At 47.0% G+C, this 72,089-nt stretch overlaps 1 pseudogene; it reads left to right on the forward strand.

The window, feature by feature from the left end:
* Positions 1-32,456: 32,456 nt before the first annotated feature.
* On the forward strand, positions 32,457-32,579 carry LOC138262523 (small nucleolar RNA SNORA35; annotated as a pseudogene).
* Positions 32,580-72,089: the final 39,510 nt, after the last annotated feature.

Raw genomic sequence — 72,089 nt, forward strand, 5'->3', positions numbered from 1 at the left:
CATGGTAGTTGTAAATGTCAAATGACATTTGTGCATCATAACATGAGTTGTGTATGTATACTGTTTGAGTCATTTGAGGATTTTGTTAGCAAGGAGTATAGTGCCACAGAGCACTCAACCCACATCTTGCCTTTGCAAACTGTTGTATGGAAACCATATGAAAATCACTGCGACTTTCAGAGTGCCACACAAATCACAGCCCACATAGGGGATAGGCACATGATGTACTGTCATACATGGAAGTCATGGAAATGTGAGCATCATGCAGGCACTGTATGCTCAGCCTGCAGAGAACAGGGCCTGTCATATGAATCTCCCAGAATGGGACATAAGCCTGGCCAGGGTAGAGTAACTGTGGCCATTAGAGCAACAGATGCTGGCATGTGGCCACAATGAGTCTCCAGTAGTAAGACGTGGCCTGAAGGCCTCTGTACATTGACTACGTTAGGGAATGGTCCTGAGGTTACCCCATGACCTAGTACATGTGTGCATTTTGCCTCAATGTCAATGTGTGTCATTGGCTTATGAAAGGCAACTTACTCCCACAACTCTGTTGTCACCTTTACATAAGTTATATTTGTCCAGTACATGTGTATTGCAGAAGTGCCAACCCAAAAGTGCAGTTATTTGGTTAAGTCCGGGGAGGGCATACCATGTGACTCATTAGCTTGGTTACATACAACCAAACAGACCAAACTGATCTAAGTATGTTGGTTGCCATCTCTGTAGGATTGCCACATATGGCGTAAAGTATGTTCTGTGCTACAAGTACATACCACACAAACCCACCCTGAAGTGATATGAATCAACTGTGGGTAGCCCACATGTCCACACATGCACAGGAAAGTGACTTTCAATGCCCCCAATGGCAGCTCTTTTATTGTCACTTAAGTGTTAGGGTGAAGTCTGTACTTTGGTACTTGCCTGGAGAAACCATATGCATTGAGTCAATGTGGTTGGTTGTACATGTGTCTGTCTAGTCAGGTCCAAAGAGTTTACCCTTCAGAAGTCTACGATGGTGTGTTGTGTGTCATTATGGCTCACATCACAGTGCATGTTGCTTGAGTCTGGGCCAACTAATGTCAGCAGACTTGCTTGGTCAGTGTAGGCCATGTGCAGGGTAGTTGGTTAGTCTGCAGGTGACTCCAAAAGTGTGTAGTCATTTCAGCATGTGTGCTTTACACTTGTGCTGTGTTTACAATTGCAATATATTGTGGGTGGTGCTCCTGAAATGTGTATGACACAACCATTTTGGCAAAAAATGGATTTGTAAACTTTTGATTTGTCACTTCCATCCATACAGGTCAACACCTATCAGAAGAAAAGGGTTTGGTGAACTATCACCTGGAAGGTGCAGACCCTGGAGGTCCATGGCTGGCACAGCCACCACTGTCAGAAGAGGTGGGAGGACCTGAGAAGCTGGGTCCGGAGGATCGCAGAGGTCCAGGTGGGGCTGTGTTCCCAATGTGGGTGGGGCGCACGCCAGACCCTGACCCCCTAATGGCCTGCATTCTGGCGGTGGCCTCCCCCGAGCTTGATGGACTTTAGAGAGGAGCACAGCAGCAACAAGGGGGTGGGTCCTGTTCATATTTCTGCCTGTTACATACGGTACACAGCCAATTACCTCTCCAGGGCCAAAACATGGCTGATTACAGTGATCAATCAGGTCATGTTGTTAGTTGTTGTGGGTGTCATTTGTACCAACAGTCCACTTGTCTTCAGAGTGTCAGCCCAAACAACACGGAGTAATAGATCACTGAACTCATCCATGTGTCTGCTTAGTGAGTCTATTGGCATCTGCTCCCCACAGGCCACTTGTCTTCATTGTGTGGCGAGTGCTGGTGCCTCACTGCTGTCTGTCATGTGAAGGTTGCCATCATACATGTGACAGAGTTTAATTTCCCTTGTTAAGAAGTGATTGTCCAGTTAGAAGTTTTTGTGACTGTTATGCCATTAATTGTGAAATGACAAGGAAATCTGTGTTTGGATGACAAACACAGACAGTGATATGCCTACCCATTGAGCAACATGTTAAGGGCCTTCTACAGGTACTAGAGAATCCCTGGGCCTTTACAACATTCAATGGACTAGTGGCTTCTACTGATACAATCAGAGTATGATACTGTCAGGAGTATCAATCAAGAGAGGTGATTTCCCTGGGGCTACCTGATTTGCTGTGGTGTGGATTTTGTAGACCTATCTCCCTGGCATGTTGCCCAACTTGTTTCCACTGTTAATTTCTGGGCAAGATGTATCTATCTGAGCAACATTAGTACAATCTTCAGGAGTCCATTTAGACAATATACATATAGTGAAATTACCATTGCTGCTTTTTTCCAGTGTGACATGGGTGTTTCCATGTCACCTTCCTCCAGCTACTGTACTTCTTTCAGCAACATGGCTGGACTATTTGCCATCATTTCTTCATGATGTGGCATTGAGTATATGAAGAATAGCTGTGTGCATGACCTTGTGTGGGATCTGTGGAACTGAACTTGGCATTACCCTACTCTTGCGTGACAACAGGTAACTGAGGGATGCTACATGAGGCAAACCATTGAAGGTGATGAGGTCTCCTACTTGTCCTATGGGTACTGTGATTGCACAACTTAACCCATGCAATTGGAGTTGTCTGTGATTCTGGATTTCCTGTGGGCAACTGTTGACAGTTCATGTAGCATGCATGTGTATGATGTGGCAAATGTTCGAGCCACTTTGCTGGAGCTTATGGCTGGTGGTTACTGTATGTCATGATAATGTTTGTGAATCACAGCTGTTGTTCAAGTGTGATCAGGCACATGTATTGACCCTATTTATCTTTGTAATTTCAGCATCATCCCAGGCAAGCGGAGGAGACAGGGTGGAACCAAGAGGGAAAGCAGCTGGCCACAGTACCCCCAGTCATGAGACAATCAACATGGAGGGACCCAGTCACCCGGAGGGTGAAGGGAGTGCCACAGAGGGCACAGGATCCACATTGTCATCTTCAGATTCTTCCGCTAGTGGCCACTCCGTAGTGGTGACAGACCCATCAGGACCTGCTCCTTTTCCATCTTTATCTGCCACCGCCAGTTCCATCTCTACCATCCCTGCTGCTCCCCACCCAGTTGGCCGTGCCCGCTCACCCAAGAGGGTGGGCATCTCCTTCGCCTCATGCATCTCACCCTCTGCCCCGTTAAACCTGCTGCCCTGAGTGAGGAGGCTATTGACTTCCTGAGGAGTATGTCTGTTGGACAAGCTGCCATTCTCAATGCCATCCAGGTACAGGGCAGCCAGCTCTAGCAGATGGTTGCGCACCTGGAAGGCAATCATAGTGCAATGTCTGGCCTACAGAGATCTCTTCAGGCTCTGGCCTCCTCTCTGATTGCAGCCATCCACCCCCAACATTCCTCCCCCAGACAATGTACCTCTTCTCCATCCAATTTCCCTATTCCCCTACCTTTCCCAAGCACACAGACACATCCACACACACCCACCTCAACGCACACAAGCAGCACACAAAAACAAAAGCACCACAAGACGCACCAGCATGCAAGCACTCAGCAGTTTCTCATACATACCATAACAACCACCATTCCCACAGACAGCACCCCCACTGACCCACACACCACAACCACCATACCCACAGACGCACCTCCAAAATCCACTGACAAATCCACCACACCCTACATACCACCTCAAAACTCACAGACCCACACACCACCGACACTACACCCCTAGATATCACCCCAACACCCACAGACACCATATCCACCATACCCCCAGATACCACCCCAACACCCACAAACACAGCACCATATCCACCATGTTCCCAAACACTACCCCAATACCCACTACCACACAGCCACCACAGACACCATACCCCTAGATACCACCCCAATGCCCACAGCCACCATATCTACTATACCCCCAGATACCACCCCAACACCCACAAACACAGTCACCACATCCACCATACCTCCAGACACCACCCCAACACCCACACACACTGTCACCACTCCCACATTACCCAGCACCTCCACCTCACAGACCCCCAAGAAATGCAAACACCCACACTCACACACACAAAAGTCACCACCCAAGCCCAAGCATTCCTCAAACATGCACACACCAGGAACATCAACACCCACAGGCAAAACAAGCACTCCTCAAGCTCCTACCCTGAACCCCTTCTCCAGGACCTACCCATTTTCCCAAAGAAAGTTTCCTTTTTGACCTTGCCCCTACCCCTGTGATCCCCAACCCCTCCCAAAACCAAGACAACACCATCCATATCCCAATCCATCCCTTCCACATCTAAGTCTTCACCTGTAATACCAGTCCCCCGCAAGCAGCTATACCCCTTCAACTCTGAAGAAGAAGGCCACCCCTCCAAGGATGAAGACCAACCCTCCCAAACCCATCCATCCCAAATCTAAACCCACCCCGTCCATATCCCAATCCATCCCTTCCACATCTAAGTCTTCACCTGTCATACCAGTCCCCCGCAAGCAGCCACACCCTTTCAACTCTGAAGAAGAAGGCCACCCCTCCAAGGGTGAAGACCACCCCTCCCAAACCTAAACCCACCCATCCCAAATCTAAACCCACCCCACTCAAGAATGATCCCTGAAGTACCTGTATGCCCACTTGATGCCCCTTCTTGTGGACGGTATTTGACAGTGATCAGAGTTAAGCTGGTGCACAGTACTGTGATGAGACTTTCTAATAGAATGGCCAATGGCCTTTGATTCTCATTATTCTTTAATTAATAAACCCAAAGTGTTTTTTGGTGACTCATTTGTCCTGCTACTACTTTTCTACATGTTTGTTGTTCTTGAGTAATTTGTGTTGTATGCCTACACTTGTATGTGATTCACCATGATTGATGTTTCTTTTGCTGTGGTTGTCAAAATATGATTTTGGGGGCAATGCTGGTGTCACCCAGGACAAGGGTAGATGTTCACTGTATGGCTGTGGGTGATAATCCAATTGGGGTGTCCTAGCACTGTGTTTTGTTTGATATGGTAAGTATTTCATCTTGGCTTGGCTAATTACAACATGTATTGTGTTAGATTTGTCCCCCTGATGTTGATTGGACATGTATATCATGTGTGCAAGCTAGAGTTTTGTTTGTCAACAAATGGAGGGTGTTCAATTGTGCTACCTTCCTATACATTTGACTGACAATGTGTCCATTTTCATGTGACTACCTTGCAGCTACTTCAGCTACATGTGTGACCCATGCTGTTGCTGTTGTATTTGCTTTGACTTGCACATACACATTAGGCAGATTGGCATGTCACTTGCCTCTACTATTGGATGTCCCAGAGATACATGAGGGCCCACTTCTTGTGCAAATAGGGTTTTAGAGGCATGTGCTAAGTGAAATGTGCCCCAGGGCGGCATACTTTCTGGAGTGCCCATGATGCCCCTATCCCTATTATGTAGGTATTCTTTGTGAGCTTTGGAGATTTGTCTCACAAAATATTGTGCATCCCATTGGCCTTCCATTGTTTTGCAATGTGGGTAATATGTGTGGGTCCATTACATGGCTGTTTCATGGAAAGAGTGTTTGGCTTACATGACACATCCATACATATGTGTTTTTAATGTCTTGCCAGGCCATGGCAAGTGAGCAATGTGAGGGTGTCTGTTTAGTTATGTGTGATTTTGATCTGGTGTTGCTGTTCTGTGACACAATGTTCTGTACACTTCACTGTCCCAGAAACTGGGGTGAACAGACGTGTGTTTTTGTGGAGTGTGTTGGTGCAGTGTCAGTGACCTGCCCTAAGGTGGTGTCATGTGACTGTGTATGGGTCATTCGTTCTGAATGACTCCAGCCTGGGGCACAAAAAAAGTGTACTTGAGCCACATGACATGACCCATATACCAGCTAGATTGGGACACGTTGATTGATTGTTGCGGTTAAGGAACACTGGTAGGTGTTTTGTCCTACTGTTGGTTGCGTCCACAGTGGTGTTGATTTTGGGCCCCATCTATCACCAGCGGCAGGATGTGAAGGATCGCTGCATGGCAGCATAGGATGTGTGACACTGTCTGCAAGTGAGTTCCTGCTTTTTATGCCTCCGTTTCCACCAGCTAGGATGTGGTGTTTGGACCCCCACAGTCACATTGGCAGAAGTCAACATCATAATCTGTCCAGCAGAAGCAGTGGCTCTGATGGGATCATTGGCCTATCTCGCCACCGCGGGGTCTGTGCTGACTGACAGTGCCGGTAGAAGAGCGGCAGTGTTTTGTCTATGGAATCACAAGTATAGCAATAAGATGGTTCAATCGCCAAGCCAACGGCCGACGGAGCACCGCCAACGCCATGGCAGTCCTCGGACCGCCAAATTTGTAATCAGGCCCTAAGTGTCATAGTGATTAAACTGAGGTGTGACAGTCTGTGTAGGTCAATGAGTGGTAAAATCGGTTAAGGCATGAGTAAGTAAGTGGAAGTTTTAGTAGCTGTTTCAGTGAGTAATATTTGAAAAAAACAGTTGTCAGCAAACTTGCATTGCATTTATAAGTGTTGTTCACCATACACCACATCCAAACCAGATTAGTTTTAAATAATTGTAACTGCAAGAAGATCCTCTCCGGAACTTCTTCAACAAATACTCATGAGGTACTAGAAATATGTTCACAAATGTGAACAGATATAAGTTTAATCACTGTTGAAAAAAAGTATATTATTAAACATTAGTATTATATTTCTGGAATTCCAAATACAGAACATTAAACACAACTTATAATAGCATATTACATCCTAATGAAACATTATATTTCCCTTCTTTTTGGTTTTCAGCTTTTATACATGTGCAACCCAAATTTTGGTTAGTATAAATTTTCATCATTAAACCGTGCGGAAAAACAATAACATGGATTGTAAAGACCTTTTTAAGTACATCACCCCTAGTATGCCGAATGACATCTAAAACATTAAAAACGTCGAAAATAGAAATGATGTATATTACTTAGGGCTAGATTTAAGAAAAGTGGTGCTACATTACATGTAGCACCACGTTTCTTGTGGCCCCTTGAGGCTCCTTGCTGCCACCATGTGTGGGCTGTAATTAAAATACGGCGCACCATTCATGTACTGTTCAGGGTTAGTGCCATTATTTTGGCGCTAACCCTAAACAGTACACAGGGGCCCATTGAAAACAGTGGCATGCCCCCTTTTAATGCCTGCTCTGACCCGGCTTTAAAAATGCAGAAAAAAAAATTAGACAAAGAAATATTTGAGATTTCTGTGCACCATTTTTTCTGCCCCCCCCTAACGGGGGAATGCCCACCTTGCATACATTATGGCTGGCACAGGTATATTGTGGCACAAAGGGTTACAAAGTAGCACAATGCATGCAAATTTGGGGCATCATTTTGGCCTTGTTGGGTCACATTAGCATACAACAAATTTACTTTAGTTTCCTAGAAATACGTGCCAGAACTTTGTTTGAAGAAATAGAAGGTATGAATTTCATAATTTGACAGAGTTAGTTTTGCTTAGAATATAAGACTGCTATCCTTGCATTCTGTCCATCCAATTTCAGTCTTAAAAAAGACAGTATAGTGTCCAGATGTTATATTAACTCCTTCATGAAAAATGATAGCTACAGTTGATTATGTTTTTCCAGAAATTGAATTTGTCCAGCTTTGAAGTTTGCAATTTCGGTTTCCAATTTAGATCCATTTGTTCTGCATTGTTGTCACATAAGTATAAGATATTTTCCTGTTCATTCTAGATACAATGTAGACATCACATCTGATCTACAATTTGGGCAGGTCATGTTTTGGTTTTCGTTTTATTAATCAACCTGTCAAAAGACAGTTTGGAATCAGGTAGTGTTAAGTATAGAAATTTCTCAGAATTTATTTGAGTAGAGATTGCAAAAGAGCAATCTTCACACACATGGGCCCATTTGTATCTCAGTCCAAATAACTCATCAATATTTACTTCTTCATCTTCTAATACTCCCAAGATGACCAATATAAATTCTTGTGCCTCTTGTTGAGCGTTGGTAGTATATAATACCATTACATGCATCTGCGAGGTCTCGAACGGATGAAGCAGAATGTATTACTGCCTTTTCATTCAGTAATGTTGTAATAAGTTATATAGTGCAGAACATAACCTCTTATCTGTTTTCTGGTGAATTCCATTTAAAACATGTGGTAAATGAAAGAGTACATTGAGAACAACATTTGCTTAGCAGTTGACACCTGAGCTTTTTTCCAACTGGTAACAAATAATATCTCCCTTATTTACCAATTTCCTCTTCTTCACACTTTCTAGAGCATCTTTCTTTTTATTCTTCTCTTCAACATCAATCAGCTCTTTTGCAAACTTTTCTTCGGACAGATTGCCAGTTTCTCATAAATAGGATTTTACCTAAGTGAGGAGCGGATACACTTCTTAAACTATTATACTCTCTCACATAGCTTACATCAGCATTAACTTAGCTTTCATCAAATTCAACCAAGAACAAACTGGACTATGTTCTAACATGTGATAATACCACATATGACATACCTTCTTTAAATGCTGTCCTTCCAATATTAATAAAAGTTGTGTCTACAGTTAAACCTCTACAAGAGGATCTTGACTGAGTGGTCCAGACCTTTGGCTGCTTTGAAAAACTCTCCTTCACCATTTCAGCAGCAATTGCCTCTTCCTGTTCAATTTCATCTTTCAACACTTGCAAATAATTAGGAAATATGGAACACTCAATGTTGTCTTTCCAAGTGATGAAAAGTCTTCATAAGAGTCATAGAGGCGGATTATGATTTCAGTGGTTGAACCACCGGAACTCCTATATGGTGGTGGTGAGGCAGCTGTCAATCCAGCATCCTCAACACAATCATATTGCGATGTTCCCGCCGGTCAGTCCACGGGAAACAGTGCAGCAGCACTGACCTCGGCTGAGGCCAATGCCGTTGCACATAGCACCTTCATAGCAGACAGTGTGAATTCCAAGGGTGCTGATGGGGAGGGCTGCATTGCCCATGACATGGTATTGCCTTTTTATATTGGGGACCCCATCATGAAAAGACTGCCAGAAAAGAAAGTCGTGATTGGCACAGCTGTGGTTGACCATGACTTTCACCACCGCCAACCCATCGGTCTGACCACCATGATCATGATCTGAGGTTCAGACCACCAGAATTGTGGCAGTCGGACTGCCATAGCAAGGTTGGTGGTCTCAGGACCAAGCAACCTCATAATAAGGCCCATAATCTCCAAGTAATTCTGATTCATCACACCATGGTTTAAAAAGCTGCAAAAGTGCTAAGTAGAAAAAATCTATTTTCTCTCATTCTGCCAAGTAAGTTTTCTGTGGTTAATTAGATTTCCTTTGCTGTGTCTCACTAAAGAGCCATCACATTCAAGAACTGTGTATCTCCTCTCTTCAATATTTTCTGTTACATTATTTCTATACCTGTAGTACTGAAGTATTTCATAGGGGCACATGCTTTCTAAATATGGACTCCTTCGTGGGTAACATGTGTCCAACATGCTTATTTTACAATGTCTCTGTTTTCTGGATCAAATTCTGCTACATACTGAATTTCTGGGAAAGACTTAAAGACTCCATTTTATGTGTTTGCAAGCTCTAGACTTACCCAAACAATATCTCTAGACTTAGAGAACAAACTAGATAAGCTTAACCTATCTGCGCATTCATAAGATCCAATTTCCCTGTGGGAAAGCATTTTCAAGATGAAAATGTACAATGTCCTAGTGAGACTCTTTTCAGCAGAAATTTCTTCCCATATCTCCTTCATTTCTGTTTTCTCAGACTTTGTGACATATGATGTGTCGTACCGAGCAACAGCAATAGAATTATCTTCAACATACTGTATGTCCATGTTTGCATTCCACATCTTTAACATGACTGGATTATAATCATTAATTTACTTTGAAGCCTCTGTTCTTTTCAGGTTGTAAGTATTGTTAGGTGACTTTCGTGTCAATGAATGTCTGACTGCAAATAGAACGCTGCTTACTCTTCTTATTGAATTCACAGGTCGAGGTAATCCAAAAAGGCATCTTGTATAAAATACCTTTGGTTCTATATTTTTGCCAATGATACTTTCCACATCTCTGATTTTAGAAGTGCAGAACTTGTTGTCTCAAACCTTTTTCACCAGTATCTTTTGAAATGACACATGTCAAATACTGTTAAATGAAAGAAAGGACAGACTCATCACTGTCTGTTCCAAATTTAGGTGCATCTTTAATTCATAACAGCATGCGAATATGAGGAACACCTCTTGCTTGGTACTCTTTATGACAAGAGAAATCAATCAGTTACTTCACCAAGAGGAGGGTTTGTCTTGTTGCAGATGAAAAATATCATAGCTTGAAATCAATGGTTAAATTATCTGCAAAGATCAGCGGGATCTAAGGATCAGAGTTCGCCTGCTGTTTTCAGTTCAATGTCTTTGATATTAGAGTTTGTTTCGCTCAAACATTCAAGGAGATCATCCCATGCTTCCTCAGCACAAATGAGTGTCAGGAACCAAGTAGGTAAACTTAGGTTTCTTAACATACATTTCAGTTCACAATGTCGACAATACCAATACTGATGGGTCCCACATTGGTACGCCATCAATTTAATCACACTGTACTCCAACTGTTCATTCTTTTTCAATAAACTGCTTTGCAGAAATGTTTTTAAGATTACTCCTTTCTTTAACATATGGTTTACAGCATATAAAAGCCCAGAAAAGTTGATTGCATCACCAACATCTTCTTTTGAATGAAGAGAATGGACACTGTAGTATTCATAAACTTCTTCTGATCTTGATCAGACCAACGTTTCTATTTGACCTCTTGATGGAAATGCCTCATCTTGTATATGTATTATATCTTGAAGAATATCAGTATTTTTGTGATAACTGTAGTTTTGTACCAGGCATATCTTTTTGCTCTTTGTAGGCACAACATTACTAAACTAATACGCACACCTTCAAAATCTCTCTGTACCCCTATAGTTTCAATATTTTTTTTAATCTAATGGCAAGTACACAACTCTACCCTTAAGACCTTTCTATAATTCTGTTAAAGGTAGTTTACCTGTTTTCAGTTCCATGCTAACTATAGCTTGGAAAGGATGTAGACATTGTACAAGAATTGATTCATAAACACCTAAATCTTGAAGTTCTTCTCGTATTACAACTATGTGTAACTTATTATGTACTGCTCTAGTGGGCATTTTGTTATCCTCTAACGTATCATAGCAGTACTTACATATTATTTGTGTTGTGGCCAAATCAGTCCATTCCTGTACAAACAGATAAGTACCAAAGTCTAGCCACTTATCTATGAATTCTTCGACAGTTTTTGAATAAGGAACAATGTTATGAGTTTGACTTTTGTAGTAACTAAGTCGACATGCAAACGCAGTTTGGTTGCTCTGAACAAACTGTGTTAAAGTTTCTAATCTCTTTTCTAAAGTTATCAACACTAATACCTGTCTCCTGTTCCTCTACACCGGCAGATACTAAGTCCTAATTTTCAACACATTCCTCTTCAGGACCATAAAAAACTAAACTGTAGGTCTTCACAAACTCTTTCTACATTGGCTTATATACCATGTAACAGCACTCTTTTAATTTCTCCTAAACTTAGAGCTGGACTTTTGACATATTAAAGCCTCCTTTCTTTGAAAGACAGCTAGTGAGTGTCCCTGTATATTTGTGTACTGTCTTACCTTGCATGGATCCAATTTTTGCAACATACCTATTTTCAGTTCACAGTTTTGCAAACAAAGTTTAGAACAAATGTTTTCAATATCTATTGATTCCTGGCGTATTCTGCAAATACTTCTACAGTTCCATTTGTATAGAGGGTCTTGTTTATGCCTTACCTGAATCTCCTCAGCTGCCACTTCTTCTACATTCAAGATACCATCTCCTCTTTTGGAATAACATTACCATCCTTCTTCTCATAACATTGTTTAGATTGGTCAACTGCATGCACTAATATGTTTTCTTGTAAGTAGCCTTTCTTCATTAAAGAAACGCTCAATACTGGTAGTATGTTTCCATTCACCACAAAGAATTTTGCAAAAGTTATTCTTTTTACTAGTCATTTCTTTTGTTTTCTTTTCATTAAAGACAACACTATACAGTGTTCTCATTCCATTTGCTATTAAAATAGCTTCCTATTGAGAACAAAGGCCTTATCGACTACAGCCTCAACACATTTCCTTTGTCTCACTGTTTCTCTTCTCCTTTTATACTTCTTAATGGTTTTTAGAACATTCTGAATTACTCTAGTAGGGAACATTCTAACTCTGATTTCCATAAACTGCCTCTGTCTTCCGGTTGTACGCTGTCCTTCATTGTATGAATTTTTACTCTTCATGCCATGTACTTTTTCTCCTTTCTTAGCTAATATGAATGTTTGCTTTTTATTTACTTGATTTCAATCAATTTGAAGTTTTCTACAACTTTTTTTTCAGAAATGTCTTTGTTCCCCTACCAGCAGCTCTTTCCTCTTTCAACATATTCTTTTTATTTCACCATTTTCATTCTCAGTTCTGATTAAATAATATCCTTGCTTCTGTTTTTTTCTTCTGACTGTTTTTGTTAGCATGGTAGGTACCTTTACTTAAGCAGAAGTTGATGCTTGAAAAGAAAAAAAAAAAGTATATTTAGGCTTTCATCGCATGCTATTTAATTACATATTTTAATTATTTACCTGCTACACAAACAGTTGTACTGCTATATTATAGCTACTCTTACTCTGTTAATTTCTCTAGATGGCAGAGTAGGTTGTGGCAGCAGTTGCCTACATTTGTGAATGGGTGCATCAGTTAGCAACTGTTTCTGATACTGCAGTTTGCACTGCTGCTGTGGGAATGCGTGCATGAATGTATGAGTGTCCCTTTCAGTGTGACTGACTGCCTGTCGGAGTGCTTCCATCTTCTTATGGATATGTACACCAGTTGCAGTGTGTGTGGGACACCGTATAAGTAACTGGGCATAGTGGTCTGCTAGTATATATCTAAGTCAGCGAAACTCTCAAAGACATTTCTCACCTTTTAATGAGAAAGGGCCAAACTTTATGGCCTACTCACACCCAAGCTGAGGGGTCCCTTTTCTGTAGTGAAAGGACACTTTACCACTTGTCAAGCAGGTTGTCTAGTGCCAAGTCGAGCTGACATTTAAAAAGAACACACCAAGCATCAGCAGTAGTAGGCCTGAGCCATGCTGACAGGTCTAATTCTTTGGATGGGAGCCTAAGTTGTGCCAGCACTTCACTACATAGCTGAGTGACTGTACCAATTAGGAACTGGTTCTCTCTCTGCAGTATGTCCAGCTGCTTTTGGGATGTGTGCATGAATGTATGAGTGGCTCTTTCAGTGTCTGGTTACGTGTCTGACTGCTTTTATCCTCTTACAGGTAGGTACATATGTTGCAGGTTTAGTGGGACACCGCATATGTAAGTGGGCATAGGGATCTGCCAGTGCACATCCAAGTCAGTGAAACACTCAAGGATAGCTGCAAAGTGTCTAAAAATTAGCTAGTTCATAGCTGAGGACATTTACATGTAAAGATTTGATATAGTGTTCTAATCTACTATTTATACTACAAATTCTGAGACCTGTAGTTTTCATTTATAATGGAATTGTGGAGTTGACAAGTGCCAACATGTAAACAAAAATCTTTTTGTATATAAGCACATCACACATTTTTCTGTGAAATATATGAGTCAGAAACACATAAAATACTATTGCATCCTGGTGTTGCTACTACGAATTCTGGGACTTATATTATTGATTGGCAATGGAATAAAGAATTCTACAACTGGCAAAATTTAACCAGAAATCTTTTTGTACATATGCACATCACAAATATATTTGTGAAATACATAACAAGAGTCACACAACCACTCACAGATCACTATTTGTCACAGAAATTGTTGTGAACCTGAAATGTAGATTTACATTTTAAAGTGCATTTTTTATAATTTATTCTAAGTTAAAGACCTGTACATTGAGTCTGTTGGTCAAATTCTTTCTTTTTCTGTTCTTATTAGTTTCAAATCTCTAAGAAAATATCAAAACTCAGCATATGAATGCTATACCACTCTCACACAGAGCAACCATTAATGGCAAACTTTTTAACTTTGCACTCTCTGATACTGCTTAAGTCAGTGAATCACAACATGCCTTCTATTTCTGTCTTCCTTTACAGCACTTGTGAATGGCTATTTTTTCCTAATGCTTTCTTCACTTATGTGAAGAACTAAAAATGAAAGGCTATTTGTCATTATTCGGAAATTCGTCGCGACCTTCAGCGCGGTCGCCTGTGTAACGTCGCAACAAATTTGTGAATATTTACGGAGGTCAAAAACATATTCAGCTTATTTGTTTTAGGCTTTACAACTCTATCACACTTCAAAAATATCTCCTCAATTGGAAAATACTTTATCTTTGCTGCAAAAAACACTAAAGACTTCTAATGTCAGTTAAATATACTTCTATTTCATTATTCCCTTACCCCAAAACTCATTTAGCAGGGTTCCACAACAACACACTAGAGCTGGTAGGTCAAAAGTGCAGCTTATCGTTTACAAACTGGACATTACTATGCAACTGACATGCAGCAAGTGTGGTTAACCCTTTCTAAATGTAACCATATCCAACCGTACTTTACACTTCTTCATTTTAAGCATATCCAATCACAGACATAATTACTTACTCTTAAAAATCACAACCTATTTTTAAGAATCTGGATATTAAAATCATCCAATGAAATGTATCTTTTTTTCAAACAAATCCTTCTCCCCATTTTAACTGCCTTTCATTTTTAAAACAGGTCATTCTCTTCCAGTCTTTTCATGTGAGATACCTCTGCTTACCTTCACAATGCTCAGGAGGTGGATTGTGGGTCACAGCTTTGTGTTTTAAGCTAGGAAGCACACTAGGAAAAGTGGCATGGACAGGGACCTGGGTTTGCAAAATTAGGAAATTACTTGAACTGGCCAGAGAGGATTAATGTGGCACCAACTGGCTGCTGCCTTCGGTAAAAAAGCATAAGGGATTACCAAACCTCTCACCTCATGACTGTACACTGTGGTGGTAAAGACTTGGGCACACTTACTGGGGTAGGACTGGAAATCCTAATGAAGGATACCTTTGCACAATTAATAACACTTTTTCCTTACACTGCCCTGGTATTCTCAAACATATGCCAAAGGCAGAAATGGAAATGGGCAACCAAATTCTGTCCATAGATAGACAACGCAAGGAAACATGTTAATTAAACTTTTTCAGCATTCCTTAGAGGCCATAACAGGGGCTCTATCTACATTAACAACCTGCACTTTGACATGGACAGAATCTATAGACGCGATGGAGTGCACTTCGCAGACAAAGGCAACAGGGTGTTTCTCACCAACTTGAAACACTGCATCCTATATTAAGTGCAGGTATTATCCACCAAACAACAAACATAAAGGCTCTTGTTGGAGCCATCCTATATCCCATACACTAGTTTATTTTATTTATTTTAACATGTCTTTTTTTAAGTTTATAAAAATGTGAGAATATGTTGCGGATAAGCATAGCAAAATGAGACATTCAATACACACCACCACTTTTAAGATTCACAACTGCAGGGCTACATCAGTGAATCTGGGAGTGCCTGTGTGAGTCTCTGAGTCTAGGAGTGCATGCGTGAGTCTCTGAGTGGGTAATTCAGTGGGAGCGCAAGTTTCTGAGTGTGTGCATGAGTGTCTGAGTCTATGAGTGTGAGTCTCTGAGTGGGTGTTTGAGTGTGTGCATAGATCTCTCATTGGGTCTCTGAGTGCATGCATGAGTCTCTGAGTGACTTTGTGAGTGTGAGCATGAGTTTCTTAAAGGGGTCTTGAGTGGACACATGAGGCTCTGAGTATAAGAGTGAGTGCATGAGTTTCTGAGTAGGTTTTGAGTGTGTGCATGAATCTCTGAGTGGGTCTGTGAGTGGGTGCATGAGTGCCTGAGTGGGTGTGTGAGTGGGTGCATGAGTGGGTGTATGAGTGCCTGAGTGGGTCTGTGAGTGAGTGCATGAGTATCTGAGTGAGTCTGTGAGTGGATGCATGAGTGCCTGAGCAGGTCTGTGAGTGGATGCACGAGTGTCTGGCAGGTCTGTGAGTTGGTGCATGAGTGTCTGAGTGGGTCTGTAAGTGAGTGCATGAATGTCTTACTGGGTCTGTGAGTGGGTGCATGAGTCTCTCAGTGTGTCTGAAAGTGGATGTATTAGTGTCTTAGTGGGCTTGTGAGTGGGTGTATGAGAGCTTGAGTGGGTTTGTCAGTGGATGCATGAGTGTCTGAGTGCATGTGTGAGTGGGTGCAGGACTGCAGAGTGGGTCTCTCAGTGGGTGCTCGGGTATCTGAGTGGGTGTGTGAGTGGGTGCAGGAGTGCCTAAATGGATCGGTGAGTGGGTGTATGAGTGTCTGTGTGGATCTCAAAGTGCGTGTATGAGTGCTGAGTGGGTGAATGAGTACCTGAGTGGGTATGAGTATGTCAATATCTTCTTTTCTGATATTTGTAAATTTGTTGCAATGTTACATCAGTGTCCGCAGTGAGCATTGGGAGGAATTTGTGAATACTATGAGTAGGGCGAAAAGAAACCTTTCCTTTGATGTTTTATGCACTTTCTGTGTCACATAAACACCCCGATACCCAAACCATAGGCTCTGATCTCATCAAATCTGACCCCTTATTCAGTTTTTCACATTTTTCTTTTCAACCCTGAGAACTGTGTCTATAATTTTAAATGGCAGCTGCAACTTTTTGTTCAGCTTGTGGCCAGACAATCACTTAGCTGCTATTCACAGGCACATTCGCGACTAGACATAAGTTAGTCTGAATTGTTCACCATCCTAGATGTACACATTTGGATTTCCTTTAATTTCTCCTAAGATACTGAACGGAATTACACCAAATAAGAAAAAGGCTCATCTGCATACCAACAGCTACCTGTCTGCCAAATTTGGTCATAGTCCATCCAGTGGTTCGGGCTGCAGCCCTGTCTAAAGAGTCTATGGGAATTGACATGGGAACTAGAATTTTTTCAACCCCTTTTTCTCAGCCCTCACTTGACGGGATCACCCTGAAAGTTCCATGTGCAGCAAGATTCTGCAAGGCACTTCTAGAAAATGTCATAAAGATTCGATCTTTTGCCAAAGATCTAGGCAAGTCAAAAAAATGTTTTTTCTTTGAAAACTATGGCCTAACGAGCTGGGGAGGTCAACTGCATGTGATTTCTTACTCTGGCTTTCCTAGGGGGGGTTCTGATATCGCCCCTGGGGTTCCATTTCAACACAGAGGTCATATGCTAGATCCTAATGGGAGATATGTATTGGTGTTTGGAATCCTAGACGGCCGAGAATTATGTTTGAATAATGTATATTCCCCCAATGTGGACAGAGGGACCTTTTTTGGGGATGTGGTTCATGCTGCTTCCCCATATTTGTTGGCAGATTCCATACTTGCAGGAGACTGTAACTGTGTTTTAGACAGCACACTAGACCGTGATCCGTCATGACAACACACAAAACCACCCTTCATTGGACAACCTGCAGATACTATATGGGAACTACATTTACAAGACCTCGGGCAAAATAGGAACCCTACCTTAAAGACGAATTCATGTTACACGCCTGCAACACGCACATATAGTAGCCTGGACTTCTGCTTTGTGTCCGAAACACTTTCCCCTCAGGTGAGAGCTATTACTTATTCAGCCCAACACATATTTGATCATTCTCCTCTCTTAGTTACATTGAGTAAGGGTTATAAGAGACCTGTAATCTCGACAAGCCTTAACTGATCAACCTTTTGGGATGACAGTCACGGATAGCCTGATGCATTTCTTTGATGCTGGTTGGGGGACATCTGAGACTAGAGCATAAGACTGGGAAGCTATGAAGGTGGTGCTTATGGACTATGGCCCTCATTACGACCCTGGTGGTCCGAAGACCTCCAGGGCCACGGTGGTGGTCTCACTGCTGATAGGCCGGCGGTGAAGACCTCCAAATTATGGGTTCGGCCATCGTGGAGGTCGCCCGGGAGGGGACGGGTCACGGCGCTCCCACCACCGGCAGCGCCCCACCATCAGGACAACCCCATGCCATATTTTGGGTCATAATACGGCATGCAGCGACCTTTTGGCGTGGTGGTGCCCGCAGAGGAACCGCCTCTTCCCTGCCGACCTCCAGCATCACAGGTGTCAGAATTCCACCCGATTTAAGGCAGAATCCAGAAATCAGTCATAATAGGGTAGTCTTAAGAGCCCCAGCACTGGCGATCTTTCAGTGTTCGCAGCTTCGGCTGTCTTGCGAAAAGACTGCTGAAGTTGTAATGAGGGCCTATGTCTTCAGACTATCTACGGTGTCAAGTGCCAGCTTGAGAATGATATCTCCAAGCAGGAAGCCAAATTCCAGGACCTGGAGCAGTGTCTTCCCACACAGCTACAGCGTATTGAGGAATGGCAACAAACCCGACGGGCTCTGCTTGAGGATTTGCGATGCTTGGAGAGGCATGCTTATACGACCCATTGCCATCCCTTGCATACAGAAGGCGACAGGGCAGGTGCACTGTTGGCACGCCTGCTAAAGCAACAATCTGACCATCAGCCAGTCACTGTACTAATGGATGATACCGGCAAGCGAGTATGCACACTGATGGCAATTAATGAAGTATTTAAGGCTCACCTTAGCAGACTTTGGGGGTCATTCTGACCCCGGCGGTCAGAGACCGCCGGGGCCAGGGTCGGCGGGAGCACCGCCGACAGACCGGCGGTGCCCCACAGGGCATTCTGACCGCGGCGGTTCGGCCGCGGTCAGATGCGGGAAACCGGCGGTCTCCCGCCGGTTTCCCGCTGCCCTGAAGAATCCTCCATGGCGGCGGAGCACGCTCCGCCGCCATGGGGATTCTGACACCCCCTACCGCCATCCTGGATGGCGGTAGGGGGTGACGCGGGGCCCCTGGGGGCCCCTGCAGTGCCCATGCCAATGGCATGGGCACTGCAGGGGCCCCCGTAAGAGGGCCCCACAAAGTATTTCAGTGTCTGCTATGCAGACACTGAAATACGCGACGGGTGCCACTGCACCCGTCGCACCCCTGCAACTCCGCCGGCTCCATTCGGAGCCGGCATCCTCGTTGCAGGGGCATTTCCTCTGGGCCGGCGGGCGCTCTTTTGGAGAGCGCCCGCCGGCCCAGCGGAAATGTATGAATGGCCGCCGCGGTCTTTTGACCGCGGTGCGGTCATTTGTTGGTGGGACCTGAATCAGGCCCTTTATGCCTCACCCAATAATATGTTGTTAGATTCTGAGAGTGCCTTCCTGAACGAGGTCATGCTCCCTTGATTGGAACGTGACAACAGGGCCTTATTAGACAAACCTATTACTCAAGATGAAATACGGGTTGCCATAAAATACCTAAAAACATCAAAAACGCACAGTTTTGATGGAATCCTGGCAGAATTCTATCAAAAATATGTAGACATCTTCTCTGAAAAATTGTTAGAGGTCTATCAAGAGGCATATGCCTGCGGTCGCTTACCAGATTTGATGCAAGAAGCCCTGGTGTCCTTGATCCCCAAGCTGGATAGAGATCCAGGAGATCCAGACACATACAGGCCATTATCGCTTTTAAACGTTGATGTTAAAATACTAAGCAGTATCCTGGCGGCACGTTTCATGTGGCATCTCTCATCCACAGGGATCAATGTGGATTTATTCCCCACCGCAGCACAATGTTTAATCTTTGTCGCCACTCTCATATTTATCATGCCTCACTACTGCAGGAGATCCCATGTGCGTTTGCACTCCTGGACATAGAACAGGCTTTTGACTCTGTAAAGTAGGGGTATCTAAGACAAGTTATCAATAAAATGGGCCTAGGCCCGCTATATATTGCCTGGGTTCAGCTCTTATATGCTGGACCAACTGCCCATGTGCACTATGGGGAACTAATTTCTGAAGCCATTCATTTGAGAATGGGGCCGCAATAGGGATGTCTGCTGTTCCCCCTTTTGTTCGTTGTGGCGATGAAGCCCTTGCGAGCTTACCTTCACACAGCATTGAAACCTTGGGGATTGCGCATTTGGGGAACCACACATGTGGTTTTCATATACGCGGATGATGTTCTGGTTTATGTACAACATCCTGAGTCTTCAATCCCCGTACTTTTAAATGCCCTACAGAGATTGAGGGAGTGCTTGGGCCCCCGGGTTAATCTTCTAAAGTCTTACTTATTTGCGATGGGCACCCTGACCAGGGACCAGACTGACTCCCTACCAGATGTGGGACTACTGTGGGGATCTGAGGGTCTTCGAAACTTGGGTACTCAATTGACATACACCGGTGAAAATTTATATAATCTTAATCATGGCAGAGTGTTGGAGGGCCTAGAAGCCTCTATTAGATTTTGGAGAGACTTGCCGATTTCATTGATGGGTAAGGCATCCATTGAGAAGATGGTTATTTTACTGCGGTGCCCATATGGTTTGCAGAATACCTTTTATCATGTACCCAAATCCTACTTTGCAGGCCTGGATAGTTCAATATTGGATCTGCCATGGGCGAATAAGAGGAAGAGGGTGAGCCTGCCTATGCTATGGCAGACATGGGAACATGGAGTGATTGAGCTCCCTCACATGGAACACTAATATTTGGTCTCCCAACTGCATCATACAATGCACTGGTTTGATCCTGACAGTAATTGGGAGAAGATGCTCTTACAGGGTTTGTGTGGGGATACAACTCTATCAGCCCTGCTATTGGGAGTCCGGGCGGCACAACGAAAGGCCCCCAATGTAGTGCAACAGGTATGCAAAGCATGGTCCTGTACGGTGTCAAGTGTGTTTGTAGGAGGCTGGCCTGGCTTATAGTGGGTACCTTGTGGTACTAACACCTTGTGCCAGGTCCAGTTATCCCTTATTAGTAGATTAGAGGTGTTCTAGCAGCTTAGGCCGATAGAGGTAGCTATAGCAGAGCAGCTTAGGCTGAACTACGAGACATACAAACCTCCTACTATACCACTTATATCACTTAGCACTATATCATAAGAAAACACAATACTCAGAGTTACTAAAAATAAAGGTACTTTATTTTAGTGACAATATGCCAAAAGTATCTCAGAGGATATACTCCCTTAGGAGGTAAGTAATATACACAAAATATACAGATACAAACCAAAATCAGGTAAGTAAACAGAAAAGTAGTGCAAACACTGTAGAACACAATAGAATGCAATAGGGAAAAATAGGCCTAGGGGCAACAAAAACAATATACTCCAAAAGTGGAATGCGAACCACAAATGAACCCCAGGCCTAGTGTAGTGTGTAGAGGGTCACTCAGAGTGTAAGAAAACACTAAGGGTGTCCAAGATACCCCAAGACCCTGAAAAGTAGGAGTAAAGTTACCCTACTACCCCAGAAAGACAGTAAATTTGAGATAGGGGATTCTGCCAGAACAACAACTGACTGCAAAGCACTGAAGATGGATTCCTAGTCCTGAGGACCTGTAAAGGAAGGGGATCAAGTCCAAGAATCACGCAAGTGTCCGGGAGGGGCAGGAGCCCACTAAACCCCGGATGAAGGGACAAAAGGACTGTCTCTGGCTGGAAGAAGGCAAACATTCTGCAACAACAGAAGGTGCCAGGAACTTCTCCTTTGGTCAGAAGATGTCCCACGGCGTGCTGGAGGACGCAGTGTTGTTTCCACGCAGAAAGACTGCAAACAAGCCTTGCTAGCTGCAAGACTCGCGGTTGAAGGTTTTGGGTGCTGCCAGGGCCCAGTAAGGACCAGGAGGTTGCCCCTTGGAGGAGGAGACAGAGGTGGCGCTCAGCAAAACAGAGTCTATGCAGAAGCAGGCAGCACCCGCAGAAGCACCTGAACAGGCATTCAGAAGATCTGAGCACAATGGTCAATTCAGTACAACAAAAGAGGGTCCTACGAAGTCGGAATCCAACTCAGCGAGTTGGGCAATGCAGGACGGAGTACTGGGGACCTGGGCTAGGCTGTGCACAAAGGAAGTCTTGCAAAAGTGCACAGAAGCCCTAGCAGCTGCAGTTCACGCAGTACACAGGATTACTGTCTGGCGTGGGGAGGCAAGGACTTATCTCCACCAAATTTGGACAGAAGGGCCACTGGACTGTCGGAGACACTTGGACCCAGCTCCTGTGTTCCAGAGACCACGCTCGTCAGGATGAGAGGGGACCCAGAGGACCGGTGATGCAGAATTTTTGGTGCCTGTGTTGGCAGGGGGAAGATTCCGTCGACCCACAGGAGATTTCTTCTTGGCTTCCAGTGCAGGGTGAAGGCAGACAGCCCTCAGAGCATGCACCACCAGGAAACAGTCAAGAAAGCTGGCAGGATGAGGCTCTACAATGTTGCTGGTAGTCTTCTTGCTACTTTGTTGCAGTTTTGCAGGCATCCTGGAGCAGTCAGCGATCAATCCTTGGCAGAAGTCGAAGAGGGAAGTGCAGAGGAACTCTGGTGAGCTTTTGCATTCGTTATCTGGTGAGATGCCCACAAGAAAGACCCTAAATAGCCCTCAGAGGAGGATTGGCTACAGAGAAAGGTAAGCACCTATCAGGAGGGGTCTCTGATGTTACCTGCTGGCACTGGCCACTCAGAGCTGTGCATTGTGCCCTCACACCTCTGCATCCAAGATGGCAGAGGTCTGGGACACCCTGGAGGAGCTCTGGACACAGAAACCTGTCTGAGGGCTGGCAGCAGCGGTAGCTGCAGAGAAAACCCCAGAAAGTTAGTTTGGCAGTACCCAAGCTCTATGCTGGAGACCCGGGGATGCATGGAATTGTCCCTCCAATACCAGAATGGTATTGGGGTGACAATTCCATGATCCTAGACATGTTACATGGCCCTGTTCGGAGTTCCCATTGTGATGTTACATATAGGTATTGACCTATATGTAGTGCACACGTGTAATGGTGTCCCTGCACTCACAAAGTCTGGGGAATTTGCCATGAACAATGTGGGGGCACCTTGGCTAGTGCCAGGGTGCCCACACACTAAGTAACTTTGCACCTAACCTTCACTAAGTGAGGGTTAGACATATAGGTGACTTATAAGTTACTTATGTGCAGCGTAAAATGGCTGTGAAATAACGTGGATGTTATTTCACTCAGGCTGCAGTGGCAGTCCTGTGTAAGAATTGTCTGAGCTCCCTATGGGTGGCAAAAGAAATGCTGCAGCCCATAGGGATCTCCTGGAATCCCAATGCCCTGGGTACCTAGGTTCCATATACTAAGGAATTATAAGGGTGTTCCAGTGTGCCAATCAGAATTTGTACAATTGGTCACTAGCCTGAAGTGACAATTTTAAAAGCAGAGAGAGCATGAACACTGAGGTTCTGATTAGCAGAGCCTCAGTGATACAGTTAGGCACCACACAGGGAACACATACAGGGCATACTTTATGAGCACTGGGGTCCTGGCAAGCAGGATCCCAGGGACACAGGCAAAAACAAACATACATATAGTAAAAATAGGGGTAACATGCCAGGCAAGATGGTACTTTCCTACAGTGCTGCGTTGCAACCCATACACTAGGAATGTAACAGTGTGGGATTTGCAGACATTTGCTACGATTGCGTTAGATATGTCCATGAAACAAAATTGAAGGATTGGGGGGTGTGATGTGTTGGGAGATCTTTATCTTGGAGGGCAATTTATTGCCCAAAAAGACGCAATGTATGCTTTTCAGCTTGGGAAGGGCCAATACTTATAGTATGCCAAAATGTTGGCAACGGCTCATAGATTGTGGCCCTGTTTCCCTGACGAACCTCCGGCTTTGGCCATCTTGACTGCATTGTTGACCTTGGGAGGTGGACAAAGACTGATTTCTCTCATTTATTGAGCACTGAGACATGATTCTCCATGCATTACATCGAATGCACAAAGTAGGTGGGAGACGGTCCTTGATGAGGATGTTTCTGCCTCAGAGTGGAAATGAGAGTACTAGGGAGTGATAAGACCAGTAGTTCAAACATGTGCTTTAAACGTATACAATATAATTACAATCATCAGCCATATCTGGCCCGAACATCCTTCATCGAATATACCCTTCATGTTCTCCTCAGTGTCCTTGCTCTGCCGTGGTTCAGCTGATTTTTTTAATGTAGTGTGGCACTGCAGTGCACTGGCGCCATACTTGAGGGACATCGTGGAAGTCTTAGAGAGAGCTACCTCGTGGAAAATTGTGTGTGCACCTAAAGTGATACAGTTAGGATTGCTCCCTGCACCAAAAGGAAAAAACACTAAGCCACAAATTTATATTGCTGGGACTTATTGGCAAAACGTCGTATTGCTATTAAGGGGCATATTTATACTCTGCTTGCGCCGGAATTGCGTCGTTTATTTTTACGCAATTCCGACGCAAAACTAACTCCATATTTATACTTTGGCGGTAGACGCGTCTAGCACCAAAGTCCATGGAGTTTGCGTCATTTTTTAGCTTGGACACCTACTTTGCGTTAATGAGATGCAAGGTAGGCGTTCCCGTCTAAAAAATTGACTCCGAGGCATGTGCGCCGTATTTACACTCCCGGGCAAAATTCACGCCCGGGAGTGGGTGGGTCAAAAAAAATTACGTACGGCCGCTTTTGCGCCGTTTTTTAGCGCCTGGACAAGGCAGGCGTTAAGGGACCTGTGGGCTCGGAAGGAGCCCAGAGGTGCCCTCCCATGCCTCCAGGGACACCCCCTGTCACCCTTGCCCACCCCAGGAGGACACCCAAGGCTGGAGGGACCCATCCCAGGGACATTAAGGTAAGTTCCGGTAAGTTTTTGTATTTTATTTTTTTGTGGCACAGGGGGGCCTGATTTGTGCCCCCCTACATGCCACTATGCCCAATGACCATGCCCAGGGGACAGAAGTCCCCTGGGCATGGCCATTGGGCAAGGGGGCATGACTCCTGTCTTTGCTAAGACAGGAATCATTTCTATGGGGGTTGGGAGTCGAAAAAAATGGCGCAAATCGGGTTGAGGCTAAAAATTTGCCTCAGCCTGACTTGCCCCATTTTTTGGCGCCCAAGCTCCATATCCCCCTACGCCGGCGCTGCCTGGTGTACGTCGTTTTTTTTCACGCACACCAGGCAGCGCCGGCGGCTAACGCCGGCTAATGTCATTGATTAAATACGGCGCCCGCATGGCGCTTCAGAATGGCGTTAGCCAGCGCTAATTTTTTTGACGCAAAACTGCGTTAGCGCAGTTTTGCATCAAAAAGTATAAATATGGCCCTAAGTGTCTCAGCCCTATGCTGCCTGGGTGCGGGGATTGGCTAAGAGACTTCTCCGACCAGGCAGTGGTGGAAGAGGTTAGGATTAAACATGTTTGAACAGACGAGAAGGTAGCAGACAACATAGCAGCTTGGGCACAGTTGCTTCATGACCTTAGAACACCAGATACTCCACCTGTTACTGCCAGGGATACATAAATTGACTGGATGTGCTAGACTCCTTTATGGTTGGGAGATGTATAGGTTGGTGGGAGTGTGGAATAGTGGTTGTGGAACCTCGCTGATGGGGAAGCTAGCCACAGTAAACTTCTTTTTGGGTCTATGAATACAATGCTAGATATTGTAATAGGTTCTTATTGCATGATAATACCAAGCCAACTGAGATGTAATGGTAGCAGTAGGGTGGGTGAGGGGTGCTGGGGATAGGTCCCTTTATCTCTTGTTTGCAACCATACAATTGGTAACTGTCTGGTTTTCTCTATACTGCTAATGTTGCGACTATATGATAAGCCGCTTGATTGCTGTGTTATAATGTATAAAATAATAACAATATATTAAAAAACTACCTCATGGTGACCGAAAATAGGTTATATGTATACACACATACACATACATATTGACTACCTATGTATATTATTTTTAGATGTTTATAAACATAAAACATATTTTACATCAGTTAATAAGTCTGCACTACCAGAGGTGCCCCCACGAACTCCAGGCCCATTTTCCTGGACTTCATGAGTGCAGGGATGCCATTTAACGCGTGTACTGGACATAGGTCACTACCTATGTCCAGCTACATAATGGCAAGTCTGAACATAGGCACATATGGTATCAAACATGTTGGAATCATACCCCAAGGCTTTTGCAAGCATTGGTTCTATGATTCATGCACTTTGGGGGCTCCTTAGAGGACCTCCAGTATTAACATTACAGCCTTCTGAGGGTTTCCCGGCAGCCCAAGCTGCTGCCACCTCCCAGGCAGGTTTCTGCCCTTCTGTTGCTTGAAAACCTTGAGCTCAGGAAGGCAGAACAAAAGATTTCCTTTGGGAGAGGGATTGCACCTTCTTCCTTTGGAAATAGGCATTACAGGCTTGGGAGGGGTAGCCTCCCCAAGCCACTAGAAATGCTTTGAAGGGTACATTTGGTGCCTTCCTTACATATACCAGTCTACACCGGCTCAGGGACCCCCAGTTCCTGCTCTGGCGTGAAACTGGAAAAAGGACAGGGACAAGGACCACTCCCCTGTCCATCATCAGTAGTGCTCAGAGCTCCTTCAGAGGGTCCCTGGGTTTTGCCATCTTGGATTCAAGGTTGGCAGGGAACTCTGGGAGCATCTGAGTGGCCAGTTCCAGCAGGTGACATCAGAGCCCTCCCCTGATAGGTGCTTACCTGGTTAGGTGACCAATCTCCCTTTCAGGGTTATTTAGGGTCTTGCACCCTCCACTTTGACTTTGGTCCGAAGAAACTGCATCTGGACTTTTCAGGGCGCTACAAGCTGCAACAAAGAAGCAAGATGCCTTCTGCAACATTGTAGCCCAGGCTCCTTCCACCAACTGCATAATTTCCCGGGGCCTGCATCCTCTGAGGACAGCCTATCTTCAGCCTGTATCAGAGAGGAGAAAGAATCTCCCTTGGGGTGAAGGAGTCACTCCCCTGCTTCTGCAGGCACTAACTGCGAAGACAACCGGCTGCGTTTATCCCCTCTCCTGCTGAGATGCATGGATCCTGCATCACAGGTCGTAGACTGAAGTGGTCCTCTCTTCTAGCTGTCCAACTTTGGTGGAGGTAGACCTTGCCTCCCCATGCAAGACAGTACCCCTGTGCACTGCGTCTTTTGCAGCTGCCAAGGTAGGTTGGCATCCTTCCTCCAAGATCTTCATGCATCTTGAAGCTTCAACCTCCAGCATGCTATCCTGTGACACAGCTGCCTGAGTGGTTCTCTAGCGGCGTGGGAGCCTTTCTCGTAGTGCTGCATGGGCCTCTTCTGCAACTGTTGTGTCCCCGTCCTGTGGGACTCCTGTGCTCACTGCTTGGTCTTCTGTGTTCTCTCTGTGTTGCTGAGGCCTCCCTCTGGCTCCCCCTTCTGGGTAGAATCTTCCTGGTCCTTCCTGGTCCCCGGCAGCAAAATTTTCTGCTTACCGCAAGCTTTGCAAATCCCAAGGCTTGTTGATGGACTCCGATGATGCAAACCCAACTGCAATCCTCCATCTGGCGTGGAACATCACCGCACCCTCCAGGAACCCGACTCTGTCTTCTTAGGTGCAGTGCTGATTCTTCTTCCTCACCGGTGGTTAACTTCTTGCACCTTCCTCCTGGTGGGTTGGGGCTCCTGCCCTGTCTGCACTCTTCTGTGCTTCTTGGCATTGGTCCCCTTTTCCCACAGGTCCTCTGGTCCAGGAATCCACTGTTGGTGTCTTGCAGTCTCTTCTGGGTTTTGCAATATTCTTCTGTTCTTCTTTGTGTGTGTTCTAGGAAACTTACTTGATTTACTCCTGCTTTCCTGTTCACTAGAGTGGGCTGTGTGTACTTACCTTTGGGCTTTCTAAGTACTCCCAGCTCCCCTCTACACACTACACTTTCCTAGGTGGAGGACCGACTTTCGCATTCCACTTTCTTAGTATATGGTTTGTGCTCCCCCTAGGCCCATTTCTAACTATTGTTGTTTTCATTAATTGCACTGTTTGTATGCCTATTTCTGCATTTTAGTGTATATAACATGTGTATTACTTACCTCCTAAGGGTGTAGCACCCCCAGCACCCCACCTCTCCTACAGACACTCTCAACAACCTGAGCGACTCACCCATCACCATCAACCCCTCTCCCCCTGACCCAGCCCCCAACTCCCTACACCCAACAATCATCAATCACAACATCCTTAAAGGCTCTCAAGCCTACACCACCACAATCCTCTCGCACAAAACTACCCCTCTCCCCAAACCTATCCAAGATTCCCATGGCACAGTTCCCTCTCCCAACCCCCCTCTCCTACCTCCCATAAACAGACTAGACGTAACTAATTGAAGTGACACACATGTTCCGCCCACTTCCTATGTCGCCTCTAACGCACCCCTCGATACCATTCTCAACTACTCTACTACTGTCTCCTCCCACATACCACCATGGATCTAGAGAACCATCAGAAACAGTCGCATCGGACCCCACACAATAAGAATCGCATCACCCACACACCCCCTACACACCCCCTACAACTCCACTCTCACATCTAAAATTAACGAACGGCTCACCAACCTTAAATCCCAACTTGTAATCATCATACAGGGCATCAACATGATAGCGAGAAGCCTCAACCCGCTGATGCATCCCCCGACCCTGGCACACACTCCACCGCCGGACATAACCACCCCCCAGAGTCTTAACAGGCTCTCCAGGCCCTACTACCTCAACGCCTTAAGGCCAAAAAGAACTAACGCTCCATTGTCACACAATTAAGCAGTACAACTTGCCCTATCCTACAACTCGCTCTTACCCATACCAAACATCCAGGTCATCACAGGTCTAGGCCGACATCTCATACCTCCCACCTCACCCAGACCTCCAACTCACCTCGTCAACATCCCCCTGATCCCTTCCATTCCAGATTCCAAGGTCCATCAGCATACAAATTGTATGCTCATTAACTGCAGATCGGCAGTCAAACATGCTGTGGATCTAGTTGATCCCATCCTTAATCACAACATTGACATTGCCCTCATCACAGAAACTTGGCTGACTGAACACTCTCAACCGATCATGGATACCCTCGTCCCACCAGTTTTCTCAATTACCAACAAAGATAGAAAAGACCGCCATGTGGGAGGCATTGTCATCATTCACAAAAATAATATTGAAATAGAGATAAAAGACTCATTCAACTACAACTCATGTGAACATCTCAACGCCTCCATCAGGATGAGTGACAATTCCAAGGTGACCTTCCACCTTCTTTACTACCCCATAGGTAACACACTACCTTTCGGAGATCACCTAGCTGACCTAATAACGCACTGCTCTCTATCATGCCCCAACTTCATCATCTTGGGTGACCTCAACCTCCAATGGAATGAAGATAATAATGCTCTTATCCAATCCTTAGATGACCTTCTACACAGCAAAGACCTTGCCCAGCACTGCAAGGGCCAACCCCACATCAAAGGAGCTACACTAGATGCGATTATAGCCCACAAAGACTCACTCACGATCAACGATATTCTTCCTGTCGACTGGTCAGACCATCACATCATTCTATTCCATCTTAACAATACTCCCCAAAACACTACCCACTCTCAAAAGACACTCAAATGGAAAAGAAACATTGACCAAATCCCATTAACTAATCTTGAAGAAAATATCAGCTCCCTACTCTCGCCCCCTTCGGCAAACCTCTCAACTACTGAGTTAACCACCCAGTACAACTCAACTTTTACTAGCATACTTGACCAATTAGCTCCCATGAAACTTAAAATAGTGAGAAATACCCCATCCAGAGCCTGGTTTAACAATAATCTCAATTTAGAAAGAAGAAAACTGAGAGCAGCCGAAAGACTCAGGAGATCCGACCCTTCCACTAAGCACCTTGAACAACTCAGAAGGGAATAGAGAAACTACAAAAAACACATAACCAATGAAAAAAACACCTTCTTCCACAATGCTCTAGACAAAGCTAAAAACCACCCTAAGGAGCTCTACAACATCATCAAACAACAAACTACTAAACCTTCCCCTAACCTCCCAGCTGCAACCAAAGACACTTGTGTCAATTTCGCTAACTTATTTGATGATAAAATCACAGAGATTGAGCTTTCCCTGGTACCTTATACTCCACCAAACACAGAGCCCCCCGCCTACCACAATCAATAATATCCATTGCCTACCCCCCCTGACAACCCCCCTCTTAGAACTGAAGTATATCTCTCTAAGCACTTTTAACAGTCAACCCAGCTAGCTGGGTAACCTTCCACCCTCTCCTGGCGATGGACATCTCTAAACTTTGTCCATCTCCAAAACATCCTCTCACCTAGCTGACTCCCTCCCATCCTCCCTGGCAAAAAAACTTCACCAGTCCCTCACCCCGATCTGGACCAAGATCATCAACAGCCTCCTACAAACCGTCGGGATTCCTGACTGCCTCAAACTAGGCCAAATCACGCCGGAGCTGACCCAAACATCCTCCATAACTATAGACCAGTCTAAACCTACCTTACCTTGCCAAAACTCTTGAGAAATGTGTTCTGCATCAACTAACCCAACACATTGGTAACAACAACCTTCTTAACCCTCTACAATCAGGTTTCTGAAAAGGCTGTAGCACAGAAACAGCCATTCTCAAAATAGGAGATGACCTCCGCAACTCCCTTGACGTTGACCGATGCTGCCTTCTGATTCTCCTAGACCTAACAGCGGCCTTCGACACAGTTGACCACAAGCTCCTTCTGGACTCCCTCCAAAAGAGAGTTGGAATAGAAGGCACAGTCCTCTGCTGGTTTTCTTCCTTCCTACAAAACTGAACGCAACAAGTGAAAATACATAAGATGACCTCGCCCACCTCAATAATCACCAGAGGAGTCCCCCAAGGATTTGTCCTCTCTCCCACACTCTTTAACATTTATATGGAACCTCTCACTACCATCCTCACTCGAGCCAACATCCCCTTCCATCTCTATGCTGACGACACTCAACTTTACATTGAAATATCCTCTTTAGAAGACATTCACCGCCTGAACAACACCCTTAAAGAAGCTCAATGTTGGCTATTCCACAACCATCTTAAACTCAACCAGGATAAGACGGAAATACTCCTCTCGAAAACGAACCGGCTCCCCAGATGCAAGAATGGCTGAAATCCATCAACACTCTCAAAAGCAATCTCACCCTTACGAACACAGTCAAGTCACTGGGCATCACTCTGGACTCCAACCTGACCATGGAGGACCATATCAAGAAGAATGCCAACAATGCTTTCCACAGCCTTAAACTGCTGAACAAAATCAAATCTTTCAATCCCCAAGATGATCTCAAACAGGCCACACAAGCACTGGTGCTCTCGAGACTAGACTATGGGATCTCCATCCTTACTGGCACGGCCAAATCCCAACTTGCCCCCATGGGGCCCACCCTCCATGCAGCCGCTAAACTGGTGACTGGAATTAAAAAATATGACCACATCTCTCCTGCTCTGAGGAGTCTAAAATGGCTCCCAATTGAAGCCTGTTGCAAGTTCCGAACTGTTTGCCTTCCACACAAAGCCCTTCACACCGGGAAACCAGAATAACTCACCAATAAACTCTTGAAAGCAGGTCAAACAAGATCACTAAGAAGCTCAAACACCTTCCTCCTCATCCTGCCCAAAACCCAGTAGCAACAAACTTGGACATGCTCCTTCTCAAGCAACGCTTCTAGAATCTGGAACTCCATACCAATGCTCATCAGATACATCCCTTCCCATCAGATCTTCAAGAAGCAACTAAAATAATTCTTCCTCAACCAACCTCTACTCCAAAAAGAATCTCTCACACCCCACCTCACCACCGCCAGAATCTTATTTTCTCGACCATGTGAAATCTACTTGTATAACTGTCTCTTTGAACTGATGCATTTACTATCAATACTGTTGTAAAGTGCTCTGATACCCTCTGGTCTTGCCAGCGCTATAGAAAACTATCTAAATAAAAATAAAAATATATTTCCCATGGAATGACCAACATGCATTCCCATGGAGTGACAAAAACAAATAAAACATGCAGTGATAAAGACAATAGGTCTCTCTTTTAGGACCTATTAGCCATGCCAAAGCCATTTACCGATACGGTGCAAAAACAAAAAGGGGAATGATGCAGCTGTTTTTTCCGGTTGATCATGCTGTAGGCATGTATGTGTCACTGCATATGTAAGTACCGACAGAAAGACGTGGACACCAATTTACTTTTTGTTTATAGACCGATCTAAAATGGAGGATGTCACCTAGGGCCAGAGGTAGCCTTTTGCGCCTCGCAAACGGCGAAAAACGCAGTTTGCGAGGTGCAAAAGGCCTGCCGCGATGCAGAGTCACATTTTGCGAGTCGGTACCGACTCGCAAAATGTGATTCCGACTCGCAAATAGGAAGGGGTGTTCCCTTCCTATTTGCGACCGCATTGCGATGTACAGTTGATTTGTGACCGCGAAAGCGGTCGCAAACCAACTCGCAGTTACCATCCACTTGAAGTGGATGGTAACTCATTCGCAAACGGGAAGGGGTCCCCATAGGACCCCTTCCCCTTTGTGAATGCAAAAAAAAAATTTTTTTCAGAGCAGGCAGTGGTCCTATTGACCACTGCCTACTCTGAAAAAAAACGAAACTAAATGGTTTCGGTAATTTTTCTTTTTGCAGCTCGTTTTCCTTTAAGGAAAACGGGCTGCAAAAAGAAAAAAAAACTGCTTTATTTAAAAGAAGTCACAGACATGGTGGTCTGCTGTCTCCAGCAGGCCACCATCCCTGTGAGTGCCTAGACTCGCTATGGGGTCGCAAACTGCGACCCACCTCATTAATATTCATGAGATGGGTCTTTGCGACCCCATAGCGAGTCGCAGAAGGTGTCTGAGACACCTTTCTGCATTTCCTTTTGCGAGATGCAAATTGCGAGTCCCTGGGACTCGCAATTTGCAACTCGCAAAAGGAAACCTACCTACATCTGGCCCTTAGATCCGTAAATAAAAAGAGAAATGTTTTTGATTTAGCATAGCCCCCACCCCTGCAAATGGTCGCTGTATGGCCTCCAAATCACCTCGGCCAATAAAACTGACATGCCTGCGAAGGGTGGGGGAACAACTGAGAGGTGGGTGGGGAAAACAAGAGAGACGGGGATAAAAGACAAAGCTGGGTGGGGGAAGGAGGGAGAAAGCAGCACATGACGGAGAGATGGGGGCAGGGGAGAAGCAGATAGAGAGCTGCACACAAGAGAGACACCAACATGGAATCCAGGTTAGGGAGTAAAGGACACAAGAGGGAGATGCACATGGGGAGAGAGCAACACAGCACAGGCAGGAGATGTTTTGGGGAGGGAAGCAACACAGAACTGAGTGATCTAGAAAACACATGGACACTCATAGAGTGCTGAAAGATAAGGGAAAAAGTGGTTGTCCTAAAGTGAGAGGTGGAAGTATACAAGCTATCTGATTGAAAGGATGATAAAGGGACTATGGTCCAGGGGAGACAGAAGCAGAAGAAGGGGAATGCAAGCCATCAAAGAAGAAGCAAGCAATTAAGAGTGACAATAAAGCCAACAAAGATAAGCCCACAATAGGCCTTTTGCAACCAGACAGCATGCACTGTCTGGTAAGCAAGATGTAAAAAGACATTCCCTTATGTATGCAGTGGAAAGATACAAGTCATCTAATCAGAACACTGGAAGACGAGAATGCTCTTGGACAAGGCACACACAAGTATAAGGGAAGAAAACCACTGGCTCAAGAGCAATAACTGAGACAGGCCAAAAACCCACTTCAGAAATATATTATGGGTTATGTTGGAGGCGCCATGTTCTGGTTGGCTGAGGTGAGGCCCTAGCCAGGCAGAACATACCACTCCTGTCAGGGGTGGGTGATTACCCTCACTGTGTAACCTGCACTCACCTTTGGGTAGCTTGGCACAGAGCAGTCAGGCATATCACAGGCACAATGTGTAAAGCACTGGCACAGCACTTCACTTCCACACAACAAATACACTGAGCGTCACTAAAGAGACTTCACACAAAGTGTAAAGTTTGTATTCCACACACACATTAGTTAACACTACATGAACATCATGTAAATCTAGGTATAAATCACATTTAGTAATATCACTAGCAGTACTTGGCCCAATTGTGTTAAATGGCTAACAGTAAGTACACATAAGAAAAAATAAAATTTTCCCTCCCAGCACCCTCAAGTGGGACAAAAAGTTGTCAGCATGAGACCAACCCTAGCGATTACCCTGATTCAATATCACACAGTTATAGGGTGCACCCCGTTTCAGAACGATGGTAGCAATGTGTACATACAGAGAATTGCAGCACTCATAAATAGCTCCACGGCCTAGGCCACACAGGTAAAACCCAATTTCAACCGTAATAATCCTCTGACAAAGAACCAACGTGTACAGCAACACTGCCATACAGTTTAGTCAGTCACAGGCAATCACTCTCAATCACTTACTCAACACCACTTCGCGGTGCCGAAGATATCAGGCAGGCTAGTATAACATGCACTCGCACACACTCGCCCCAGCACCCTAATGTGGTGCATTGATATCCAGCAGGTTAGTGGTCCCTGTGCTCGCAGACCCCCCTGGGTCCAAAACTTCCTCCACCTTCCAACCAGATCCTACTACTCCGCCTCTCACAAGCTCAAGATGAGAGCCCCTTTTCTCCAGATCCTAGGCCTCTCCTGTGGAGGTACACTTATCCAGGATCCTGGCGCAAAGATGGGAGGGGAGAAAGAATAAAAGGCTGATCAGGCAACAGGTGACAAAAGGAGGTTTGGTCACCACTCAGGGGTCCCCACACTGTGCCTTCCGGAGCAGACCCCTGTCTGCCTAGCATGAGGGGAGTGTCACCTTAGGACACAAGCTGTTCACAGTGGCTCCCATCCAAGTCAGGTACTCCACTAGACAATTCGGAATGCACCCAGAAAGAGTTCCCAATTGCGTACTTCCCTGGAATGAGGCACACAGTCTGGTGCATGCTGACTTCAATCACACCAGACAATTCCAGACACACATGGAGAGTTCTAATCCTGTAGCTCCTTGGAACGAGGCACAACATCTGCTGTGCAATGACTTGAGTCGTACCAGACAATTTCGGACACACACAACAAGCTCCTATCCCTTACCTCCTTGGAATAAGGCAGAATGTCTGGTGCGCGATGACTTGACTCACACAGGTAAATCCGGTCAGACACATAAAGTCGCAAGTTCAGCTGTGCCACATGAGGTAGAATGTGACACTGTTCTGGGTAAACCCCCACCTTCGAGGGTTGCAACCAGTGAATCAGACACCGCACACAATGAGCATGCAGTCAGATGTTGCACGAGAGAAATACAGCACACTCAACAAAAACAGGCCAAGGGGGTCCTGTAACAGGTGAACTCTCACTACCAACCAGATGCTTATGCGTGTCATGGGCTCATGGTGAAGGGCCACACTCCTTGAATGTGGGAAGTACTTTGAAAGCTCTCCAGCAGGCAATCTGGTCTCTCGGTGCAATACTTAGTTCCACGCTCACACCGCTGCTACCAGGTGATGCCCAGCAGACAATGTAGGCACTTAAGAGGGTACAGCTCTCCAGATAACACATGTAGAAGGTGTTGGTCCCTCGAGGGAGGTCTTTGAAATCCCTGAGACCTCAACAAGAGAACTGGGAGCAATGCAACAAGCCCTTGGAGAGCACATTTCAGAGTGTCACACAGCAGCAACTAGTTTGCCCAGGCCCTCAACGATGCAGGAAGGGTGTGCGGTCCCTTCCAGGGGTGGTAATTAGTCCTTGTGCACAACATATCCTTCTGGCAGTGTGTACCACGCGGTCCAGGGTCTCCGTCCCACGTTCCTGCAGTATATCTCTACTTTGCTGCAGTGTGGAAGCAGTAGTTACACTGTATTGTGCCTTTAAAGTTTGGGAAGATTCGGAGGGTTAACTTTTGAACAACAGAGGACTCCCCTAAATTTCACTTCTGTCTGCCAGGGGGCTGTGGAATCCAAATCTTAACTTTAGTGAGGTCATGATCTGGCTCCCCGTTTTTTGTTTTTCAGACCCCAATAAAAGTTAGTTTATACAGGATACATATAATATACACTCTGGGGGTACACCACAGGAGAGCAACAAGGGAGTCAGCAGTGCGATTTTTAGACCACATTTGGGTTGTGAAAAGATAAATATAACCCGAGAGAGGAGCCTACTGGAGTAAAGGTCTACAAGTTTATCGATAGTAAGTCAACATAAGTTTTAATGGTTGTATGAGAAGTAGAAAGCATAAAAAACAAGAGTAATTAGGAACACCTACGTTAACCCCTGCAGCACAAGAAATAGTGCAGATGGCAGAAAACAAGTGAAATAGAGGGCCATCATATGACAACTCTGAGTAAGTCACAATATATATTGAAGAATTGATGGTTCTAAAGAGAGCAATGTGAATTTATTGGTATGCTGGTACACAACAAAAATTGCAGGAAATTATTATGACATAAAAATCTGTAATAGGTCTTAATTCATAAATTTAAAAGAAGTTTTGTATATGATCATACAGAAGTTCCTTGTCTGTAAGTAAGAGATGTGTAAAGATAGTGGTTAGTAGGACATGTAGGATAATGTATAGCCGTTGTTAAACCTTGGTCTTATTCGGGATGTAAGTGTAAATATTGTTTTAGTTTTTTTTCAGTCATTCGGTATATACAAAAACAGATTGCGAACTCATAAATTTGTCCTGAAGAACGCTGAGTCAACATTTTTAAATACTATGAAAATCAAAGTTTTTATTGTATAGAAGTGTTGTTCATAGAGTTTTATAAATGTCAAATGTGGAATGAAACATTAACATTTGGTGACTGTATTATTATATAAGTAAGCATATCATTATTAAAGTAAATGTATAAAAATAAAGGAAAAGAAATATCATAGACCAAAAGAGGATTGCAAAGAGTGTTTATTGTGAGTAAGGCTCAAATACGGCTGTAGGATAACCACTACATAACGTTTTGTAATACTTGTTGTGTGCCAGCAATATTAATAAGGAATTACATTGTGGAAATCTGTAGGAGGCTGGCCTGGCTTATAGTGGGTACCTGATGGTACTTACACCTTGTGCCAGGTCCAGTTATCCCTTATTAGTAGATTAGTAGTGTTCTAGCAGCTTAGGCTGATAGAGGTAGCTATAGCAGAGCAGCTTAGGCTGAACTAGGAGACATGCAAAGCTCCTACTCTACCACTTATATCGTTTAGCACTATATCACAAGAATCACAATACTCAGAGTTACTAAAAATAAAAGGTACTTTATTTTAGTGACAATGCGTCAGAAATATCTCAGAGGATATATTCCCTTAGGAGATAAGTAAAATACACAAAATATACACCCAGACCAATATCAGGTGAGTAAACAGTTAGAAAAGTAGTGCAAACACTGTAGAATACAATAGGATGCAAAAGGCCTAGAGGAAACACAAACCATATACTAAGAAGTGGAATGCGAACCACTTAGGGACCCCTGGCCTAGAGTAGTGTGTAGAGGATCGCAGGAGTGTAAGAAAACACTAAGGGTTTCCAAGATACCCCACCCCAAGACCCTGTAAAGTAGGAGTAAAGTGACCCTACTTCCCCAGAAACATACTAAAGACGTGATAGCAGATTCTGCAAAGACCACAACTGACTGCAAAGCACTGAAGACGGGTTCCTGGACCTGAGGACCTGTAAAGGAAGGGGACCAAGTCCAAGAGTCACAAAGTGTCCGGGGGGGCAGGAGCCCACTAAACCCTGGATGAAGGTGCAAAATGGCTGCCTCCGGGTGGAAGAAGCTGAAGATTCTGCAACAACGGATGATGCCAGGAACTTCTCTTTTGCACAGAAGATGTCCCACGGAATGCTGGAGGATGCAGAGTTGTTTCTTTGAAGAAAGACCACAAACAAGCCTTGCTAGCTGCAAAGGTCGCAGTTGAAGAAAATGGGTGCTGCACGGGGCTCAGGAAGGACCAGGAGGTCGCCACTTGGAACAGGAGACAGAGGGGTACTCAGCAACACAGAGAGCCCACGCACAAGAAGGCAGCACCCGCAGAAGTAATTGAACATGGGTTCAAGAAAACTGGGCACAGCGGTCATCTCAACACTACAAAGGAGGGTCCCACGAAGCCGGTTGTCAACTCAGTGAGTTGAGCAATGCAGGACGGAGTGCTAGGGACCTGGGCTATGCTGTGCATGAAGGATTCCTTGCAAAAGTGCACAGAAGCCCTGGCAGCTGCAGTTCATGCAGTACACAGGATTACTGTCTGGCGAGGAGAGGCAAGGACTTACCTCCGCCAAATTTGGACAGATGGACCACTGGACTGTCGGTGTCACTTGGATCCAGCTCCTGTGTTCCAGGGACCATGCTTGTCATGATGAGAGGGGACCCAAAGGACTGGTGAAGCATTCGTTTGGTGCCTGCGTTAGCATGGGGAAGATTCCGTCGACCCACGGGAGATTTCTTCTTGGCTTCCAGTGCAGGGTGAAGACAGACAGCCCCCAGAGCATGCACCACAAAGAAACCGTCAAGCCGGCAGGATTAGGCACTACAACGTCGCTGGTAGTCTTCTTGCTACTTTGTTGCACTTTTGCAGGCATCCTGGAGCAGTCAGCGATCGATCCTTGGCAGAAGTCGAAGAGGGAGATGCAGAGGAACTCTGGTGAATTCTTGCATGCGTTATCTGAAGAGAAGCCCACAGGAGAGACCCTAAATAGCCCTCAGAGGAGGATTGGCCACCTAGTCAGGTAAGCACCTATCAGGAGGGGTCTCTGACCTCACCTGCTGGCACTGGCCACTCAGAGGCCTCCATTGTGGCCTCACATCTTTGCATTCAAGGTGGTAGAGGTCTGCAACACACTGGAGGAGCTCTGGGCACCACCCCTGGGGTGGTGATGGACAGGGGAGTGGTCACTCCCCTTTCCTTTGTCCAGTTTCATGCCAGAGCAGGGGCTGGGGGATCCCTGAACCGCTGTAGACTGGTTTATGCAAGGAGGGCACCATCTGTGCCCTTCAAAGCAGTACCAGAGGCCAGGAGAGGCTACTCCTCTCAGGCCCATAACACCTATTTCCAAAGGTTGAGGGTGTAACACCCTCTCTCAGAGGAAATACTTTGTTCTGCCTTCCTGGGACCAGGCTGCCCAGACCCCAGGAGGGCAGAAGCCTGTCTGTGGGTTGGCAGCAGCGGTAGCTGCAGTGAAAACCCCAGAGAGCTGGTTTGGCAGTACCTGGGCTTCATGCTGGAGCCGCGGGAATGCATGGGATTGGCACCCCAATACCAGATTTGGCATGGGGGGACAAGTCCATGATCTTAGACATGTTACATGGCCACATTCCGAGTTACCATTGTGATGCTACATATAGGTATTATGTAGTGCACATGTGTAATGGTGTCCCCGCACTCACAAAGTCCGGGGAAATTGCCCTGAACTATGTGGGGGCACCTTGGCTAGTGCCAGGGTGCCCTCACACTTAGTAATTTTGCACCTAACCTTCAGCAAGTGAGGGTTAGATGTAGAGGTGACTTATAAGTTCCTTAAGTGCAGTGTAAAATGGCTGTGAAATAACGTGGACGTTATTTCACTTAGGCTGCAGTGGCAGTCCTGTGTAAGAATTGTCTGAGTTCCCTATGGGTGGCAAAAGAAATGCTGCAGCCCATAGGGATCTCCTGGAACCCCAATACCCTGGGTACCTAGGTACCATATACCAGGGAATTATAAGTGTGTTCCAGTGTGCCAATCAGAATTGGTAAAAATGGTCACTAGTCTGCAGTGGCAATTTTAAAGGCAGAGAAAGCATAAGCACTGAGGTTCTGATTAGCAGAGCCTCAGTGACACAGTTAGACACTACACAGGGAACACACATTCAGGTCACAACTATGAGCACTGGGGTCCTGGCTAGCAGGATCCCAGTAAGACATATAAAACATACTGACAAACAGGGTTTTCACTATGAGCACTAGGGTCCTGGCTAGCAGGATCCCAGTGAGACAGCAAAAACACCCTGATATATACTCACAATCAGGCCAAAAGTGAGGGTAACAAGGCTTTTAAAGAGGCTACCTTCCTGCAAAATCCATAAAGGGAGGCTTGTGTTTATGTATAAAGGTTAACTCTGTCCCTTTATTCGTGGAGGGGTACCTCTCTTAATTGCAGGGATACGTTTAAAACCTCACTGGTGCTAGTGCACACACCTAGGCATGCTATGACAGGCTGGATAAAGGTTTAAAGCACCATAGGTGCTAATACACACACCTAGGCCTGCTATTACAGGCTGGATACATATTTAAACACAACCTAGGGGCAAGTGTGCACACCAGCCTGCTATGACAGGCTCAGCACATGTTTGGCGTGCCAGTGAGCACAGGCGCACACACTGGCCAGCGTCCCTTCCTCGTATATGTAGGAAGGCATGCCCACTTCCACACTGTATTGACAGTGGGAAAGGGTCCAGGGCCCTAAGGCCACTGGGAACGGAATCAGCAAAAATCTATGGAAGAACTGACCCCCCACCCCCCCCAGGTAGGGAATCCACATGGGGTTCTTCCCTATCGGGCAAAGGACACGCATTTGTACCAGCCCATCCTTCCGCCTTCCACCTGCCCCGTCCTTCAGGGGATGTTCTAAAGATAGCGTAGTGTCTCCTCAGGAGGAACTACGAAGTTATCAGTGCCAAACTAAGCACAAGCACAATTGTGCCTCCACAGGCCTGCATCTGCATCATGCTTCCCAGGCTATTCTAGTGGGTGACACACTCAGTGTAATGTTCCGCTAGTAGCCAGGGCTGTACGTGCCCGGGTATGTGGTGGATCATTTTACAGGGCACTATGGGGTACAGCACCTGAACCAAGCACGTAAGTGCCCCCTCCTAGTATGTGTAGGCAGGGCATGCATACTTTCCCACTGCAGTACAGCGGGAAAGTGCCCAGAGTCTTAAGGCCACGCAAAGAAAGCCAGCAAAAGACTGGGAGAAAAAAGCAAAGCATTTCAGGGAAATCCTCTAAGGAGGGCCATCCCCAGCAGGTTGGCAACGATAGGTATGCCTACAGACAGCTAAAGCCAAAGCTCTCTGTAGCAGAGACCTAAAATAAGATGAACAAAAACACTGCAACGCCACACTAACAGAAAAGTTTCAAAATGAAAACAAATAAACAGACAGGTGTTAGGAAATACAGTAGGAAAACATGGACACCCATAGAAATAATGCATCAATAGGCAAAACCTACACAAGCACTTATACATATATCGCTACACACACACAATGTACAGAGGTGTATATAGCAATACAGGAGCAAATATACATCACTGAACCCCACACAGACTACACATGGAGCATGGGTCAAAGCAAACATTTCCCAGGGCCCAAAAAGTTTGGTCTGTGATGTGACCAAGGGCTGCATTGATGCCAGCAGGGTGGCATTAGGTTTGAGGGGGGTGGCGGCAATAACGTTGATGTAGGGAAGCGAAGCATATACATCTAGTGGCTGAATTGTACAATGTGAAACCAGAAAACCTGTGATTAATCCTGGGTTTCCCAATTTACCAAATTGTGTGATCCAACACAATTGTTTCATTTCACTTTTCCTCCTTTTTCTCTATTATCACATATAAAAGGGCCTGAAATACATGGCTTCAGGGTGTGCATTGTACACAACCTACTCATGTGTTTGATTTAATAACTTACAATATTACTCATGTATAATAGGAAGCCATGCCACCCAAAGGGTTCCCATAACTGACTTGCCTCTTAGTTCAGGGCTGGCTTTAGGGCGCTATGACCGGTGCAGCAATACCTGCCGCTGACTTTAGTGGGAGGGGTGATGTAGCATGTGAACTTCCTTGTGCATGCAGGGTATTCAGGCAACAATAAACATGTCAACATAACTCTAGTGATAAATGTTCCTGTTGGTGAGAGATCAGAATGTTGTCTAGCAGCAGTTCTGACTCATCATAGCAGCGCAGATGGTTAATGTGTCTGTTGAAAAGAACAGGTACTATGCAGATCACAGAACTGAGTGTGACTGAACTATGAGTAAGACTATAAATAAATAAATGTATGTCAGAGAGGGGCTATGGACAGAAGTGGGGCACTGCTGGAGGGTGGTAGAGAGGGAATTCGTAGAGAAGGTGGTCATGGGAGAGAGGGGACCCAAAAAAGACTGTCTCACAGGGCACCACCAGCACTAAAGTCAGTCCTGCTATTGGCATTGTTTTCAGGGTGCAGGGAAGAGTGAATGCTTGTAAATTAATGTTTGGAAACTACAATTTCTTTAAAAACATCCTTCTCAAAGCACTGATATAATCCTGATGTACTAAGATAACACGTTTTGCATGTTAATAAACTACACTTTTTGAATTTTGAAGAGATAGTTTTACGTTTGCTGCAAGTTTTCTTAACAAATAAAGGTCTTCTTAAAGTTAAGTGGTGCATTTAACTTTAAATCACCTTTAAATAAAGGTTTGTCTGTTTATTTAACAGCTTGGTGCTGAGACGAGTGAAAATCAGCCCAGTGCTTCTGTTGGTGAAGGGGTGCATGTAAAGGTCAGGAGGTCTGCGTGAAGCCCCAGGGCGTTCTTTAAGCATCACTGATGTAGAGAGCTACACAAGCAGACCCACACGGATAGATCGACAGAGGCGCCTATAGACACACAACACATATATGCCAACACAGCCCCAGAGAATAAAAAAGACATTCCACGACACAGCCGTACTCGTGTACAAATTACATACAGAATAACTATGGCCGAAGAACCATTACCAGTAAATAAGGGAGAGGCCGTCGAAGCGCTCGAGCTGCCTTCCAGGCGGTTTAAGATGGGACATCTCATTCAGGGACCTGCCGGAACGTCCTCTTCCGCGCATTGAAAGCTGCCAAGACAATGTTGTTCTATCTCGCTCTGATTGTGAATGAGGCAAGGTGGGCAGCGCCGGACACAGGGTGACCGCTCACGAGGGCCTCATTTAGACACGGCACTGCCAACTACAGAGGTCTCTCGCAGCAGAAAGGCCTTCCAGCACAGCGGCTCGCTGGAGCCAATAACACTTGGGGCATCCCAAAGTGGAGGTCAGAAGAAAAGGAAGACCTGGGCTTGCAGAGCCTCAAAAGGAGATAACATTAAGTGCCCTCTTTACGTTATATTCCGCGGGACTCCCAAAGCCGGCATCGCTGCCGCTCCTCTGGCAGCACCGTGGGGCTGCCGTAGGCAGCAGATGTTTCTACACTAGACTTAATCCTAAATGGCAGGTCTGGCAAGGGCACCCTCGGCGGCCAAGGGCTTTGCGAGCTCTGCATCTCTAGACACAACAAGCGGAGTAGGCGGGGTGAGGGTGAAGGAGAAAGCGTTTGCTCTAGGGATCCGTATGTACCCTGATAGGCATCGCACTGCTCCAGTCCTAGTACCGCAGATCAGAACGGATTAGGATTCGGTGTTTGCAGCAGACATCAGTGTGCCCATGCAAGTCGCAGATTCAAAACCCAGACGAGTCATCTGAGCCGCATGCCTTTTCTGCATTTAATAAAACGGAAGCCTTTCAGCTTTGTTAAAGTGTTTTCTGATAGGAGCTGCTAATTAACCCTGCATTGGAACACATGACAACTTTTCCTCTGCTTTCAGTCTACTCTCTCCGATAACTGGCCCTTGTGCTATAACTACATCCACAAAGGGATGCGTTTCCTAATTCACAGTATAGATTACGAGCAGGCCAGGTTCCAGGATTTTAGATATGGGGGGGGCTATGAAGATGCCTGGGTGGGCCATGAAGATACATGGGGAAAGCGGGTCAAAAATCTGGATTTTTGGAGATCTGTTTAGATCCTGACATCTATTGAATATGGACATGTCTATAAAGTGACAGTAACGTATCCTTTGTAATACTGGAACTAGTGGGTACATCCTATTGCAGTACCCGAGTCACTTTTTTCTGTCTGACTTTAATTTCTGATGGGAGCTTGCATTCTCTGTCATTAGTTGTAGTGGAGTGTCTTGGCATACACAGCTGTTAATTTCTTGATGGATTCCTCCTCACTGAACTCAAATCTATCTACCCAACAGGCTACTTGTACAGTTTCATAAGGCACAGGAGACGTCCTACTTGCATGATCCTATTCTTAGTTCTCTCCCAAACGTTTTCCAAGCATCCATAGCAAATGGTTTATTTGAATAGATATTGTAGTGTTACTTGTCAAAAGTTGAGAGTAGTTAATGAAACTTTTACACAGGGTTAGGAGTTGTCTTTGGACAGTTTTGGAAGCATGAATGACAGATGAAACGTTTTAAAACAGTGTGGCCAAGTATCATTGATCAAAGTAAAATGTGTTTTTATAGTTATAGGAAGAAAAATTCCTGTCATGATTTTTGGACAAAATTGGTTAAGGTTGCAATTTAATGCATAGTGGGTCAGTCACATTGCTTAATAGGTTATAAACACAATTTTACGTGGGACTTGTAGTTGCTCTCTCATAACTATTTAACTGAAAATTATGGTGCATTTACAGGTCTTGGAGCAGTGGCAGCGATCACCACTTTAGGGTATGCGGAAAAGGAACAAAAGAGAATTATTTTAAAATGCGCTTAAAAAGTGGGTGATTTTATAACAGGATGGTGTGAATGAAAATAAGGATGACCTCAGACTGATTCAGCCACATGTTGAGTGACAACATAATCTAAGTATTTCTAAACATGATTGACTTTGACCCTGCTATATTAGTTTTCCAGATAAACCAACTGTAATAAAACCTTACCATCAATAAACAATTAGTAATTTAGAATTTCTATAGTATTTTCTGCACCTCTTATTGACGCTTTAAGGCATTTTCCAAGTAGCCTACTATTAAGACCCAATCTTCCAGAGCATGGATGTGGATGGGTTTGTTGGGATGGGTTTGTTGTGGTGTCATCTAACATGTAGAGTTTTCATGTTTTGTGTAAGTGTCAGGAGAATGTGCTTCAAATTTGTGACAGCAACACGTAAGCATGAAACAAAAGTGAATGTGAGTGACATTGAGAGTCAACTGTGTCGTTTATAGGAGAGTCCAAGTCTTTGGTTGGTATCTGAATACCACTGGCTTTGACATTAATTATTCTTTATGGTGGTGAGATCCAATATTTGCCTGGTGGGTCCAGAGAAGGGTCCCTCTGAAGTCTATCTTGGCTCAAAATTAGCCAAACCCCTGACGGTACGGTTAGACTACTAGTAAATCACTTTATAGAGGCCCTTTTGCACCACTAGTAGGCCTCTTTATATAATGCAGCAGGAGTAGCAGAAGCCCCAAAACCATAGAGGCACATTTAGGCCAGGGTAAAATAATTACTCTATATTGTTGTGAAATCCAGCTAGTGGCATGCACTCCACAATTGCATCCAGACAGTGCTGGAAATGGGACACATTTACTCCAGGATCCCATAAATTAGGTGTAAGGAAATGGCTCCCTGTTGCAGTTACCCCCCACTTTTTGCCTGATACTGATGCTGACTTGACTGAGAAGTGTGCTGGAACCCTGCTAACCAGGCCCCAGCACCTGTGTCCTTTCACCTAAAATGTATCATTGTTTCCACAATTGGCACACCCCTGGCACACAGATAAGTCCCTGGTAAAAGGTACCAGTGGTACCAAGGGCCCTGTGACCAGGGAAGGTCTCTAAGGGCTGTAGCATGTGTTGTGCCACCCTTAAGGACCCCTCACCTAACACATGCACACTGCCATTGCAGATTGTGTGTGTTGGTGGGGAGAAAATGGCAAAGTCGACATGGCATCCTCCTCAGGGTGCCATGTACACAAAATACTGCCTGTGGCATAGGTAAGTCACACCTCTAGCAGGCCTTACAGCCCTAAGGCAGGGTGCACTATACCACAGGTGAGGGCATAGCTGCATGAGCAATATGCCCCTACAGTGTCTAAGTCCATTCTTAGACATTGTAAGTACAGTGTGGCCATATTAAGTTTGTCAAAAACAAACTCCACAGCTCCATAATGGCTACACTGAATACTGGGAAGTTTGGTATCAAACTTCTCAGAATAATAAACCAACACTGATGCCAGTGTTGGATTTATTAAAAAATGCACACAGAGGGCATCTTAGAGATGCCCCCTGTATTTTACCCAATCCTTCAGTGCAGGACTGACTGGTCTGTGCCAGCCTGCTGCTGAGAGATGAGTTTCTGACCCCCTGGGGTGAAAGCCTTTGTGCTCTCTGAGGCCAGAAACAAAGCCTGCACTGGGTGGAGATGCTTAACACCTCCCCCCTGCAGGAACTGTAACACCTAGCAGTGAGCCTTAAAGGCTCAGCCTTCGTGTTACAATGCCCCAGGGCACTCCAGCTAGTGGAGATGCCCTCCCCCTGGACACAGCCCCACTTTTGGCAGCAGGTCCAGGGGAGATAGTGAGAAAAACAAGGAGGGGTCACCCACCAGTCAGGACAGCCCCTAAGGTGTCCTGAGCTGAAGTGAACCCTGCCTTTAGAAATCCTACATCTTGGTTTTGGAGGATTCCCCCAATAGGATTAGGGATGTGCCCCCCTCCCCACAGGGAGGAGGCACAAAGAGGGTGTAGCCACCCTCAAGGACAGTAGGCATTGGCTACTGCCCTCCCAGACCTAAACACCCCCCTAAATTCAGTATTTAGGGGCACCCCAGAACCTAGGAAACTAGATTCCTGCAACCTTAACAAGAAGAAGGACTGCTGACCTGAAGCCCTGCAGTGAAGACGGAGATGACAACTGCTTTGGTCCCAGCCCTACAGGCCTGTCTCCCAACTTAGAAGAAAACTGCAACAGCGACGCATCCAAAAGGGACCAGCGACCTCTGAAGCCTCAGAGGACTGCCCTGCAACCAAGGACCAAGAAACTCCTGTGAACAGCGGCCCTGTTCAACAATCTGCAACTTTCTTTCTAACAAAGAAACAACTTTAAAGACTTCATGTTTCCCGCCGGAAGTGTGAGACTTTCCACTCTGCACCCGACGCCCCGGCTCGACCTGTGAAAAACCAACACTTCAGGGAGGACTCCCCGGTGACTGCGAGCCCGTGAGTAACCAGAGACGACCCCCCTGAGCTCCCACAGCGACGCCTGCAGAGGAAATCCAGAGGCTCCCTCTGACCTCGACTGCCTGTAACAAGGGACCCGACGCCTGGAACCAACACTGCACCTGCAGCCCCCAGGACCTGAAGGAACCGAACTCCAGTGCAGGAGCAACCCCCAGGCGACCCTCTGCCTAGCCCAGGTGGTGGCTACTCCGAGGAGCCCCCCTGTGCCTGCCTGCATCGTTGAAGAGACCCCCGGGTCTCCCCATTACTTCCTATCTAAAACCTGATGCCTGTTTGCACTCTGCACCCAGCCGCCCCTGTGCCGCTGAGGGTGTACTTTCTGTGCCTGCTTGTGTCCCCCCCGGTGTGCTACAAAACCCCCCTGGTCTGCCCCCGAGGACGCGGGTACTTACCTGCTGGCAGACTGGAACTGGGGCACCCCTGTTCTCCATTGAAGCCTATGCGTTTTGGGCACCTCTTTGACCTCTGCACCTGACCGGTCCTGAGCTGCTGGTGTGGTAACTTTGGGGTTGCCTTGAACCCCCAACGGTGGGCTACCTTGGACCTAACATTGAGACTTGTAAGTATTTTACTTACTTGTGAACTTAACCTTTACTTACCTCCCACAGGAACTGTTGATTTTTGCACTATGTCCACTTTTAAAATAGCTTATGGACTTGTTTGCCAATGATACATGATATTGTGATTATTCAAAGTTCCTAGAGTCCCTAAGTGAAATACCTTTCATTTAAAGTATTACTTGTAAATCTTGAACCTGCGGTTCTTAAAATAAACTAAGAAAATATTTTTTTCTATATAAAATCTTATTGGCCTGGAGTAAGACTTTGAGTGCTTGTTCCTCATTTATTGTCTGTGTGTGTAGAACAAATGCTTAACACTACCCTCTGATAAGCCTACTGCTCGACCACATTACCACAAAATAGAGCATTAGAATTATCTCTTTTTGCCACTATCTTACCTCTAAGGAGAACCCTTGGACTCTGTGCACACTATTTCTTACTTTGAAATAGTATATACAGAGCCAACTTCCTACATTAGAGAACAAGGTTTGGCAGCAGAAAGAGGGTGACATGCAAGTGGTGCAATCATGTCAACAAGGACAAATGTGACAGTAAGGCTGTTCTGGCTTATTTAATTGGTCACAAACAGGCTGCATTATGGGGCACGGCAACTGCTACAGAGATCTATTTGTTCCCAATGGGTCAAGGGGATAACAATGGTAAGAGAACTCTGGTGGTTAATTCACTTCATAGAGATATTTGTGTTTTGTCTAATCACGGTAGTAGCATAGTGGGTAAAGGTGTCTGCAGCAGAGTGAAACACAACATACAGATCACAGATTTGTATTTTATAGAGGTAGATCATCTTGTTACTACTTTTGTAACAGAGATCATTTTGTTAAGATATCATTTTGTTACTTACAGTTCATAAGGTAAAATCCTTCTAATATAGCACAGTGATATATGAACCAGCATTAAGGAGCTACAAACAAGCCAAAAGGCACAGATTTCGAAACTTATTAGGCTTTTTTTCAATCTTTTGAAATTCTAAGGTTGCTAAAAAAAGGAAAGTTTGAATAGTAATAAAGACATATTAGTTGGAACCACTGCATTACATTTTAAATCCTTATTTTTTACCACATCAAACACTCTTAACATATTATGCTTACCAGTATGAATGTATGACTTGAGCACCTTGTAACCCTCATTGTCTTATGTAACATGTCCTGTACATAGATTTACACATTTGTATGATTCAGTGTCTCCATGTATATGTAATGTTAAGTGTCCTGACACCCTAAATTGGGATGAGCACTGCAACAAAAGAAGTGAAATAAAACCATTAAATTAGTAAGAGCTATTTAAATATTTATTAGTGTTTTCACTCATACAAATACATCTGACATTCTTACAGTGCATGCATATCTCATATGCAGGAGTTGAAAAAAGTAAAAAAGTAAAATATCTCCCTTCAAAATCATTGTTTCTTTTAAACACTTGAGAAGTGATGACAAGCTGAGTTTCCTTTGTTTTGTTCCATTTTATTGGCTTCTTGGAGTTACATAGCTCCTAACTGGGATGAGAGTCCAACAAAAGGATGGTTGTTGGCACTTTAAGTGAGGCATTTGTATTGAGATCAGCTTGAAGTGAAAATAAGAACTCCTATTCACCCTTTGCCTGTTGCTGCTCCAAACTGAAAGAACACGATGTGCAAGCACTGTTGAATGTGTCCCAGTGTAGGCAAATTACACTGGGATAAATTCAGCATATTTAACTGGGGTCATCCCACATAAAGGTCAATAATAGTTCCCAGAAACAAGATTCAGCTGGATCACTCTTAATTTCAGCTCTTCATACAGAGATCTTGCACAACAACAATTATGTGCCTAAAACGAGCTAATCCTATTGCCTTGCCGGTAGTTGTTAGCAGTATCAAATACATCTGTTACAACAATGATTATGCTGCGATTAATGAGAAATGAAAATGTTTCAATTCTGAAAAGAAGAGACTGAGTTAAACATTACTAAGGTATGTGGATGGGGTAATGGCCTTCAGAGTGTCTCAATCACTCCTCTTGCCCCTTTATCACAACCTTCCTGTGCAATAGCTCACTGATGTAAACTTTTATGCCCTGTTCTTTGCCACATATTTCTGAAATCCACCGTCTGCATATGTCTCATATCTCTTTCCTCTTCATCACTGCCTTTCCACTCTGTCCTTCTGCATGTAATTTCTAGTTTCACCTACCATTCACCAACTCTCTCTCTCTCTTTCTCTCCTGCTCCCCGCCTGTAAAAACATAGGTGGTCATTACAACCCTGGCGGACGGTGTTAAAGCAGCGGTAAGATCGCCAACAGGCCGGTAGTAAAAAAATTGCAATTACGACCGTGGCGTAAACCGCCAACAAAGACAGCCACTTTAACACTCCGACCGCCACGGCGGTACAAACAAACAGCGTGGCGGTCACCGCCAACAGACAGGCGGGAGACAATGTACCGCCCACACTATTATGACAGGCCAATCCACCACCTTTTCCGGGGCGGATTCACCCCGGATAAAAACACGGCTTAAACAGGAATTTCAAAGGGAAAACGCTCACCTTTACACAACCCACGATGAACGAAGACACCATGGAACCGGAACTCCAAATTCTACCTGCGATAGTCTTCCTGCTCCTCTACCAGGAGCACGAACGCCGGTGGCGAAGACCACAGTGAGTACTGCACCTACGACAAAGGGGAGGGGAGAGGCAAAAAACAGGGACACACACACGCAACACCCCACCCCCACCCCCACCCACTACAACACACACACTAATGCATATCAATACATCACAGTTACACCCCACAAACCCCCCGGGAAGAATGCAAAGACCAAAGAAAATGAGTGTAACCATCAGAATATATTACAAACAAGTAGGCAAAAATATATATATACACCATGTACAAAATATATATACCAGGCATAGTAGTCCAGGTACTGCACAAAGAAAGTCCGTGGAACACTGGGACCACACGGTATGGGCGATGCCCACACAAGATCCCCGACCATGACGGAGAGAACACTGCAGGGGCATCAGACAGCAACTAAACAGGCACCTCAGGGGGAGGGAAAGGGGGGCACCTCAGCCGCTTGAGTGCATGACGCCAAATCCACGAGAGGGCCACATGCTCACTGTTCCGTCCTGGGGAGTGCAATGCCACAGTCTCTCAAGTCTCTACAGGGGGTGGGTTGCCCACTCTTCAATCCTGGGGAGTGCAAAGCCACAGTCTCTCAAGTCTCTCAAGTCTCTACAGTGGGTGGGATGTCCACTGTTCAATCCTGGGGAGTGCAAAGCCACAGTCTCTCAAGTCTCATAAGTGGGTGGGTTGCCCACTGTTCCATCCTGGGGTGTGCAAAGCCACAGTCTCTCAAGTCTCACAAGTGGGTGGGTTGCCCACTGTTTCATCCTGGGGAGTGCACTGCCACAGTCTCTCAAGTCCCTACAGTGGGTGGGTTGCCCACTGTTCAGTCCTGGGGAGTGCAAAGCCACAGTCTCTCAAGTCTCTACAGTGGGTGGGTTGCCCACTGCTGCATCCTGGGGAGTGCAAAGCCACAGTCTCTCAAGTGGATAACAGTCTCCACTGGTTCTGGAGGGGGACTGGTGCCCAGAGTGCTTCATCCTGTGAAGGACAGAGGTAGTGGATGGATGTCTCCACTGGTTCTGGAGGGGGACTGGTGCCCAGAGTGCTTCATCCTGTGTAGGACAGAGGTAGTGGATGGATCTCTCCACTGGTTCTGGAGGGGGACTGGTGCCCGGAGTGCTTCATCCTGTGAAGGACAGAGGGAGTGGATGGATGTCTCCACTGGTTCTGGAGGGGGACAGGTGCCTGGGGTGCTTCATCCTGTGAAGGACAGAGGTAGTGGATGGATGTCTCCACTGGTTCTGGAGGGGGACTGGTGCCCAGAGTGCTTCATCCTGTGAAGGAGAGAGGTAGTGGATGACAGTCTCCACTGGATCTGGAGGTGGACTGGTGCCCAGAGTGCATCACTCACCCCGTGACGGACCCAGTTGCATCAGTGCCCCTCATGGGCTAGCGGTGCTTGAGTTGGCGGTGCACTGTTCAGCGGTGCTTGAGTTGGCGGTGCCCTGTGCAGCGGTGCTTGAGTTGGCGGTGCCCTGTTCAGCGGTGCCTGAGTTGGCGGTGCCCTGTGCAGCGGTGCTTGTGCTGGCGGTCCTTCATGGCCCAGCGGGGCTGGTGCTGGTGGTCCTTCATGGCCCAGTGGGGCTGGTGCTGGCGGTCCTTCATGGCCCAGCGGGGCTGGTGCTGGCGGTCCTTCATGGCCCAGCGGGGCTTGTGCTGGCGGTCCTTCATGGCCCAGCGGGGCTGGTGCTGGCGGTCCTTCATGGCCCAGAGGTCCTTGTGCTGGCGGTCCTTCATGGCCCAGCGGGGCTGGTGCTGGCGGTCCTTCATGGCCCAGCGGGGCTTGTGCTGGCGGTCCATCATGGCCCAGCCTGGTGCTGGCGGTCCTTCATGGATCAGCGGGGCTGGGGCTGGCGGTGACCTCCTGGGCAGCTGGGCTGGGGCTGGCGGTGCCCTCCTGGGCAGCTGGGCTGGGGCTGGCGGTGGCCTCCTGGGCAGCTGGGCTGGCGGTGCCCTCCTGGGCTGCTGGGCTGGGGCTGGCGGTGCCCTCCTGGGCAGCTGGGCTGGGGCTGGCGGTGCCCTGCTGGGCAGCTGGACTTGGGCTGGCAGTGGCCTCGGCCTCCTGGGCAGCTGGGCTGGGGCTGGCGGTGGCCTCCTGGGCAGCGGGGATGATGGCGGTCTTCTCCGCCGTGCAGCTCTTCCCAGACTTGCCGGGTTTCTTGTGGCCCTTCCCCACCTTAGAAGGTGTCACAGCTGACTCCACACTCCCAATGGGACCCCTGGGAGAGGCTTTGGTGGCTGGAGTCTTCCCCCTCTCCCGCCGGGCACTGGCCAACGTCTGATGCTTCACAGGTGGGGGACTGTCTGTGCTGTGGATCCGTGCCACACTGGCTGTCCTGGTGGCCAGTGCACTCCACATACCGGTGACTCCAGGCACCACTGGTCCCGGAAATGTTGTGGCTGAGGTGCTAGTTCGGGACCTATGAGATGGACGGGGAGGGGGAGGTGTGGGAAAAAGGTCAAGGCTGGACAGGAAAAGTTTTTTTGACACACTGGGACGGGTAGCTGGAGGGTGTTTGGGAGTGGAGGAAGAGGTGGTGGTAGTAGGAGGTGTACGTTTGGTGACTTTGGGTGCAGGTGCATGCGCTGGAGGCTGTCGTGAGGTGGATGGCTGTTGGGTGGGTGTGTGCCTGCGTTTGTGTATCTTTGGAGGGGGCGTCACAGACACACTGGGAGAGGACACAGGGGACGTGTGAATGGTAGTGAGGGTGGTGACTGCATGTGAGCGGGGTGTGCTGGTGAGGTACGTAGTGGCTGTAGAGGTAGTGCATGCAGGTGTGAGTGTAGACAAGACTGGGAGGGAGAAGGGAGATGTGGAGGAGGGGGACACAGTGGAGGCAGTGGATGTTGGTGTGTCTACATGTGTGTGTTGGTTGCGTGAGTGCCTGTGGGATGTGTGGTGCTTATCTTTGCCTGAGCTTCCCTTGTGTGTTGACGTGTGTGCATGCTGGTCTGATGGTGTGCTTGGGACAGGGGATTGGGTCTGGGTGGAGGAAGTTGGAGGGAGGAGGCTAGAGACGGGGACAATGGCTGCCATCAGTGCTGAGGCCAGAGTTTGAAAAGCTCGGTGAAGGGCCGCCTGACCAGAATAAATGCCCTCCAGGAATGCATTAGTTTGTAGCAACTGCCTTTCCACACCCTGGATGGCATTCAAAATGGTAGACTGCCCAACAGGGAGGGACCTGAGGAGGTCAATAGCCTCCTCACTGAGGGCAGCAGGGGTGACTGAGGCAGGGCCTGAGGTGCCTGGGGCGAAGGTGATGCCCGCCCTCCTGGGTGAGCAGGCACAGGGCGAAGGCTGAGGGGCTGCTGGGAGGGCAGTGCTGGTAGGGGGTGACGGCTGTACCTGTAGATGCGGGGGGCACAGATGTTGCCGCCACCACAAGGGAGCTCCCATCAGAGGACGTGTCCGTGTCGCTGGTCTCAGCTCCTGTCCCCGCCGTGAAGCTCCCCTCGCCCTCCGTCCCACTAGTGAATTCCGAGTCCATAGTCTCGCCCTCCAGGGCCATGTGGGATGCAGCACCCTCGTGCTCCGGTGCCACTGCTCCTCCGCCTGATGATGCTAATGCACACAAGAACAGGGAGACCACAAAAAGGGGGGTAACGACAGAAGAAAGACATGTTGAGTGCATGGATTACCGCTACCGTTGGTGGACAAGACAGACACAGAGGCCCCCTGCACTACGCCGTTTTCTTGGGCTCCACTGTTCAATTCCTGGGAAATGGCCTACAAGGCTATGGACGACATCTGCACACACAGATGACACAGGGGCATGAATAGCTGTACTTGGCAGTCTACAGAGGTGGGCTGGGGTGCCACATGGCCTGCCTTACGGAGGGGCCTTGCCTACGGAACTCTCCCTGGCCTAGGGAAACCCACAGCCCTCCTCCCCCACCCAGACAACTCCACTGCGCGCAAAGTCAGCAGAATGAGAGTGTACTCACCCCTTGTGTCTGCTGTGATGCCCTCAAGCGCCCATCCAACTCCGGGTAGGCCACCGCCAGGATCCTGAACATCAGGGGGGTCATGGTGCGACGGGCACCCCTCCCACTTTGGGAGGCCATCCCCAGCTGAGCCTCCGCCGTCTTCTTGCTCCAGCGGCGAATGTCCTCCAATCTTTTCCGGCAGTGGGTGCTTCCTCTGTGGTAGACCCCCAAGGTCCGGACGTCCTTGGCGATGGTACACCAAATATCTTTTTTCCGGTGGGCGCTGACCTACATGAAAGGTACAGGGGAAGAAGAGAAGTCATTACCAACTGCACCGTCAAAGTGATTGGCCCCCATCCCTACCCTTGCCATGTGGCACATGCATTCACCGTCTTACATGCACGCAGCACTCTGCCCCCTTCCTTCTTACATCCAGCCCTCTACACACAGGCATAGCCCATACAACATGCTCCCTGTGTACTTACCTGTTTGTCTGGAGGACCGTAGAGTAGCGCGTACTGGGGGAGGACCCCATCCACGAGCTTCTCCAACTCCTCCGATGTGAAAGCAGGGGCCCTATCCCCAGACGCACGAGCCATTGTCTCTTCCAGACCGAGGTCACAGCAGCACTTGCAGTGTAGGTCCTCTCCTGTCAAAGATCAGGTATCGAGTGATTGAACAGATGGAAAATGGCGGTCACGTCCGCGGCGGTGCGTACCGTCATTGCCGGCGTACATCGTCATTGGCTCCTGGGACCCATAGGGTCCAATGTTAACCAATGCAGCATTGCGCCGCGGTCTTCGACCGCCTATCGCGACGGTGTACAACGCCAGCGCAGTTACCTCACATCCCATTGTCCCACTTTACAGGTCAGGCAGCCGCCATTTCAGGGGCCCACATGGCTTCATTTTCAACTGCGTCACACACACCTAGGCCTAGTCTGAACACACATACAGGCCACCTTTTGTGTATGATTGGTGTTCTTAGTAAACTGTGGGTACATACCTCTGAGTTGTTTGACTCTGTGCTTGCTGTTGTCCTTCATAGGCACTGTCCGCTGGGACATGTGAGGAGATGGCGGCATTCTCCGATGAACCAACCGTTGGTGGACCAGTCGACAATGGAGGAGCGACATTTGATAATCACCAACAGGCTTGACCGTGCCACAATCCAGGAACTGTGTACACAGTTGGAGCCAGACCTGATGTCAGCAATCCGCCATCCCACAGGAATCCCCCCTCAAGTACAGGTGCTATCAGTGCTCCATTTCCTTGCAAGTGGCTCTTTTCAAACAACTGTGGCCATGGCATCAGGGATGTCTCAGCCTATGTTTTCCAACGCATTGCCCAGAGTGTTGTCTGCCCTTCTGAAACACATGCGGAGCTACATCGTCTTCCCTCAGGTGGAGGATTTGCCTACAGTGAAAGGTGATTTCTATGCCCAGGGACATATCCCACACATCAGAGGTGCCATTGATGGGACACATGTGGCTTTGGTCCCCCCCCCACAGGAGTGAACAGGTGTACAGAAACCGGAAGAGTTATCATTCTATGAATGTACAGATGGTATGTTTGGCAGACCAGTACATCTCCCATGTGAATGCCATGTTCCCTGGCTCAGTGCATGATGCCTACATCCTGCGGAATAGCAGCATCCCTTATGTGATGGGTCAACTCCAGAGGCACCGTGTGTGGCTATTAGGTGAGCACCTGGAAGCAAGTCAGTGGGAATGGTTGTCTGGGTCTGGGGTTATCCCTCCAGGTTAGTGTGTGTCCAACAGTTGCCCCTCACCATTTGCAGGTGACTCTGGGTACCCCAACCTGTCATGGCTACTGACCCCAGAGAGGAATCCCAGGACCAGGGCAGAGGAACACTACAATGAGGCCCATGGGCGAACTAGGAGGGTGATCGAGCGGACCTTCGGCCTCCTGAAGGCCAGGTTCAGGTGCCTCCATATGACAGGTGTATCCCTATTCTACTCACCAAAGAAGGTGTGCCAGATCATCGTGGCCTGCTGTATGCTTCACAACTTGGCTTTGCAACGCAAGGTGCCTTTTCTGCAGGAGGATGGTCCAGATGGCGGTGTTGTGGCAGGTGTGGAGCCTGTGGACAGTGATGAGGAGGAAGCAGAGGAAGAAGACATGCACAACAGGGACTCAGTGATCCAGCAATATTTCCAGTGAGACAGAGATAAGAATACAATCCTGCCTACTACATGTACTTTAACACTACTACCTCTCTCCTGTCTGTCGTTTTCACCCAGTGTATGGTCACTGAGTTGTCACTTTCCCTTACGGTTTCACAGATGTGGGTCCCACTGTGAGACATCTGCTTAGATTCCTCATGGACTAGAGCTGTGTGACATAGGCATGTTGACATTACTATTTCAAAAACATTTTGTCACTGTAATTGCTAATACACTATTTTGAAATCACAGACAGACTCCAGATCATTTTGTGCTTTAGGTGTGTTTATTTAAATGCTAAATATTGGAGGGGGTAGTGAAATGGTGAGGGCTGATGGCGGAGGAGTGTCTATGGCAGAGTCCAATCTATTAGTCTCACAGGTGCATTGCCCATATGGGCATAGGAAGTGGAGCTGGGGCAGTTTAATTATGGACAGGGTGACAAAGTGGGACAGTAGGATGACAATCAGGGTGGTCTCATTTCTTGGCGGGGGTCTTGGCATCGTTCTCTGTCTTGTTCCTGGATCTCAGGGACCGTTTGCAGGGTGGTTCTCCCTCTGCAGGAGGTGGGGTGCTGGTGTGGTGGTCATGTGGCGGGGCATCCTGTCCACTTGTGCCGGAGGAGGTGGTGGGCAGTTCATCATCCATGCTAGTGTCAGGGGCCCCTTGTAGTGCCACAGTGTCCCTCCTGGTGTTAAGTACTTCCTTCAGCACCCCTACAATGGTGCCCAGGGTGGAGCTGATGGTTCTGAGTTCCTGCCTGAAGCCCATTTACTGTTCCTCCTGCATGCGCTGGGTCTCCTGAAACTTGGCCAGTACCGTTGCCATCGTCTCCTGGGAGTGGTGGTATGCTCCCATGATGGAGTAGAGGGCCTCGTGGAGAGTGGGTTCCCTTGGTCTGTCCGCCCCCTGTCGCACGGCAGCCCTCCCAGTTCCCCTGTGTTCCTGTGCCTCCGTCCCCTGGACCGTGTGCCCACTACCACTGGCCCCAGGTCCCTGTTGTTGTTGGGGTGGTGGGTTATCCTGGGTTACCTGTAGTGGTGGACACACAGCTGATTGACGTGTCCTGGGGACGGAGGTATGGGCCCACTGGGTGGGTGCTGTGCTGGTGTTTCAGAATCTTTCTGAATTTTTTGTCGTGGGGGTTTGTGAGTGAAGTGGGTGTGTTTTTTATATTGTAATGGGTGTGTGGGAGTGGTGTGTATATTTGTCTCAGGTGTGTGTATTTTGAATTGTCCAATGTGGGGATGTTTTGTAAGAGTGTGTGTATTTTGAGCGTGGCGGTGTGTACCGCCAATGGAATACCGCGGATGAAAGACCGCCGCGTGGATTTGTGTGTCGTGATAGTGTGGGCGTATTTCTGTTGGCGTGACGGTGGAGGTTTTGTTTTCGTCAGTTTATCACTGACCTTTGGAGTGGCGGAATTGTGTGGGTGTCTGACTTTTGGCGGATTCCGAGATGTGGGTCATAATAGCTGTGGCGGAATTCCGCGGCGGTGTGTTGGCAGTCTTCTGCGCGGCGGTAAGCAGCTTTTACTGTCAATGTTGTAATGAGGGCCATAATTTTCTTTTCCATTGGCGCTATCAGTATTTCACAAATTAATTAGCCCATATATGACTATAAGTCTTTGTTATCTGCAGAGGGGCCATGGATTGTATGGGCATTAAATCTGAACACGTTTTCGAACCTGAAACAGGCATTGTCAGAAATCTGCACTGCATTCTGGCCCAACTCTAGGGCTCTCAAACGTGCCCAGTCATAAACAGCCATACTCACCCTGAACTCACAGTCACCTAGAGGTGACTCAGTTTACAGTATGTGCTCCATGACTATATATGTTGCATAAAGAAAACTACGGAAACACAGAACCTTGGAGAAATAAATATGCTTAAACAAGGAAAGATTAAATGAAATGTGATTTTTGGACAGTGACTGCATCACTGACATGAAAAAGGTTTCTACGCTCACTGTTGTGAAATCAGTCATTGTTTTGCACTTACAGTTAGGGGCCATTGCATAGTAAGGCCCATATTTATCCTAGTGTTGCATGGCAAAGGGTAACGCAAAGCTGAAGTCAGATTTATCCAGCCATGCACGACCATGGCGAGGCTTGAAAAATCTGGAGCACCACAAGGCAGCACAAATGATTGCCTCACGTTAGTCTGGCCCAAGGAGGCGTTCCATTGGTAGAGCGTGGGTGTTCACATGCATCTACCATGGATGTTGGCGCAGTCCCAGATTTACCATTACTGGTAGACTTGGGAATGCGTCAAAATGCTACTCTTCCCCAGATAAGACGTAATGAGAAATATCATTATTTTTTTTGTAATTTTTTCCTCTTTCTGTTTTTTCATTCTGCAGCACACATAAAAAGCAGAAAATGCCTCTCAGGATTGTTTTTGTGCCCCTTCCTGCATAAAAAACAATTATGCTTACAACACAGGCATCCTTGTACCATGGTGCAAGGTTGCCTGCATTAGCCCTAGGCAGCCAAAAGTGCGCCGGTACAATAAAGGACAGGAATGCACCATTTAATGTTAAATACAGTGCATTCCTGCCCTTTCACATAGTGCACCAAGGTAGCTTGCTGTGTTGCACTGCATGAAAATAAGCCCCCAAGTTTTTAACTACTGCTGGGTCTGAGCACTTGCAGCTCCCAGCAAAGGTCTCCCTGAAGTTTCCACCCTGGCTGTAGCCTAAAGGGTGCAGCATCTACCATTCACTAACTTCATATCAAACAGAGAAGTCTTGTTTTTTCTTTTGAATGGGACCCTTGCTGGTGGATCCCCTTGAAGCCAAAGGCCTTGGAATAATAGACTTGCTGCACTCCCACTGTGACTGTCCTGCCACATAGAAATGAAGCGTCCAGGTTCATTGTTCATTGTCCTGCAAGTGCCTGGAGGAGGCAAAAGCCAAGGGCTGCATGCATACATGAAATTAACACAAATGGACACCCTTGTTCCTGTTGGGTGGGCCAGAGGCCTCTCTTGGGAGTGACTGGCCCACCCGCTAGAAGCGGGTCTGATTACAAGGTTAAAGAGGAGTTACCATACTGTTAGAAATGGGGTCTCTAGTTGGCAGCGGTAAACACCCTTGTCCAAGTAGGGACCACAATCCTAGTCAGGGTTAGCCACACACAATCCACATTATCCTGTGCCCACCCTCTGGTAGCTTGGCACTCAGCAGTCATGCTGAACATAGAAGGCAATGTGTAAAGTATTTGTGCAATAAACCATACAGTAACACAGTGAAACCACCACAAAAATACACCACACAGGTTTAGAAAAATAGATAATATTTATCTTCATAAAATAAGGTCAAAACGTCACAGATTCAATAAGCACAAGTTGAAGTATCACTTTAGGAAAGTTAAAAAGAGTCTTAAATCTTAGTAAGCAACTTTTGACTCTTGATTACACAAAGTACTTGGTTTGCGTCAAAGACAACACTCACAGAGACCGCAGCGGAGAAGATGTGTGGAAAAACACACAGACATTGCGTTGTTTCTTTCCACGCTGCAAGGGGCTTGCGTCATTCTTCTGCATGCAGTCTTGGTTCCTCACTGTGATGCGGGGATCTTTTTGATGCCCAGGGACGATGCTGGGAAATCCTTGACCAGCTGGAAGAAGGCACAGGCACTGTGTCAATCCGGTAGGGTGATGCTCCGAATTTTCTGTCGCAAGGCAGGAGCTCCGTCGAATTTCCACTCAAGAAGTCGGGCTGTGTCATTCCGGTTCAGCTGTGTGGTGATTTCTCAGTCGCAAAGCAAGCTGTGCATCATTTCCAGCAGGCTGTGCGTCGATTTTCGGCACACAAGGTGTTTCCTGAAGAGATGATGGCCCTAATTATGACCCTGGCGGACGGCATTATTATTTGAAGAAAGGTACTGCCAACAGGCTGGCGGTACCTTTCCCCAACATATGACATTGGCGGTTTGTCTCAAGCCAAACCGCCAATGCACCACTCTGTCTGCCAGGGTGGTAACAGCCGCTGGGCTAGAGACTTCGGTCTCCAGCCATGCGGCCGTCACAATCCCACCCTCGGGATTATGACCCCGCCTACTGCCATGGTTTTCGCAATCTTACAGCCACTAAAACCACGGCGATAGGCACTATTAGTGCCAGGGAATTCCTTCCCTGGCACTGCTAGGGGTCTCCCCCGCCCCCTCCCCAGAGTCCTCCCCCACCCTCCCCACCCAACGCCCCCGACATACACACACCTACTCGCTCAGACATGCACCTACACGCTCAGACATGCACACTCATATACACATGCATACCCACATCCACCCACACATGCATACATTCATACACACACACCGCAACACACACGCATGCATACATAAAAGCGCACATGCATTCACATGACACAACATACACGTACAATCACACCCATTCATGCACACATGCATTCTACACGCCTCACACCCGCATGCACGCATACAAAAACAATCACACACACCCCACACACATGCACACCTACAAAAACAATCACACACCCCCCCCCACACACAACACCCCCCACCGTCCTCCCCTGTTGGAGAACCCGACTTACCTGCTCGCAGGGGGTCTTCTGGCAGGAGACGGCACACGCGCTGCTGCCAGCAGCAGCATCCGCCAATGGAACACCGGCAGGCCGCATCATGGGTCATGATACGGTAGGCGGCGTTCTACTGGCATGGGGCTGCTGCTGGCAGCAGCGCCACCTTACCGCCCTCCGCCACCATGAGCGTACCCAGAATTCCGACAGCCTTCTGGTGGAATTCCGGCTACGGTCATATTATGGTGGACGGTAGGTAGCCATGGCGACGGTCATTTGGAGGCCATCGCCATGGCGGTAAGCGGGATTTATTGCCCATGTTATAATGCGTCCCAAAGTCTTTTTGGCCCTGAGACTTCAGAAAACAGGAAGCAAGCTCAATCCAAGCCCTTGGAGAGCATTTCTCAGCAAAGTCTGAGGCCAGAAGGAGAGCAGGGCAACAGCAGGTCAGCAGTCCTCAGCAAAGCGGTCCAGATGAGTCCTTTGGGCAGCCAGGCAGTTCTTCTTGACAGGTTGCAGATTCAGGTCCAGAAGTGTCTGGGATGGTGGAGTCAGAGACCCAGTTTATATACCCAAAAGTGCCCTTGGAGTGGGGGAGACTTCAAAGAGTGGTTTTAAATTCCCATTTTAGTACAGGTCTGCCTGCCAGGGTCCCAGTAGGGGGTTTGGCAGTCCATTGTGTGAGGGCAGGCCATTAGCCTTTGAAATGTAAGTGTTAGGCCCACCACCCTTCCAGCCCAGGAAGATCCATTCAGTATGCAGATGAGTGCAGGTGTGACTGAGTGTCCTGTGTTTGTGGTTGTCTGAGTGAAATGCACAAGGAAGCTGTCAACCAATCTATCCCAGATGTTGATTGGAGACAGGCTGTAAGGCGCAGATGGTTTTCAAGTGCAGAGAAATGCTAATTTTCTAAAATTGGCATTTCTAAAATAGCAATAAAAATCCAACCTCAGGCAGGATTTTCTATTACCATTCTGGTCGTACTAAATATGACCAGGGTACCCCTTTCTGATCAGAATCTACCACCCAAACAGTATATGAGGGCAGTCCTAATGCTAGCCTATGAAAGGAGCAGGCCTCACAATAGTGGACAATTAATTTAGGAGTTTTCCACTAACAGGACATATAAAACACACATGCACCTGTCCTGCCTTTTATCTACGTAGCACCGTGCCCTATGGGTTACCTAGGGCCTACGTTAGGGATGACTTATATGCAGGCTTGGCAAGTGCTTTTAAATGACAAGTGGAAGTGAAACTGCACACACAGGCCTTGCAACAGCAGGTCTGGGACATGGTTAGGGGCTACTTATGTGGGTGGGACAATCAGTGTTGCAGGTCCACTAGTAGCATTTCATTTACAGGCCCTGGGCTCATGTAGTGCACTTTACTAGGGACTTACAAGTTAATCAAATAGGCCAATTGGGAATGAGCCAATGTTACCATGTTTAAGGGTGAGAGCATATGCAGTTTAGCACTGGTTTGCAGTAGTAAAGTGCACAGAGTCCTAAACCCAGTAGAAACAGAGTCAGAAAAGTGGAGGAAGGCAGGAAAAAGTTGAGGGATGAGCACCCTAAGGCTGTCAGGTCTAACATGTGTTCCCATCATCTGAAAGAGTGGAGAGATACCTAACCCCTTGGGAGCTTTCATCGCTAAGCCAGAAGAAGGTGGAGAGGCCATCAGAACTGGTGTTTTCCGTCCTCAGGCGATGCTCCACCGTAAAGTACATCCCCTGTAGGGAAATGGACCACCGCAAGAGTTTAGGATTTTCACCCCTCATCTGCATGAGCCATTTGAGGGGCCTGTGGTCTGCCTGATCCTGAAAGTGAGTCCCAAACATTTGCTGTGGTCTCAGCTTTTTCAGTGCTCAGACCACAGCAAATGGTTCCCTTTCAATGGCACTCCAGCTCTGTCCCCTTGGTAATAGCCTTCTGCTAATAAAGGCTACTGGTTGGTCTAGGCACTCCTCATTTAGCTGTGCTAAAAACACCCCTATGCAATGCTCTGAAGTGTCTGTCTGCACGATAAACTCCTTGGAGTAGTGTAGGCGGCTGGCCTGGTTTGTAGTGGGTACCAAAGGTACTTACACATTATACCATGTCCAGTTATCCCTTATTAGTGAAATGTAGTCACTGTCTAGAAGCCAGGCTCTCTAGGGGTAGTGTGGATGAGCAGCCAATGCCTAACTAGGAGACATGCAAAGCTCATGCAAAACCACTGTAGTCACACAGTACTCACACACATGAAATAAAATACTAATTGTTACAAAAATAAAGGTACTTTATTTTGGTGACACAAATGCCAAAAATACCTTAGAGACTATACCCCCTTAGGAGGGAAGTAATATGCACAGTATATACACTAGAATGCAGAAATAGCTGTAAAAACAACTAGAAAACAGTGCAAATAGTGAAAATCACGATGGTTAGAAATGGGCCTGGGGTAATACAAACCATATACTCAAATAGTGGAATGCGAAAGTCAGTTTCCCATCGAGGCAAGTGTAGTGTGTAGATGGGTGCTGAGAGTGTTGGAAAACCCCAAAGGTAAGTAATAGAACCCACCCCAGAGCCCAGGAAAGCAGGAGCAAATCACAGTAACTTTCCTAGAACACACAAGAATATGTGATAGAAGGTTTTGCAAGAACCAGAAGAGACTGCAAGACACCAACTATGGATTCCTTGACCTGAAGACCTGTGGAAGAAGGGGACCAAGTCCAAGAAGCACTAAAAAGTACAGGGAGAACAGGAGCCCCTGCTAACCCGGATGAAGGTGCAAAAGAAGAACCACTGGTAAAGAACAGTCACTACGCCACCAAAGAAGACGGATGCAGGTTCCTGGTTGGTGCAGATGATGTCCCACGCCAGATGGATGATTGCAGTCTAGTTTGCATCGCTGGATTCCGCCAACAAGCCTTGGCACACGCAAAGCTCACGGTTAGCGGAAAATGGTGGTGCCCAGGACCAGGAGTGATCTGGTGGCCTCTAACCAGAGGGGAGGAGAGACAGAGGGGGCTCTCCGCAACTCAGAGAGCCCTCAGAAGACCAGGCAGTGAACAGATGAGTCCCACAGCACAAGGACAAAGAAAGTGCACAAGGTGGCCCACGCAGCACTACACAAAGGGATCCCAGGCAGCCGGAGAACCACGCAGGAGGCTGTGCATCGCAGGAAGAAGTGATGAAGGCCGGAGCTGCACGGTGGAAGGGTGCCAACAAGCCTTGGCAACTGCAAAACATGTGGTGCACGGGGGTACTGTCGTGCGGGGGGAGGCAAGCTCTTTCCTCAACCAAAGTTGGACAGCTGAACTTCAGGACCATCAGGACTACTTCAGTCTACCACTTGAGACCCCTGTAGTCCACGCGGAACCTAAGTTCTGGTTTGGCACCGGGTGCTGCAGCCTTGGGTACCAGCACCACAGGGCTGGACCAGGAACTGCTGGTGTTCTCAATTACCCCAAGAGCTAGCATCTTGGCAACTTCTTCCTTGATGCTGGCCTTCACCTTGTCTGACAACTTGTAAACTTTGTTCTTTACAGGGGGACTGTCTCCCGACTGACTGTCAATGTCATGGACACACAAGTGTTTGAGTCCAGGGGTGAGGGAAAACAGGGAGGAGTACTGATCCAGTAACTGGTAGCAGTCTCCTCACTAGGCCACGATCAGGGAGTCAGAGAGATTGACACCCTCCACTGACCCTTTGCCTTGTTTGACAGAGAGGAGGTCGGCGAGAGGTTCACTCTCCTCCTCCACCTTCATTTATAACCAGAAGCATGTTGACCTCAGTCCTCTCAAAATTAGGCTTTAGTCGGTTCACATGGAGCACCCTTAGGGGGTCCTAGGGGACTGGAGGTCCACTAAGTAAGTGGCCTCCCCTTTATGCTCCCTGATCTCAAATTGGCGAGTCCAGTGGTCTTGGCAAGCTCTAGGCTCTACTGGCTCCATCACCCAATCTTTACCCCCAGGCTGAAACTCCACCAGGGTTGCCTTCTGGTCATACCAGTGTTTCATCACCTCTTGACTGGCCTTTTTCCAGAAGGGTTGCATCTGGTTGGAGAGGGCCAACATGTAGCTGACCACATCCTAGGGGGGGTTCTTGTGAGCTTTCTCCCACCCCTCTTTTTCAATGCTTAAGGGTCCCCTGACAGGGTACCCATAGAGAAGTTCAAAGGCAATGAAGCCCTGCCCCCTTCTGGTGTACCTCTCGATAAGCAAAGGATTGATGATGATAGGGTGTGGTGAACTTGTAGGTCAACCCACACTCATCCCACATGTACTTCATGTATGCAGACATGATGTTTGTGCCTCTGTCAGACACAATCTCCTTTGGAAATCCCACATGGGTAAAGATCCCCATTAGAGTTCTGGTCACCACCTGTGCAGTCACCGTCCTCAGAGTGATTGCCTCAGGGTAGCAGTTGCCATGGTCTACCAAAACCAGGATAAACCTGTTACCTAGGGCAGTTTTGGGGTCCAATGGACCGATGACGTTGATGCCCACCCTTTCAAAGGGGGTGCCAATGACGGGGAGTGGGATCAGGGGAGGCTTGAGCTTTTTTTCTCTCTTCCCACTGGCCTGGCAGATAGGACAGGACCTAGCGAATGCTTCTGAGGCAGTCCGCATTTGGGGCCAATAAAAGTGGGTGCCAAGCCTGGCAAAGGTCTTGTCTTGCCCTAAATGTCCTGCTAGGGGAATGTCGTGAGCCAGGCCCAGTAACACTGGAGGACCACCAGCACACGTGCTGCCCCAGCATTTGGTATCTTAGGCTCCCTGAGAAGGAGATCATTCTCCAAATAAATAAAGTGTTCACCAGAGGCTTCAGCTGCTGCTTGGGCTGAGGCCTGTTGCCTCAAACCTTCAAGAGAGGGGCACTCTTTCTGTTTTTTGGAGAATTCTTCCTTGGTGGGCCCACCTTCAACTTGACAGCCAGCAAGCTCAGGTAGGTTACCTAGGGCAGCAATGTCTTCCCCGGTTGGCTCAGGGGCCTCCTCCTCAGGGACCCCATCAACCACCTCAGGAACGTCTGGGACTGGTTTCCAGCGCCCCTTGCCCTTCTCCTTGGAAGCTATCTGGGCCATTCTTGCAGGTTCCAGATGCCCCTGACTGCCCTCCCGGGCAGCCATGGACCTTGTAGTCATGCAGACCCACTCAGGCAATCGCAAAATTTCCAAGTGAGACCTTAGCTCTACCTCCTTCCAGGTAGTGTGCTCAAGGTCATTGTTTAACAGACAATCTGCAGGCATGGCAGGACTCACAGCTACTTTTAGATTACCAGAGACCCCCCCACACTCAAAGGGAACCAGAGCTACGGTTAGATGGCTCTCGCTATTCTCGGCGACTATGACTTGGTGGAATTTGTGCGGTAAGGCCTGCTCTGCTGAAACCAGCTGACCCCTGACAGTAGTCATTCTGGCCCTGTGTCACGCACAGCCTCCACCTGTTGCCCATTGATGGTGACCCACTGCCTATACTTGGAAGTATTTGTAGTCATGTGGGCTTTTGGCACCATCTCTTTATCCCCCAGGGACACTAGGGTTACCTCTATTTGTTTCCCAAAACTAACTGGGACTACCTCCTCCCCGAGCACTACACTAGCCAACCCAGGTGAATGCCCTCCGGTGGAGGGCTGTACCCTCTTGGTACACTTGGAGTCATCGTTAGAATTACCACACTTGGAGCACTCTGCACATTGGGGTACAAACCTCCCTGTTTTATGGTCAACAAGCCATTTCTTTTTAAAATCAGACGGGAATTGGTTACCACTATTCCATTGGGAATTATTTTGGGGGCCTTTTGAGAACTCCTCATTTTTAAGTACTCTAACCACATTTGTGGGTGTCGCCCCCCCCCCGATACCTTTTTGGATACTCTGGTGCTAGCACAGAGGTCCACCTCCTCAGCAAGTTTCCTGGGATCAGTCTGGTTACTGTCAATTAGGTGCTGGTGCAACTCTGTAAAGCAAATATTGAGCATATGCTCCCTCGGGATCAAATTATTTAAACCCATATAATCATTTACATTACTGCCCGCACCCAACCATTCAGTGCCTTACTAGAAGAATCAAAGAAATCTACCCAAGTTTGGTTGGAGAGTTTGGTGCTGTCCTTGAATTTCTGGCAGTACTTTTCAGGGGCCAGCCCCAACTTGGCAATCAAAATGGCTTTCATGAGCGTGTACGTGTTCTGGTACTTATCTTTTAATGTGAGAAGTGTGTCCATCCCAAGTATTGCCACATGTTTACACAAGCCCGCCCCCATTGCTCTTCAGGATTCCAATGAGCCCTTAGTGCAACTTCATGATCGGCAAACCACTTATCAATGTCACATTCCACCACATAATTTGGCACCACATCTCTGGGTATACAAACATTTTTTGTCTCCAGCAGGTACTGTTTGTATGCTGTCACCATCACAGCTGGATGCAGACTGCCTACACTTGCTTTAATTTTTAATCTTGCCAATGCAGTTGAAACTCTCTCTCCTCCCTCCTTCCCTCTGCGCTCAGGCCATGACTTGAGACACTGCTCCCTGGTTTAGCAGGGGGAACAGATCCAGTGGTGTCATCCCCCACTGCTGTTGGCAAATCCTCTGGAGAGCCATCCTCTTTCTCTCCCAACTCAAGATGCTCTTGTGGATGGACTTCTGCCCAGGCTCTCAGCGCCTTTTGGTACTCCTCCTTCTTGAAGGCTCCCCGGGTAGGTACTCCCATCCCCTTGCAGAACCCTTTTAGTTGGCTGACAGTGTATGCCTCTAGCCTGGCTAGGTCAAATTCTCTAGCTCCTCCTTCAGACCCAGCCAGAGACATTTTGTATAGGATTAAATTAAAATGTCAAGCAGGAGAATTGCAGAAAAAAAGAGAACAAATCAAATTGACTTTTAACTGTGGGTAGGTAGTGTATATGTAGCTATTGTATGTCACTGCATAAACACAAGTCCTATCCTCACCGCTGATCACCAATGTTAGAAATGGGGTCTCTAGTTGGCGGAGATATACACCCTTGTCCAAGTAGGGACCACAATCCTAGTCGGGGTAAGTCACACACAGTCCAAATTATCATGTGCCCACCCTCTGGTAGCTTGGTACTGACCAGTCAGGCTTAACTTTGAAGGCAATGTGTAAAGTATTTCTGCAATAAACCATAGAGTAACACAGTGAAAACACTACCACACTGGTTAAGAAAAATAGAAAATATTTATCTTAATAAAATAAGGTCAAAACGACAAAGATTCAATAAGCACAAGTTGAAATATCACTTTTGCAAGGTTAAAAAGATTTTTAAATCTTAGAAATCAACAGTTGTCTCTTGATTACACAAAGTACCTGATTTGCGTAGAAAATAACACACATGGAGACCACAGAGGAGGAGATGCATGAAAAAATAAGGTGTGTGTCGGATTTTCCGATGCGGCACAGATAATGTGCTGTTTCTTTTCATGCTGCAAAGGGCTTTCATTGTTCTTCGGTGCACTGTCTTGGTTCCTCACTGCGATGTGGGGATCTTTGATGTGCTAGAAAAAGGCACAGGTGTTGCGTCAATCCAGTAGGTCAATGCATCAAATTTACACTCAGGGAATCAGGCTGTATCATTCTGGACAGGCTGTGCGTCGAAGAGGTAAGCGATGCGTCTAATTTTCTGTCACAATGCAGGCGCTACGTCGAATTTCCACTTGGGAAGTCGTGCTGTGTTGTTACGGTTTGGCTGTGCAGTGATTTCTCAGTCACAAAGCAAGCTGTGCGTCGTTCCCGGGAGGCCATTTGTTGATTTTCGGCGCACAAGGAGTTTCTTGAAGAGATGAAGTGTTTTTGGCCTTGAGACTTCAGAAAACAGGAGACAAGCTCAATCCAAACCCTTGAAGAGTACTTCTCAGCAAAGTCAGAGGCCAGCTGAGCAGCAGGACAACAGCAGGGTAGCAGTCCTTCTCAGTAAAGTGGTCCAGTTGAGTCCTTTGGGCAGCCAGGCAGTTCCTCTTGATAGGTTGCAGGTTCAGGTCTGGAAGTGTCTGAGTTGATGGGTCAGAGACCCAGTTTATATACTGTAGGAGGGTGGCCTGGTTTGTAGTGAGTACCTTTGGTACTTACACCTTATACCAGGTCCAGTTATCCATTATTAGTGAAATGTAGTAGTGTTGTAGAAGCTTAGGCTGATTGAGGTAGCTATAGCAGAGCAGCTTAGGCTGAACTAGGAGACATGCAAAGCTCATGCAATACCACTTATAGTTACACAGTACTTATTCACAAGTAAAGACAATACTCAGTGTTACCAAAAATAAAGGTATTTATTTGGGTGACACAGTACCAAAAATATCTTTGAGGCAATACTCCTTCTGGAGGTAACTATTATACACAATATATACACTAGACACCAAAATTAGACAAGTAATTATTCAGAAGACAGTGCAAACAATAGGAAATGCTATAGAATGCAATGGGAGAAAATAGGTCTGGGGCAACACAAACCATATACTAAGAAAGTGGAATGCGAATCACAAATTCCCCTCTAGACAAGAGTAGTGTGGGTAGAATCCCTTGGAGAGTAAGAATACAGTAAAGGTAAGTAAATTACCCCACCCCAGAGCCCAGAAAAGCAAGAGTAAAGTGCTGCAAGTTTCCTTAGGACACACTACACCTCATGATTGGGATATTGCTGTAACCAACCAAGTCTGCAAAGAACAACTGCTAGATTCCTGGACCTGAAGACCTGCTAAAAAAGGGGACCAAGTCCAGAAATCGAAAGAAGTTCCAGGAAGGGCAGGAGAGGGTGCAAAAAAAAGAGTCCCCAGTTGGATGAAGACTGCAGGAATGCACCCTAGGAAGATGCCAGCAGGTTACTGCATGATGCAAAGAATGTCCCACGATGTGAAGATAGATGCAGACCTGATTTCATGTTGGAAATAAGTAACAAGCCTTGGTTACGGCAAAAGTGAGTTTTGCATCAAAATGGCGCTGGCTGGACCCAGGAGGCACCTGCCGGCCTCAACTCTGTGTAAGGAGGAAGAGGGGTCTCTCAGCACTTTAGAGAGCCCTCAGGATGCCAGGCAGTGCCCACAGGAGTCCCAGGACATGGGGACAAAGGAGGAGCAAAACGCGGTTGGTGCAGCACAACAAAGGAAGGTCCCACGCTGCCGGAGAACAACTCAGCGAGTTGAGCGTTTCAGGATGGAGTGGTGGTGACCTGGGCCAGGCTGTGCATGAAGGATTTTTGCAAATAGTGCACAGATGTAGGAGGCTGTCCTGACTTGTGGTGGGTACCAGAGGTACTTACACCTTGTGCCAGGTCCAGTTATCCCTCATTAGTGTAGAAGAGGTGTTTCTAGCAGCTTAGGCTGATAGAAGGTAGCTACGGCAAAGCAGCTTAGGGTGAACTAGGAGACATGTAAAGTTCCTACTATACCACTGGTGTCATATGCACAATATCATAAGAAAACACAATACACAGAATTACTATAATGGCAATATGCCAAAAGTATATCAGTGAGTACCCTCAGTATGAGGATAAGTTATATACACAAGATATATGTACACAACCAAAATGATGCAAGTAATAGCAAGAAACGTAATGCAAGCAGTGTAGAATTACAGTAGATTGCAATAGGAGCACATAGGCATAGGGGCAACACAAACCATATACTCCAAAAGTGGAATGCGAACCACGAATGGACCCCAAACCTATGTGAGCTTGTAGGTGGTCACTGGGGCTGTAAGAAAACAGTGAGGGTTAGAAAAATAGCCCACCCCAAGACCCTGAAAGGTAGGTGTAAAGTGCACCTACTACCCCCAGAGAGCACAGAAGTCATGATAGGGGGATTCTGCAGGAAGAACAAACACCAGCAATGCAACAACAGTGGATTTCCGGACCTGAGTACCTGTAAGACAAGGGGACCAAGTCCAATAGTTGCAACAGTGTTGAGAGTGGGCAGGAGCCCAGGAAATGCCAGCTGAGGGAGCAAGAAAGCTGCCACCTGTTGGAAGAAGCTTGGAGTTCTGCAAGAAAGAAGAGGACTAGGAACTTCTCCTTTGGAGGATGGATGTCCCTGTCGCGATGAAGCTTGCAGAGGTGTTCCCCAGGAAAAAGACCACAAACAAGCCTTGCTAGCTGCAAGGGTCGCGGTAGAGGTTTATGGGTGCTGCTGTGGCCCAGGAGGGACCAGGATGTTGCCACTTGGAGGAGGAGACAGAGGGGCGCCCAGCAACTCAGGGAGCCCTCACAGAAGCAGACAGTACCCGCAGAAGTAACTGAACAGGCACTTGGAAGAAAAGTGAACTGGAGTCCACCCAAAGTCACAAAAGGGAGTCCCACAACGCCGGAGGACAACTCAGAAGGTTGTGCACTGCAGGAAGGAGTGTTGGGGACCCAGGCCCGGCTGTGCACGAAGGAAATCCTGAAAGAGTGCACAGGAGCCGGAGCAGCTGCAAATCACGCGGTACCCAGCAATGCAGTCTAGCATGGGGAGGCAAGGACTTACCTCCACCAAACTTGGACTGAAGAGTCACTGGACTGTGGGAGTCACTTGGACAGAGTTGCGGAGTTCCAGGGGCCACACTCGTCATGCTGAGAGGGGACCCAGAGGACCAGTGATGCAGTCTTTTGGTGCCTGCGGTTGCAGGGGGAAGATTCCGTCGACCCACAGGAGATTTCTTCAGAGCTCCTGGTGCAGAGAGGAGGCAGGCTACCCCCAGAGCATGCACCACCTGGAAACAGTCGAGAAAGCCGGCAGGATGAAGCGATACAAGGTTGCTAGTAGTCATCTTGCTACTTTGTTGCGGTTTTGCAGGCGCCCTGAGCAGTCAGCGGTCGATCATTTGTCAGAAGGTGAAGAGGGAGATGCAGAGGAACTCTGATGAGCTCTTGCATTCATTATCTGAAGAATTCCCCAAAGCAGAGACCCTAAATAGCCAGAAAAGGAGGTTTGGCTACCAAGGAAGTAAGATTGGCTACCCAGAGCGGTAAGAGCCTATCAGAAGGAGTCTCTGACGTCACCTGCTGGCACTGGCCACTCAGAGCAGTCCAGTGTGCCACAGACACCTCTGTTTCCAAGATGGCAGAGGTCCGGGACACACTGGAGGAGCTCTGGGCACCTCCCCTGGGAGGTGCAGGTCAGGGGAGTGGTCACTCCCCTTTCCTTTGTCCAGTTTCGCACCAGAGCAGGGCTGGGGGATCCCTAAACCGTTGCAGACTGGCTTATGCAGAGATGGGCCCATCAAAGCATTTCCAGAGGCTGGGGGAGGCTACTCCTCCCCAGCCTTCACACCTAT

The sequence above is a fragment of the Pleurodeles waltl genome, chromosome 10 (assembly GCF_031143425.1).
Source record: "Pleurodeles waltl isolate 20211129_DDA chromosome 10, aPleWal1.hap1.20221129, whole genome shotgun sequence".
Taxonomy (NCBI): Eukaryota; Metazoa; Chordata; class Amphibia; order Caudata; family Salamandridae; genus Pleurodeles; species Pleurodeles waltl.